The 72,089-nt window shown below is 43.9% G+C and overlaps 1 protein-coding gene across 1 annotated transcript; it reads left to right on the top strand.

Moving 5' to 3' along the window:
* The first annotated feature begins 26,465 nt into the window (after positions 1-26,465).
* LOC109735673 (uncharacterized) lies at positions 26,466-27,683 on the top strand. Its single transcript, XM_020294881.2, has one exon. It carries the CDS (start codon positions 26,721-26,723, stop codon positions 27,318-27,320), a length of 600 nt encoding a protein of 199 aa, XP_020150470.1. The 5' UTR covers positions 26,466-26,720; the 3' UTR covers positions 27,321-27,683.
* The last annotated feature ends 44,406 nt before the right edge of the window (positions 27,684-72,089 follow it).

The following is a 72,089-nucleotide window of genomic DNA, read 5'->3' on the forward strand; positions in this document are numbered from 1 at the left end:
CTCAGCCCCGAGGGTGAACTAACCCCTCCTCGTCATGGAGAGCGCCGGGATGATGAAGATGGCCACCAGTGATGTTTTCCCCCTCCAGTAGTGTGCCGGAACAGGGTCCCGATTGGTTTTTGGTGGCTACAGAGGCTTGCGGCGGTGGAACTCTCAATCTAGGTTTCTTTTCGGGGGTTTCTGTATTTATAGGATTTTTGCGTCGGTTTCACGTCAGGGGGGTCCACGAGGACCCCACAAGGATGGAGGGCACGCCCTCGACCCTTGTGGAGGCCACGTGGCTCTTCTGGCCCAACTCTTTTGCTTCGGGGGCTTCTTCTGGTCCATAAAAAATCACGTAAATTTTCAGCTCATTTGGACTCCGTTTGATATTCCTTTCCTGCGAAACTCAAAAACAAGGAAAAACAGAAACTGGCACTGGGCTCTAGGTTAATAGTTTAGTCCCAAAAATAATATTAAATAGCATATAAATGCAAATAAAACATCCAAGATAGATAATAAAATAGCATGGAAAAATAAAAAATTATAGATATGTTGGAGACGTATTAAGCATCCCCAAGCTTAATTCCTTCTCGTCCTCAAGTAGGTAAATGATAAAAAACATAATTTTTGATGTTCAGATCCGTATGATTCAAAACAAAAGTTTAATATTGACATAAAAACAATAATACTTCAAGCATATTAACAAGGCAATTATGCCTTCTCAAAAGAACATGGCCAAAGAAAGTTTATCCCTACAAAATCATATAGTCTGGCTATGTTCCATTTTCATCACACAAAATGCTCAAATTATGCACAACCCTGATGACAAGCCAAGCAATTGTTTCATAATTTTGATGTTCTCAAGCCTTTTCAACTTTCACGCAATACATGAGCATGAGCCATGGACATAGCACTATAGGTGGAATAGAATATGGTGGTTGTGGAGAAGACGAAAAGAAGGAGATAGTCTCACATCAACTAGGCGTATCAATCGGCTATGGAGATGCCCATCAATAGATATCAATGTGAGTGAGTAGGGATTGCCATGCAACAGATGCGCTAGAGCTATAAGTTTATGAAAGCTCAAAAAGAAACTAAGTGGGTGTGCATCCAACTTGCTTGCTCATGAAGACCTAGGGCATTTTGAGGAAGCCCATCATTGGAATATACAAGCCAAGTTCTATATTGAAAATTTCCCACTCATATATGAAGGTGACAACATAGGAGACTCTCTATCATGGAGATCATGGTGCTACTTTGAAGCACAAGTGTGGTAAAAGGATAGTAGCATTGCCCCATCTCTCTTTTTATCTCATTTTTTGTTTTTTTTGGGCTCTCTTTTTTTGCCTCTTTTTTTATTTTTTTCGTCCAGAGTCTCATCCCGACTTGTGGGGGAATGATAGTCTCCATCATCCTTTCCTCACTGGGACAATGCTCTAATAATGATGATTATCACACTTTTACTTACTTACAACTCAAGAATTACAACTCGATACTAGAACAAATATATGACTCTATATGAATGTCTCCGGCGGTGTGCCAGGATGTGCAATGACTCAAGAGTGACATGTATGAAAGAATTATGAATGGTGGCTTTGCGACAAATACGATGTCAACTACATGATCATGCAAAGCAATATGACAATGATGGAGCATGTCATAATAAATGGAACAATGGAAAGTTGCATGGCAATCTATCTCGGAATGGCTATGGAAATGCCATAATAGGTAGGTATGGTGGCTGTTTTGAGGAAGGTATATGGTGGGTTTATGGGACCGGCGAAAGTTGCGCGGCACTAGAGAGGCTAGCAATGGTGGAAAGGTGAGAGTGCGTATAATCCATGGACTCAACATTAGTCATAAAGAACTCACATACTTATTGCAAAAAGCTATTAGTTATCAAAATGAAGTACTGCGCGCATGCTCCTAGGGGGATAGATTGGTAGGAAAAGACCATCGCTCGTCCCCGACCGCCACTCATAAGGAAGACAATCAAAAAATATCTCATGCTCCAATTTCATTACATAACAGTTCACCATACGTGCATGCTACGGGACTCACAAACCTTAACACAAGTATTTCTCAAATTCACAACTACTCACTAGCATGACTCTAATATCACCATCTTCATATCTAAAAACAATCATAAGGAATCAAACTTCTCATAGTATTCAATACTTTATATGAAAGTTTTTATTATATCCCTATTGGATGCCTATCATATTAGGACTAAATTTATAACCAAAGCAAATTAGCACGCTGTTTAGAGAGACTCTCGAAATAATATAAGCGAAGCATGAGAGTTCAACAATTTCTTCAAAATAAAACTACCGCCGTGCTCTAAAAAGATATAAGTGAAGAACTAGAGCGAATGACAAACTACTCCAAAAGATATAAGTGAAGATCGTAGTTAAATAATTATGTAACTATGTGAAGACTCCTTCTCATAAGTAAAATTTCAGATCTCAAGTACTTTATTCAAACAACAAGCAAAACAAAATAAAATGGCATTGCAAGGATAGCACATATCATGTCAAGAAGCAAAAACTTACGTTCAACCAAAACTGGTCGATAGTTGTTGAAGAACAAAGGTGGGATGGCAACTGGGGCATCCCCAAGCTTAGATGCTTGAGACTTATTGAAATATTAATTAGGGATGCCGAGGGCATCCCCAAGCTTGAGCTTTTGTGTCTCCTTAATTCCTTCCATATCGCAGTCTCCCTAAATCTTGAAAACTCCATCCACATAAACTCAACAAGAACTCGTGAGATAAGTTAGTATAAATCGACGCATAAACCTTATCATTATCTACTATAGCAAATCACTAAAATTATTATTTGACATTGCATACTAAATTCCTCTACAAATTTAATAGTCCTACTCTCAAATAGAATCATTAAACAAGCAAACATATGCAAACAATGCAAACATAACAGCAATATGTCTAAACAGAACAGTCTGTAAAGAATGCAAGAGGAATCATACTTCCCTAACTGCAAAAATTCTGAAAAATTACCATACTTTAGATAATTTGTTGTTACTCATTGTGTAAAAATTTGAAGATTTTATCACGTTCTGACTATTCCCAAATATTCAAACAATGATAAAAAAATTGTTTTTAAAACAGCCACATATAGACTTGCAAAATAAGCATGGTAAAGGCTATACTAGACATTTTTATTGAACTAAAAGATGCAAAACATTACTCTAAATAGCTGAAAGCAAATCAAACTAAAATAAAATGATGCTCCAAGCAAAACTCATATCATGTGGTGAATAAAAATATAGCCTCAAGTAAATTTACCAATGAACGAAGACGAAAGAGGGGATGCCATCCGGGGCATCCCCAAGGTTAGGCTCTTGGTTGTCCTTGAATATTACATTGGGGTACCTTGGGCATCCCCAAGCTTAGGCTCTTGCCACTCCTTATTCTGTAGTCCATTGAATCTTTACCCAAAACTTGAAATGTTCAATCACACAAAATTTAACGGAACTTCGTGAGATGGGTTAGTATGATAAAGACAAATCATTCACTTTGGTACTATCAAGACAAGATTCGAAATTGTTCTCACACAATGCCTACTATACCATATTATTTCTACAATTTATATTGACCAATGTAAGCCATAGAAACTAGAAAACAAGCAAACTATGCATTGAAAACAGAATCTATCAAAAACAAAATAGTCTGTAATGATCTGAACAACAACTATACTTTTGTTACTCCAAAAATTCTGAAAAATTAGGACAACCTGGGAAATTTGTACATCAATATACTGTAAAAAATTCAGAATTTTTGGACGCTCCAGTGATGTTTAACAATTCTGTAACTGGTCGCCAAAGTTTTTGTTTTTGGACAGAATTGAATCAACTATCATCGACACTGTCCCAAAGGCTTTACTTGACACTTTATTGAAACAAACGCCATAAAACATGATTACTACAGTAGCTTAATCATGCGAACACACCAAAACAGTAGGTACAAATGTTGGGTTGTCTCCCAACAAGCGCTTTTCTTTAATGCCTTTCTAGCTAGGCATGATGATTTCAATGATGCTCACATAAAAGATAGGAATTGAAACATAATGGGAGGATCATGACACATTTAAGTCTAACACACTTCCTATGCATAGGGATTTTGTGAGCAAAAAACTTATGGGAACAAGAATCAACTAGCATAGGAAGGTAAAACAAGCATAACTTCAAGATTTTCAACACATAGAGAGAGAACTTGATATTATTGCAATATGTAAAGGCATAAGTTCCTCTCTCATAATAATTTTCAGTAGCATCATGTATGAATTCAACAATATAACCATCACATAAAGCATTATTTTCATGATCCACAAGCATAGAAATTTTATTATTCTCCACATAAGCAAAATTTCTTCTCATCAATAGTAGCGGGAGCAAACTCAACAAAATAACTATCATGTGAGGCATAATCCAATTGAAAATTAAAATCATGATGACAAGTTTCATGGTTATCTTTATTCTTTATAGCATACAAGTAATCATAATAATCATCATAGATAGGAGGCATGCTATCATCATAATAAATTTGTTCATCAAAACTTGGGGGACTAAAAATATCATCTTCATCAAATATAGCATCCCCAAGCTTGTAGCTTTGCACATCATTAGCATCATGGATATTCAAAGAATTCATACGAAAAACATTAAAATCATATTCAAAGATTTAGTGCCAAACATTTTATAGACTTCTTCTTCTAACACTTGAGCACAATTTTCCTTTCCATCATTTTCACGAAAGACATTAAATGTAGCGACCCGACCTCAGACGGTCAAGTCTCTGTGCTTAAGTGTCATCCTTGGATCGGTTGACACACACAATACTCGAGGATTTATAACAGAGGTAAATCACATGTATAAAGTAACGTAAAGTAGTATTACCTCAATCCAAATAGCGGAAGTAACAACAAGGTTGTGGATTCCCATCAACACCAACGGCAAAGTTGAGTGTAGAAATCGTAACCCTAATGTATCACTTACTCGTCGTAAGAATCCTGCAACATGAGACGTTGCAGCCACAAAGGGTCAGTACATTGAATGTACTGGCAAATTCACACTGTAGAGCAATGCTGAAATATGGCTATCACTACATGCATATTTGGCTGGTGGAAAAGCTCTATGGTTATCAAGTTTTTGCGAAAAGCCAATTTTTCCCTACTGCAAAGGAATATAATTTATTTAACTACAAAGTTGGTTGAAAGTATTGAGAAGGTAAACCCCCTCTCAATCCCAATTAAAAGTAATCATTAACAACCGAAAAATTTAATTATAGAGTGATGAGATCAACATGATAATCCAAGAACTAGATACTCAAGACGTCCATAACCGGGGACAGGGCTAACCATGATTAGTTTGTGCACTCTGTAGAGGTTTGTGCACTTTTCCCCACAAGACTCGATCTCCTCTGTTGAATTTCTCGCACTGCATGATGTTTGAGAAATGGATGACCGAGACACAGTCTTTTCAAAGAGGTCCCCTTAACCGATAGATAGGCCGGTACACCTACAATCCCGTACATCTGCTAGCCCATCATGGAAAGGTTTCCCAAAACTTACTCAACTATGCCAGAGCCCATAATGGCATGTGGCTGCACACGGAAGTTTCTAGCATGAATAATCTTATGATCCCTTCGAGTCTGGGTGGCAGTCCATAGGAGAATCACACGGTACCCCGGGATTTCCAAAAATACAGGCAATCACTGGAATCCCCAGGTGCCTCAATCCACCTAGATGTGTATTAAAGTTGCCAGCTTAAGTTAACCATTAATTAACAAACTCACATCTGTCATGAATACTCTCAAACCCAATCCACGTCTACGGGCATAGCATAGCGATATAAGCAACGTAGAAGTAACTCCCAAAGGTTTGATAATAAACAGGTGAATAGGTACTACCTCATCTACTTCCCAAAACCCACAATTTAATTAGATCCTAACCATGCAATTGTTTGATGATTGATCTAATGCATTAAAACTGGGTAGTAAAGAGGTATGATCAAAGTGTGAACATGCCTGTACTGTTGATGAAGATGATTCGCACTCAAAACTCTTGATAGTTCTACTCATCACACTCCGGTCATTCTATCGTAAGCAAGCAATAGTAACCACACATAAGCAATCACTCAAAAGATCGGAAAGAATGAAGAATACGATTCAGAAAACTTCAAAACCAAGCGAATAACTCTTGCAACATAAAACAATTTCTAACCGCACCAAAATTGGGTAGATTTGGCCTTATCAGAAAGTTCAGGTCAAGAGCTTTAATTTGCAAAAAATATCAACTCAAACGGTGCTACGAAACTCAAGTTATGATCAAACGAAGTTCAAATACAAATCTGTTTAAATTCAAATTTTAAAACTTTCAAAAATATGTTTAAGTTGTTTTACTGGATAGAGGAGATCATAACAAAGAAGTGGGTGTGGGTTTCGTTGGATTTGGACAAACGAGTAGAAAGTAGTGATCGATTGAAGAACAGGGACTAATCTGTAAAGAAAATCATCAGAGATAGGTACCTGGCCGGAATTAAAACAAAAAAAGAAAAATCCTATCAAACGAACGTTCGCTACAGAGGCATATATAATGAAAACGTTCACTACCGATCCTAAACGAATGGACGTTCGTTAACAAAAAACGTTTCGGAAATAAAAAACTAACCTAGATCTAATTCCTTGCCGTCGATCGTGGATCGGACAGTGAGGGGCAGAGGTGAGGCATACCGCGGCGGCGGGGTTCACCGGCGACACAGGAGATGGCAGCGGCTGCTCGGACGTCGTCGGGGCGGCGGCTCCGGTGGGTCTCCGGCGGCGGCGAGGGCGTTAGGGGGCTCGGCGCGGCGCGGTGGTGAGGATGGAGCGGGCGGCGTCAGTCGGGAGTGGCGGGGCAGAGCGGGGCAACGGCGGCGAAGCTCGGCGGCGGCGGTAACTCCGGCGAGGGCGTGGCGGCGGCTGCGGGCTCCGGTGGCGTAGGTTTTTTGAGGAAAACGGGACCGGGGTCCCCGGTATATATAAGAGGAGGGGCGGCGGCGTGCTTGGGCGAGGGGAAAGGAAAGTCCGAGGTGCGGACGGCGTCGCCAGCGATGTCGGTCTGGAGCAGGACTCCGGCTCGGCGTGGGGGAAGAAACCCGACAGGTGGGTCCCACCTGTCGGTGGCTGGGCGAGGCGGCGGCCGATAGCAGGAGCGAGCGGGCGAGCGAGGCGTAGCTGGCTCGGGCGCGGGGAGCTGCTGTGCTGCGGTTGGCCTGGCCCGGTTGGCTGGGCCCTGGGCCGGCCCAGTCGGCGATGGGGAGATTTGTTTATTATTACTATTTTTAGAAACATTTTTCCAGAAAAAAAGTAATAATAAAACAAAATAAATAACAAAACTATATAGGCATATAATATATCAAAATTTTCAGAAAAAGATTTTCTACGACTTGAACATTTTTATAATGTCAAATAAAATCCACAAAAATTTAAATAAATCAAACAGTGCTACTGCTCTAATAAAATTCAATAAAAATCATTTTAAAATACCAAAATTAATTCAAATTTATTTCTCTCCAATTTTCTGATGTAGGGAATCATTTTACCCTATTTTCAATATATTTTATTTTTGGAGAAAAATAATTTGAATAAAACCAAATAACTCCAAATTGAAAATAATTTCCAAAAGGACTTTGAATTTGATCCTTTTAAACTCCCAACTCATATTTCATATAATTTGAAGAAGTCATTTTATCTTCTCTCGTGAATATCATTGAGTTGCTTAAAGTTTCAGAATTGGAAAATATTTTCAAATGAAATTCAAATATTTTCAACACCCCTTTTCATTTAAATAAATGGAAGAAGTCATGTCATCTTCTCTCCATGGTTTTGTGGTGAAAAGAATTTGAATTCACGGAGATCATAAAATGAAAAATGAAAGTTTGGGAAAGTCCTTTTATTCCCTCTCATTTAACTTTCAAAAAGGTTTCGAATTCACTCACTTTCCGTCAATCAATCACACAACAATCAAATAAACAATCAAATCTATCTATTTAATATAACATTCCAAAATTTAGAATTTTGGGATGTTACAAACCTACCACCCTTAAAATGAATCTCGTCTTTGAGATTCGGAGAGGCTAGAAAGAAATAGGTTAGGTTTTGGGGGTCTTCTGGAAATCCATCGATCATCTTCGGGGTCTTGGGGGCTACCACCCTTAGAAACATGGTTACGGTTCCATCAAAACTCATATACTCCATCCTTATTCTTGACAGTGTCTGTCTTCTCAAATCTCGGGAAATTCCATCTCTGGGCTCTTCCGATAGTGGCATAACCTTTACCGCAATACTTCTGTCCTTTCATCTTGGTAGGATTCTTCCGAGACTGGGTCTTCTTAGCTGACGGGTCTGACGCCAATACTAAACAACTATCGATGTGTCATGGTGGTCAACAATTTATGGTTTCTCCTGCAGGAAAAGGGTATGGGTTGAACCTCACTGTATATCCTACGATTGAAAAAAAACTACTTTGTGCCAGGGAAAATACTTATACCATTCTAAGGTTCAAACAAGGTTTTGCTCGTCATCTCTCTACTATAGGCAAGTCACTCAGATTTACCATCCCATATAGCAAGGCGAATAATAGGAGCAAGTCGGTATGGTGATCAATCCATCCCGCACCCAAATCATTACCCTGTATATAGTTTATTGAATCTCACATTCTAATGCTCGGTCATCCTCACAAGCATTGCAGAATTTCTCTTGTCGACGAACCAAGTTCGGATAAATCCATTGATTCTGCAAGCCAAACGAAACATCTATCGTTCCTTCACAACTCTCAGGTTTTGCGTTACTCCTATAAAATCATCTATCGATAAAATCGTAACTTCTTCCAGGGTTTTTCCTTCAGCAAGAGTGTGCTTGCTTCTTGGCAGGTCCTGGGGCCTATGGGGTATGGCCCATCTCATCACTTGCAAACCTTGAACTCATCATTGGGGCAACTGATCTTTAAACCAACATCCAACTTCCAGCTTCCTAGCATACTTAAAATCCATCCAATTGTATTGTCTCCCTTCCTTCTATTTGTACAAGACTAAGACGTGATTTCTCAAACTCATCATGGAGCTGCAATTGCTCCATATTTCCAACATCATACCTCCTTTATCCGATAGTACTTCATCTCTTCATACTCTTGCGGATACCCCACATATCGAGACAAGACTCCTTCTTATTTTGTCCAAAATCCACTTCGTGGTATATCATTCTCCTTTCCAAGGGTCAAATCTCCTCTCAGGGTACTACCACCCTTGAAATGCACCAATTCATCCATAGACATATTTCTCATATCCTCGAAAATGGTAAAAATCTTTGTTCATTGAGTAACAACTCATAAAATCCAATCAGTACCAACGATGCTGACCTTATTGATTCTCCAATTATTACAATCTCCTGCATTTCCATTACATGCCTCAACTCAACACTTCAATATAAAAGAATTGTTCCCACCACTACTACTATACTTCTCGCAGACTCAACTATTTATCACGAGTCTCCTTCTCTTTGGGACATTCTCTGGCAAAGTTCCCTGCTTCATTACAGCAGAAACATATAACTTCTGACAAGTCTCGTGGTTTCCTTGTGATTACATAGCCTCCTTGGGCCCTTGGCTTCCTGTTTGGGCAACTGCTGAAGTAGTGCCCTGACTCCTTGCACCTATAACAGGTGATATGGCTCAGATCCTTCCTGGAATCCAATCTACTTCTCTTTTTGGACTTTTCTGTTCCAATCAGGGCTTCTATTTCCTGTGGGTCATACTCTACTTCCTCTGTCGGGAATTCTACTAGATGCCCATTCAAACAATTCTGGGAGATGTGTCCTTCTTCTCCACATGAATAGCAAGACTCTGTGCAAAGTCTAATTGGTTCTTCTTTAGGTGTGCACTCCACCTCTTCCTTCATCGTAGGTTCTTCTAAAATTTCCACGAGGGCTCCTTTCATTGCTTCTTTCTTCTGCTGGATGATTTTTCGAACCATGGGGTAAATGTGACACTAAGCAGGGTAGTGGGTAGTCCCTTCACACAAGAATCAAGTAATCTGCCTAGTGGGGCATTTTTCAGCTGGGTGACTTCCTTCACAATTAGGGCATTCATCCTTGTGTTCTTTATGGTTATGTCCTATTTCTCCACAAAGTTTGCATGCACCCGGTTTCTTCATACCACTTCCATATGGCTTCAAATTCTGGGACACAAGACGAGACTTTAGCATAGTCAACTTAAATTCCTTCCAAGGGGTTACTCCTTGCCATCCATTGATGGTTTGGTACATCCTCCACCAAGTAGCAGCACCTCTTTCAAAGAACTGAAGAGCATGCTGGGTCATATCCTTTCCGACTATAGGGTTATTCTTCATGTGATCCTCCATGTTCTGAATCCATCGGTCTGTCTCCAATTTACTCATCGATCCAGAAAATATAAGCTCATCTCCATTCATCCTCTATTGGGTCCATGTGTTTGGGGTGAGATAAGAGAGATAGAGGGGGATGCACACTATACAAACAATAGTTTTGAAAAGACAGATTTTATTTGTGGCTGTCGAAAAAACATCAAACAAATGACAGCTCACTATCGTCGCATCTAACGTAAGTATATAACAGGGGTTTGGTCTTCTAAAGGTCATTAACTCTTCAAGTCTTGCTCATGTCTCCGATGGCTTCTTCCGATCGTGTTTGTCCTTCTCAAGTTCTTTTGGCAGATCATCTCTGTTGACGCGAAGTCTCTCGTGACGTCCTTTAAGAGTTGCGTTCCAAACTTCTGGATTTCATCATCCTTGGCATGAACCATGGTCCTACTGTCCTTCAATTCCTCACGTATCTTCGGTATCTCGAGGTTTTGCTCCTCTAGCTTGGCTACTTTCAACTTCTGGGACATGAGTTCTTCACGAAACACTTCCTTGTCAAATATAGCTTCCTGCAAGTCCATCTTAAAATTCTCGATGTAATACTCCAGATCCTGGTGATACACCAGCTAAGGTTAAAACGTCATCTTGCTGATAGGTGTTCCATCAGCCTTCTTGTCATCCAATCCTTTCGAAGAAATACATGCTTAACTCAGCACGATGACAATAGCATAAGCGGGCGATAACATCATGGATAGCCATGTTTCTGCCCTTGTCATTGCCATGAGCTATCATTCCATAGTTGATATCTCCTGCCTTAGGGTTTTCTTGACAAAACATTGAGTTCTAATACTCCATGTTCCAGTCTTTCTCCAATACACCTTGATCTCGGGTGGTGACAGCTTCCATAGTCTGCCAAGTTCCATAAGGGTAGCCTTCCTAGGTCATAAAAATTTGGGAATTCTTCAGAGCCTTCAAATTCTCCTAGTCTTCAGAGTCTTCAACCGATGTAGTTTCCATTATTATAATGCACGGTAAAATCCTCTTCATTCCAAAGTGGTCTTAGTTGTCCGATATCTTGTACTTCTTGGAGTGGTCTCATCAGTCAAATCTTCGTGGTCAAAAGGGAAAGGGGTATGGTCTAACTAAAAGGAAATATTTGAATAAGATCAGAAGAGAAAAGAGGTGAAAGATCTTTTTGAAAAAGAAAGTTTTAGAGAAAATCCTTCTATGGGCTTGCCAGTTTCTAGGGTCACGTCCTACAGTCAACATGTGCTCTGATACCATCTTGTAGCGACCCGACCTCAGACGGTCAAGTTTCTGTGCTTAAGTGTCATCCCTGGATCGGTATGCTGACACACATAGTACTAGAGGATTTATAATAGAGGTAAATCACATGTATAAAGTAATGTAAAGTAGTATTACCTCAATCCAAATAGTGGAAGTAACAACAAGGTTGTGGATTCCCATCAACACCAACGACAAAGTTGAGTGTAGAAATCGTAACCCTAACGTATCACTTACTCGTCGTAAGAATCCTGCAACATGAGACGTTGCAGCCACAAAGGGTCAGTACATTGAATGTACTAGCAAATTCACACTGTAGAGCAATGCTGAAATATGGCTATCACTACATGCATATTTGGCTGGTGGAAAAGCTCTATGGTTATCAAGTTTTTGCGAAAACCCAATCCACGTCTACGAGCATAGCATAGCAATATAAGCAACGTAAAAGTAACTCCCAAAGGTTTGATAATAAACAGGTGAATAGGTACTACCTCATCTACTTCCCAAAACCCACAATTTTATTAGATCCTAACCATGCAATTGTTTGAGGGTTGATCTAATGCATTAAAACTGGGTAGTAAAGAGGTATGATCAAAGTGTGAACTTGCCTGTACTGTTGATGAAGATGATTCGCACTCAAAACTCTTGATAGTTCTACTCGTCACACTCCGGTCAATCTATCGTAAGCAAGCAATAGTAACCACAGATAAGCAATCACTCAAAAGATCGGAAAGAACGAAGAATACGATTCGGTAAACTTCAAAACCAAGAAAATAACTAATTTCTAACAGTACCAAAACTGGGTAGATTTGGCCTTATCAGAAATCTCAGGTCAAGAGCTTTAATTTGCGAAAAGAATCAACTCAAACGGAGCTACAAAACTCAAGTTATGATCAAACGAAGTTCAAATACAGATCTGTTTAAATTCAAATTTTAAAACTTTCAAAAATATGTTTAAGGTTTTTTACTGGATAGAGGAGATCATAACGAAGAAGTGGGCGTTGGTTTCGTTAGATTTGGATAAACGAGTAAAAAGTAGTGACCGATTGAAGAACAGGGACTAATCTGTAAAAAAAATCATCACAGATAGGTACCTGGCCGGAATTAAAACAGAAAAAGAAAAATCCTATCGAACGAACGTTCGCTACAGAGGCATATATATAATGAAAACGTTCACTACCAATCCTAAACGAATGGACGTTCGTTAACTAAAAAAACATTTCGAAAATAAAAAAAACTAACCTAGATCTAATTCCTAGCCGTAGATCGTGGATCGGACGGTGAGGGGGAGAGGCGAGGCATACCGCGGTGGCGGGGTTCACCGACGACGCAGGAGATGGCGGTGGCGGCTCGGACGTCGTCGGGGTGGCGGCTCCGGTGGGTCTCCGGCGGCGGCGAGGGCGTTAGGGGGCTCGGCGCGGCGCGGTGGTGAGGATGGAGCGGGCGGCGTCGGTCGGGAGTGACGGGGCAGAGCGGGGCAATGGCGCCGAAGCTCGGCGGTGGTGGTAACTCCGGCGCGGGCGTGGCGGCGACTGCCAGCTCTGATGGCTCGGGTTTTTTGAGGAAAACGGGACCGGGGTCCCCGATATATATAAGAGGAGGGGCGGCGGCGTGCTTGGGCAAGGGATAAGGAAAGTCCGAGGTGCGGACGGCATCGCCGGCGATGTCGGTCTGGAGCAGGACTTTGGCTCCGCATGGGGGAAGAAACCCGACAGGTGGGTCCCACCTGTCGGTGGCTGGGCGAGGCGGCGGCCGATCGCAGGCGCGAGCGGGCGAGCGAGGCGTAGCCAGCTCGGGCGCAGGGAGCTGCTGGGCTGCGGCTGGCCTGGCCCGGTTGGCTGGGCCCTGGGCCAGCCCAGTCGGCGGTGGGGAGATTTTTATTATTTTTTTAGAAACATTTTTCCAGAAAAAAGTAATAATAAAACAAAATAAATAAGAAAACTATATAGGCATATAATATATCAAAATTTTCAGAAAAAGATTTTCTATGACTTGAACATTTTTATAACATCAAATAAAATCCACACAAATTTAAATAAATCAAAGAGTGCTACTTCTCTAATAAAATTCAATAAAAATCATTTTAAAATACCAAAATTAATTCAAATTTATTTCTCTCCAATTTTCTGATGTAGGGAATCATTTTACCCCGTTTTCAATATATTTTATTTTTGGAGTAAAATAATTTGAATAAAACCAAATAACTCCAAATTGAAAATAATTTCCAAAAGGACTTTGAATTTGATCCTTTTAAACTCCCAACTCATATTTCATATAATTTGAAGAATTCATTTTATCTTCTCTCGTGAAAATCATTGAGTTGCATAAAGTTTCAGAATTGGAAAATATTTTCAAATGAAATTCAAATATTTTCAACACCCCTTTTCATTTAAATAAATGGAAGAAGTCATGTCATCTTCTCTCCAGGGTTTTGTGGTGAAAAGAATTTGAATTCACGGAGATCATAAAATGAAAAATGAAAGTTTGGGAAAGTCCTTTTATTCCCTCTCATTTAACTTTCAAAAAGGTTTCGAATTCACTCACTTTCAGTCAATCAATCACACAACAATCAAACAAACAATCAAATCTATCTATTTAATATAACATTCCAAAATTTGGAATTTTGGGATGTTACATTAAAAAGGTGAAGCATAAGAGGCAACCTCAATTCCTTTTTTTGTAGCTTTATTTTATAGACTAAACTAGTGATACAACTAGAAACTAAAATATTCGATTGCAAGATCTGAAGATATACTTTCAAGCACTAACCTCCCCGGCAACGGCGCGAGAAAAGATCTTAGTTGACGGAGTGTGAGTGCCGCTTACCTAGCCTCCCCGGCAACGGCGCCAGAAAAGAGCTTGATGTCTACCCCGCAACCTTCTTCTTGTAGACTCGTGTTGGGCCTCCAAGCGGAGAGTTTTGTGGGACAGTAGCACATTTCCCTCAAGTGGATGACCTAAGATTTATCAATCTGTGGGAGGCGTAGGATGAAGATGGTCTCTCTCTTAACCCTGCAACCAACTAACAAAGAGTCTCTTGTGTCCCCAACACACCCAATACAATGGTAAATTGTATAGGTGCACTAGTTCGGCGAAGAGATGGTGATACAAGCGTAATATGGATAGTAGATCTAGGTTTTTGTAATCTAAAAATAAAACAGCAAGGTAACTAGTAACAAAAGTGAGTAAAAATAGTATTCAATGCTTAGAAACAAGGCCTAGGGTTCATACTTTCACTAGCTCAAGTTCTCTCAACAATGATAACATAATTAGATCATATAACAATCCCTCAACGTGCAACAAAGAATCACTCCAAAGTCACTAATACCGGAGAACAAACGAAGAGATCATTATAGGGTACAAAACCACCTCAAAGTTATTCTTTCTGATCGATCTATTGGGCTATTCCTATAAGTGTCACAAACAGCCCTAGAGTTCGTACTAAAATAACAACTTAAGATACACATCAACCAAAACTCTAATGTCACCTAGATACTCCAGTGTCACCACAATTATTCGCGGGTTTGATTAAAAGATATGCATCACACAATCTCAGATTCATCTATTCAGACCAACACAAAGAACTTCAAAGAGTGCCCCAAAGTTTCTACCGGAGAGTCAAGACGAAAACGTGTGCCAACCCCTTTGCATAAGTTCACAAGGTCACAGAACCCTCAAGTTGATCACCAAAACATAGATCAAGTGGATCACGTGAATATCCCATTGTCACCACAGATAAGCACATGCAAGACATACATCAAGTGTTCTCAAATCCTTAAAGACTCAATCCGATAAGATAACTTCAAAGGGAAAACTCAATCCATTACAAGAAGGAAGAGGGGGAGAAACATCATAAGATCCAACTATAATAGCAAAGCTCGCGGTACATCAAGATCGTGCCAAATCAAGAACACGAGAGAGAGAGAGAGTGATAAAACACATAGCTTATGGTACATAACCTCAGCCCCGAGGGTGAACTACTCCCTCCTCGTCATGGAGAGTGCCTGGATGATGAATATGGCCACCAGTGATGATTTCCCCCTCCGGCAGGGTGCCGGAATAGGGTCCCGATTGGTTTTTGGTGGCTACAGAGCCTTGCGGCGACGGAACTCCTGATCTTGGTTTCTTTTCGGGGGTTTCTGTATTTATAGGAATTTTTGGCATCGGTTTCATGTCAGGGGGGTCAACGAGGATCCCACAAGGACGGAGGGTGTGGCCAGGGGGTATGGCGCGCCCTCCACCCTTGTGAGGCCTCGTGGCTCTTCTGGCCCAACTCTTTTGCTTCGGGCGCTTCTTCTGGTCCATAAAACATCACCATAAATTTTCAGCTCATTTGGACTCCCTTTGATATTCCTTTTCTGCGAAACTCAAAAACAAGAAAAAAACAGAAACTGGCACTGGGCTCTAGTTTAATATGTTAGTCCCAAAAATAATATAAAATAGCATATAACTGCATATAAAACATCCAAGATAGATAATATAATAGCATGGAACAATAAAAAATTATAGATACGTTGGAGACGTATCATCCTGAGCCACATTGAGAATTGCCCCATGGAAGACAAGCCTGTTGGGGAACGTAGTATTTCAAAAAAATTACCTACGATCACGCAAGATCTATCTGGGAGAAGCAGAGCAACGAGCGGGGAGAGTGTGTCTACATACCCTCGTAGACCGAAAGCGGAAGCGTTTAGTAATGCGGTTGATGTAGTCGAACGTCTTCGCGATCCAACCGATCCAAGCATCGAACGTACGGCACCTTCGCGTTTAGCTCACGTTCAGCTTGATGACGTTCCTCGATCTCTTGATCCAGTTGAGGACAAGGGAGAGTTCTGTCAGCACGATGGCGTGGCGACGGTGATGATGAAGTTACCGACGCAGGGCTTCGCCAAAGCACTACGACGATATGAACGAGGTGTGTAACTGTGGAGGGGGGCACCGCCCACGGCTAAGACAATTGATCTTGTGTGTTCTAGGGAGCCCGCATTCCCCGGTATATAAAGGAGGGGACCGGGAGGCCGGCCGGCCTCTGTAGGGTGCGCCAGGAGAGAGGAGTCCTACTAGGACTCCAAGTCCTAGTAGGATTCCACCTGGAGGAAGGGGGAAGAAGGAAGTGAGAGGGAGAAGGGAAAGAAAGGGGGGCGCCGCCCCCTTCCCCTAGTCCAATTCGGACCCAAGGGGGGTGCGGCAAGCCCCTTGTGGCCCTTCTCTCTCCCCACTAAGGCCCATCAAGGCCCATTAGTTCCCCGTGGGGTTCCGATAACCCTCCGACACTCCGATAGTTATCCGGTACCTCTCAGAACTCATCCGGTGTCCGAATAACATCGTCCAATATATCAATCTCTATTTCTTGACTATTTCGAGAATCCTCGTCATGTTCGTGATCTCATTCGGGATTCCGAACAAACTTCGGTCATCAAATCACATAACTCATAATACAAATCATCATCGAACGTTAAGCGTGCAGACCCTACGGGTTCGAGAACTATGTAAACATGACCGAGACACATCTCTGATCAATAACTAATAGCGGAATCTGGATGCTCATATTGGTTCCTACATATTCTTCGAAGATCTTTATCGGTCAAACAGCATAACAACATACGTTGTTCCCTTTGTCATTGGTATGTTACTTGCCCGAGATTCGATCGTCGGTATCACCATACCTAGTTCAATCTCGTTACCGGCAAGTCTCTTTACTCGTTCCATAATGCATCATCCCGTGACTAACTCATTAGTCACATTGCTTGCAAGGCTTATACTGATGTGCATTACCGAGAGGGCCCAGAGATACCTCTTCGATAAACGGAGTGACAAATCCTAATCTCGATCTATGCCAAATCAACAAACACCATCGGAGACACCTATAGAGCATATTTATAATCACCCAGTTACGGTGTGACGTTTGATAGCACACAAGGTGTTCCTATGATATTCGGTAGTTGCATAATCTCATAGTCAGAGGAACATGTATAAGTCATGATGAAAGCAATAGCAATAAAACTAAACGATCATTAATGCTAAGCTAACGGATGGGTCTTGTCCATCACATCATTCTCTAATGATGTGATCCAGTTCATCAAATGACAACACATGTATATGGTCAGGAAACTTAACTAGCTTTGAGTAACGAGCTAGTCAAGTAGAGGCATACTAGGGACACTTTGTTTGTCTATGTATTCACACATGTACTAAGTTTTCGATTAATACAATTCTAGCATGAATAAACATTTATCATGATATAAGGAAATATAAATAACAAATTTATTATTGCCTCTAGGGCATATTTCCTTCAGTCTCCCACTGGCACTAGTCAATAATCTAGATTACATAGTAATGATTCTAACACCCATGGAGTCTTGGTGCTGGTCATGTTTTGCTCATGAGAGAGGCTTAGTCAACGGGTCTGCAACATTCAGATCCGTATGTATCTTGCAAATCTCTATGTCTCCCTCCTTGACTTGATCGCGGATTGAATTGAAGCGTCTCTTGATGTGCTTGGTTATCTTGTGAAATCTGGATTCCTTTGCCAAGGCAATTGCACCAATATTGTCACAAAAGATTTTCATTGGACCCGATGCACTAGGTATTACACCTAGATCGGATATGAACTCCTTCATCCAGACTCCTTCATTTGCTGCTTCCGAAGCAGCTATGTACTCCGCTTCACACGTAGATCCCGTCACGACGCTCTGCTTGGAACTGCACCAACTGACAGCTCCACCATTCAATATAAATACGTATCCGGTTTGTGACTTAGAGTCATCCGGATCAGTGTCAAAGCTGGCATCGACGTAACTGTATACGACGAGCTCTTTGTCACCTCCATAAACAAGAAACATATCCTTAGTCCTTTTCAGGTATTTCAGGATGTTTTTGACCGCTGTCTAGTGATCCACTCCTGGATTACTTTGGTACCTCTCTGCTAAACTAATAGCAAGGCACACATCAGGTCTGGTACACAGCATTGCATACATGATAGAACCTATGGCTGAGGCATAGGGAATGACTTTCATTTTCTCTCTATCTTCTGCAGTGGTCTGGAATTGAGTCTGACTCAACTTCACACCTTGATGCAGCCGTCTCTAAAGCATAACCCCAAAACGATAGCGGTAAATTAGTAAGAGACATCATAGATCGCACCATATCTAATAAAGTGCGGCTACGACATTCGGACACACCATTACGCTATGGTGTTCCAGGTGGCGTGAGTTGCGAAACGATTCTGCATTGTTTCAAATGAAGACCAAACTCATAACTCAAATATTCACCTCCACGCTCAGATCGTAGAAACTTTATTTTCTTGTTACGATGCTTTTCCACTTCACTCTAAAATCTTTGAACTTTTCAAATGTTTCAGACTTATGTTTCATCAAGTAGATATACCCATATCTGCTCAAATCATCTGTGAAGGTCAGAAAATAACGATACCCGCCGCGAGTCTCAACACTCATTGGACCGCATACATTAGTATGTATTATTTCCAATAAGTCTGTTGCTTGCTCCATTGTTCCGGAGAACGGAGTCTTAGTCATCTTGCCCATGAGGCATGGTTCGCAAGCATCAAGTGATTCATAATCAAGTGATTCCAAAAGCCCATCAACATGGATTTTCTTCATGCGCTTTACACCAATATGACCTAAACAGCAGTGCCACAAATAAGTTGCACTATCATTATTAACCTTGCATCTTTTGGCTTCAATATTATGAATATGTGTATCACTACAATCGAGATTCAACAAAAAATAGATCACTCATCAAGGGTGCATGACTATAAAAGATATTACTCATATAAATAGGACAACCATTATTCTCTGATTTAAATGAATAACCGTCTCGCATCAAACAAGATCTAGATATAATGTTCATGCTTAACGCTGGCACCAAATAACAATTATTCAGGTCTAAAACTAATCCCGAAGGTAGATGTAGAGGTAGCGTGCCGACGGCGATCACATCGACTTTGGAACCATTTCCCACGCGCATCGTCACCTCGTCCTTAGGCAATCTTCGTTCAATCCGTAGCCCCTATTTCGAGTTGCAAATATGAGCAACAGAACCAGTATCAAATACCTAGGTGCTACTACGAGCATTAGTAAGGTACACATCAATAACATGTATATCAAATATACCTTTCACTTTGCCATCCTTCTTATCCGCCAAATACTTGGGGCAGTTCCGCTTCCAGTGACCAGTCCTTTTGCAGTAGAAGCACTCAGTCTCAGACTTAGGTCCGGACTTGGGTTTCTTCACTTGAGCAGCAACTTGCTTGCCGTTCCTCTTGAAGTTCCCCTTCTTTCCTTTGCCCTTTTTCTTGAAACTAGTGGTCTTGGTAACCATCAACACTTGATGCTCCTTCTTGATTTCTACCTCCGCAGCCTTTAGCATTGCGAAGAGCTCGGGAATTTTCTTATCCATCCCTTGCATATTATAGTTCATCATGAAGCTTTTGTAGCTTGGTGGCAGTGATTTAAGAACTCTGTTAATGACACTATCATCAGGAAGACTAACTCCCAGTTGAGTCAAGTGGTTGTGGTACCCAGACATTCTGAGTATATGTTCACTCACAGAACTATTCTCCTCCATTTTGCAGTTATAGAACTTATCGAAGACTTCATATCTCTCAATCCGGGCATTTGCTTGAAATATTAACTTCAACTCCTGGAACATCTCATATGCTCCATGACGTTCAAAACGTCGTTGAAGTCTCGATTCTAAGCCGTAAAGCATGGCACACTGAACTATCGAGTAGTCATCAGCTTTGCTCTGCCAGACGTTCATAACGTCCGGAGTTGCTCCTACAGCGGGTCTTGCACCTAGTGGTGCTTCCAGGACGTTATTCTTCTGTGCAACAGTGAGGATAATCCTCAAGTTATGGACCCAGTCTGTGTAGTTGCTACCATCATCTTTCAACTTAGCTTTCTCTAGGAACACATTAAAATTCAAAGGAACGGTAGCACGGGCCATTGATCTACAACAACATAGACATGCAAAATACTATCAGGTACTAAGTTCATGATAAATTAAAGTTCAATTAATCATATTACTTAAGAACTCCCACTTAGATAGACATCCCTCTAGTCATCTAAATGATCACGTGATCCATATCAACTAAACCATGTCCGATCATCACGTGAGATCGAGTAGTTTTCAATGGTGAACATCACTATGTTCATCATATCTACTATATGATTCATGCTCGACCTTTCAGTCTCAGTGTTCCGAGGCCATAACTACATATGCTAGGCTCGTCAAGTTTAACCCGAGTATTCTACGTGTGCAAAACTGGCTTGCACTCGTTTTATGTGAACATAGAGGTTATCACACCCGATCATCATGTGGTGTCTCGGCACGACGAACTGTAGCAACGGTGCATACTCAGGGAGAACACTTATACCTTGAAATTTAGTGAGGGGTCATCTTATAATGCTACCGCCATACTAAGCAAAATAAGATGCATAAAGGATAAACACCACATGCAATCAAAATAAGTGAAATGGTATGGCCATCATCATCTTGTGCCTTTGATCTCCATCTCCAAAGCACTGTCATGATCACCATCGTCACCGGCTTGACACCTTGATCTCCATCGTAGTATCGTTGTCGTCTCACCAACTATTGCTTCCACGACTATCGCTACAACTTAGTGATAAAGTAAAGCAATTACATGGCGATTGCATTTCATACAATAAAGTGACAACCATAAGGCTCCTGCCAGTTGTTGATAACTTTTACAAAACATGATCATCTCATACAACAATTTATATATCATCACGTCTTGACCATATCACATCACAACAAGCCCTGCAAAAACAAGTTAGACGTCCTCTACTTTGTTGTTGCAAGTTTTACGTGGCTGCTACGGGCTTCTAGCAAGAATAGTTCTTACTTGCGCATCAAAACCACAACGATTTTTCGTCAAGTGTGTTGTTTTAACCTTCAACAAGGACCGGGCGTAGACAAACTCGATTCAACTAATGTTGGAGAAACAGACACCCGCTAGCCACCTGTGTGTGAAGCACGTCAGTAGAACCAGTCTCATGAACGCGGTCATGTAATGTCGGTCCGGGCCGCTTCATCCAACAATACCGCCGAATCAAAGTAAGACGTTGTTGGTAAGCAGTATGACTATTATCGCCCTCAACTCTTTGTGTTCTACTCGTGCATATAACATCTACGCATAGACCTGGCCTGATGCCACTGTTGGGGAACGTAGTATTTCAAAAAAAATTACCTACGATCACGCAAGATCTATCTAGGAGAAGCATAACAACGAGCGGGGAGAGTGTGTCTACGTACCCTCGTAGACTGAAAGTGGAGCGTTTAGTAACGCGGTTGATGTAGTCGAACGTCTTCGCGATCCAACCGATCCAAGCACCGAACATACGGCACCTCCGTGTTTACCACACGTTCAGCTTGACGACGTCCCTCGATCTCTTGATCCAGTTGAGGACGAGGGAGTTCCGTCAGCACGACGGCGTGGCGATGGTGATGATGAAGTTACCGGCGCAGGGCTTCGCCTAAGCACTACGACGATATGACCGAGGTGTGTAACTATGGAGAGGGCACCGCACACAGCTAAGACAATTGATCTTGTGTGTTCTAGGGTGCCCCCCTGCCCCCATATATTAAGGAGGGGAGGGGGAGGCCGGCCGGCCCCTGTAGGGCACGCCGGGAGAGAGGAGTCCTACTAGGACTCCAAGTCCTAGTAGGATTCCACCTGGAGGAAGGGGAAGAAGGAAGGGAGAGGGAGAAGGGAAGGAAAGGGGGGCGCCGCCCCCTTCCCCTAGACCAATTCGCACCCAAGGGGGGCGACCAGCCCCTTGTGTCAATTCTCTCTCCCAAGTAAGGCCCATCAAGGCCCATTAGTTCCCCCAGGGGGTTCCGATAACCCTCCGGCACTCCGATAGTTATCCAATGCCTCTTAGAACTCATCCGGTGTCCGAATAACACTGTCCAATATATCAATCTTTATGTCTCGACTATTTCGAGACTCCTCATCATGTCCGTGATCTCATCCGGGATTCCGAAAAAACTTCGGCCATCAAATCACATAACTCATAATACAAATCGTCATCGAACATTAAGCGTGCGGACCCGACGGGTTCGAGAACTATGTAAACATGACCGAGACACATCTTCGGTTAATAACCAATAGTGGAACCTGGATGGTCATATTGGTTCCTACATATTCTTTGAAGATCTTTATCGGTCATACCGCATAACAACACACGTTGTTCCCTTTGTCATCGGTATGTTACTTGCCCGAGATTCGATCGTCGATATCACCATACCTAGTTCAATCTCGTTACCGGCAAGTCTCTTTACTTGTTCTATAATGCATCATCCCGTGACTAACTCACTAGTCACATTGCTTGCAAGGAACATAGTGATGTGCATTACCGAGAGGGCCCAGAGATACCTCTCCGATACACGGAGTGACAAATGCTGATCTCGGTCTATGCCAACTCAACAAACACCATCGGAGACACCTGTAGAGCATCTTTATAATCACCCAGTTATGTTGTGATGTTTGATAGCACACAAGGTGTTCCTCCGGTATTCGGGAGTTGCATAATCTCATAGTCAGAGGAACATGTATAAGTCATGATGAAAGCAATAGCAATAAAACTAAACGATCATTAATGCTAAGCTAACGGATGGGTCTTGTCCATCACTTCATTCTCTGATGATGTGATCCTGTTCATCAAATGACAACACATGTCTATGGTCAGGAAAATTAACCATCTTTGATTAACGAGCTAGTCAAGTAGAGGCATACTAGGGCACTCTGTTTGTCTATGTATTCACACATGTACTAAGTTTCTGGTTAATACAATTCTAGCATGAATAATAAACATTTATCATGGTATAAGGAAATATAAATAACAACTTTATTATTGCTCTACGACATATTTCCTTCAAAGCCAAGTGAAGCATTTGGACTCATGATGAGCGAGGAACTGGGCTGCATAAGCAGATTTGATTAAATAATCCAATTGGTGGTACTCAAGTTAGAGTTGATGATATCTTCCTAGTCTAGCATGAGCAAGAATTGGCTGATCTAGGCCGCGAGAGTTACATATTCCCCTAGTTATGGTAAGGACGTTATCATACCAAGTCCTCTGATCCATTTATCATCGCTCAGCTCGTGCGGCACAATCATGTTCTTCCTGGGAGAAATCTTGTATAACTCCAGTGCTAGCGACTTCAACCCCCTCCCCTTTCCGCTCTAGTTATCATGCCAGAGAAGCTTCTTGTGCTTGTTCCTAATGGTGATGGTGGTGCAGACCCAGAAAAGGTCCATGTAAACTTGATCGCATGGGATTTGTGTTACCACCATGGCCTCCCAAGGTTTGTCCATTATAAGTAGGGCCAGGAGAAGCACAACATGCGCCCAAATCTCTCAATGCTGGCGATACCAAGGGCACCCAGCTTATTTGGACGGAAAATAATTGACCAATGAATGACCACCAGATGCTTGCTCATGGTCCTCCTTTCCTCAGACGACGTCACATGTTATTTTGTTGAGTTTTAAGAGGGTGAGCGTCGTAATGTGGTATGCGGCGGTGGTGGAGAGAAGGAACTTGGCGAGTGCAACTCTCCTAGGCTTGTTAAGGTGCTTACCCATCCAACCCCGCAACCCTCCAAGGAAGGAGGAAATCTTAGCTGAGAAAGTGGATAGGACGTCAACAAGGTTAATGCCAATGCACCTGATGGGGAAGGACTCGTTCTTAGAAAAATTGTGATGAGTCCGCTAGCCTTCCCAAAATTTGCAATCATTGCAGCTGTGCATAACTTCTCCTTTTATGCGTTCCAAAAATGTATGCATCGTCTATAAAGACCGAAATCATGCACACACGGTGTGCGACCGGATGGGTTTGAGAACACCCCTCAAAGAAGTGAGTCGAAGGATCTGCTGTAGGTGGTCTCTTACCAGGATAAAGAGCATCAGAGGTAGTGGATCACCCTAACGTAACCCGCCAGCATGCCTCAAGGAAGGTCGGGATTCCCACTTAGCTTGATCATCAAGGACGAAGAGTCTAGGGACAAAAAGAAAAACCATCCCGCCAGAACTAACCGAAACCCAACCAATGTAGCACTTCCAGAAGGTAGACCTATTGACAGATCCAAAGGCCTTTGTGCATGTAGCTGTCATAGATACGATGTTTCTGGATGAAGGCACTATGGAAGTTGGAAACTATCATCGGCACGATCGGAATGATCTTGTTGGCCAAGAGCTTGGAGAAGATCTTGGAGGTTGTGGATGAGATTAATTGACCGGTAACCGCCCACCCCATACACATTAGAATTCTTGGGCAACATGATGATCTTTGCATAGTTGATAAGGGGGCGTAGTCTCCTCAGAGGCAAGATAACTATAAGATGGCCGAAACCACACCCCGCTTGATGATCTCCCAACAAAACTTCCCACTAGCAGACTTGAAGAACGCTCTCATGAATCCATCCGAGGCCGGTGCCTCGACGAAGGGGAAAAGAAAACCTAGCTTTTATCTCTTGCCCACGAAGGGGCGTTCAGTTTCAACAATTTGTGGACGAGGATGTCTAGATTGTCTCGGTTGAGAAAGGAGGTCCACGTAGCCGGCGTGCCAAGCCGCCTCAGGAAATGCGATAACATTAAACTCTCCTTGTCCTCCCTAGTGATTGTGATGCCCTGCTCGCTTTGAAGGGTGTGAACGAAGTTCTTCCTCCTACGGCCGTTCACCCTGCCATGGAAAAGCTTAGTGTTCTTCATTCTGTTATTTTTAATGATGTTTCTAAATCCTATTCATGTATTGTGTGTTTATTCTATTGCTTTTTGCATAGCTTGTCTTCTTTTCATAGAAAGACTACATGAGGCCTATACATTATAAATATGTGCAATCCACAACTCCACAATAGAGATATTCTTGTTGTTCATAAATGCAAGGTCTTGCTATTAAAAGTAGAAATGCATGAAGTTTCGAGAGTATTATGTAAAACTACTGGACTCCATACAAATGAACACACTTTCGACATGTTGGGCACGAGGTGCTCTCATGGTGCCGATCTACGGCTACTTTGCCCTCCACATCGACATGTCCTTCGGTGAATGGTGGGCTGCTTCCTGCTGTCCCCCCCCCCCCCCCCCTGCACTCCGCAAGGGACTCTCCTCCATCACGCTCACTGCCAGAGGACTATGGAGACACCGGAACGGATGCATTTTTTATGCGCAACGACCTTCGGTCTCGCATCTCGTGTAGTCCATAAAAGAAGACGTCCGCCTCTGGGCCAGTGCCGGGGCCAGCGATTGGCCACTATGTTACCCAAGAGATAGTTTTCCATATTTTTTGTTTCGGCTGACAAACCCTTGTCCCTCGGCTCTGGTCTCCTGAGCTCATGCCAGCTCATGTACGTGATGCTCATGTAGCCACACTTTGTACTCATTCTTCTCTCCTATCAATGCAATGATACACAATCTTTGCGTATTCGTGAAAAAATAGAGATTTTTGTTTGTCAATGACAAATATTCAGAGTTTGAGTGGTTTTACACAAAAGTACACGGATTCCGTTATAATGGATGGAGAATGTTTGAAATACTATATTTTCTTTTTCTTTCAAACATATCAAAGTATTTCCCAACTTTCTAGAGTTGGATATAGATGTAGTTTGAATATGGAGTGGACATCCATACCCGAAAGGTAAAATGCATTCCTGAAGTGCACTCCTCAAAAAGAGCTTTTGGTCCATGGAAGAGTTTGATTGGACAGTGCCTCTCTTGCTGCGAGGCTTTTGCTTTGTCGAGCTCCCAAGTTTCTTGGTACCTTTCCTTCTTTTGACCTTCCCTGTTAACCTGAGTTGGCTAGCTGCCTGCATCTATAAATAATTGAGCTCCCGTGTCCTTAAAACAAGGCACATGTCCCATGCATCAACACTTCAGTCTCGCCATTACCAGTACCACACACGCACTCGCTAATTGCAATTTACAACCAGCAGCACCAATTTGTTCTCTCTTGTCTGCATTCCTGCACCCGCTTCAGAACTAGCTAGGTAGTCAAGGAGTTCGAAAGAAGCTAGCCAAAAAGATGAAGGCCAAGACGAAGATCAGCAAGGCTGCCGACTTCTTGAGGAAGGCGGTGCGGGCGCTGAGGGGCAGGGCCGACGTCCTCAGGGCGCGGCTCCTCTTCCTCGCCTCGCTCCGCCACAGGACGGCAATGGTCGGCACCGTGTCGCGCCACCTCCGCGCCCTCATGCCGGGCCGCCAGAGAGACCCGGTGCACGACCACCGCAAGGCCCTCGCCTCGTCGACGATGGCGGCGGAGGAGGACGGGCAGGCCGCGATGCATGGAGTCGACGTCCCAGGCCTCTCCGAGCTGTTGCAAGAAGTGGTCGGCGACGACGATGACGGCCACTGCGGCTACCCGGACTGGACGCACTCACTGTTCGACGACGACGATGCCGACTGCAACCTCCAGGAGGGCGACGATGTTGACGACGAACGCGGTGGTGGCGCGGAGGCAATGGAGGAAGATCGGCTGCCTGACGACGAGCCGTCGGTGATGGACGTCATCAGGAGGTGCAGGGAAGGGGACGGAATGGAGTTCAACATCGAGGAGGAGATCGACCACGCCGCTGACATGTTCATACGGCGGGTCCGCAGCCGAATGAGCAACCGGAGCTTCTAGACGTCCGGGGCCTTCGATTGGTTTGTTTCTTCGTGACTGAGCTTTCAATGCGCTTTTAGTGGGCTTCCAAATGTCTAGTACTACTACATAACTCGGTTAAACATGGTATATGACAGATGCATGTTTTTCCCGTTAAAGTCACAGATGTATGTATGTCATACTTGTGTACTCCCTCCATCCCATAATATAAGAGCGAATGTCAAAAACGCTCTTATATTATGGGACGGAGGAAATATTTCTGAATAATTATACAACTATTATCGTCATATTAGTTTCACAACGATCTTCCTTAATTGTACTGGACTTGTTCTCAAGTACCAATTATACTAGGATTTTTACTACAATATTCAGCACTTGATATTTCTAAATTGTTTCTTTCACACATCTACAATAAAGAAACTAAAATTTGCATAGACATATCATAACTTTTTTACCAACGATATTGGAAACTAAGATTTTTCTTCTTCGAGAGTATACTTAGACATCGTAACTTTATAGAAGGCAGAAATACCAATGCAAGAGAACTACAACTCGCCGAATAGCGAGCATAGCATGAACTCCACATCCTCGTAGCACCAAACACACCCTCCGACCACACAAAACTACAAGCAAAAGGACATGTCCTAACAGAGAACAACACCGCGTTTCAACCAACGTCGGGCACCTCCGAAGACCACCAACTCCCCCTGGACTTCGCTGGTCGACGCACCAATCACCCTTGATGCCTAAGAGGAGGTGGCAGGTGAATGGCAGGACTTGATTAGAACCGAGAAAGACACCGTCTTGGAGGCACCGTCGATGGGTGTATATAGCGCCGCTGGAGCTCAAAATAGGACCCGCAGGTGCCATCGCCGCCGGCCAGACAAATGCCTAGCAGATTTTCATCCGATTGTTGCACCTCACCACAACACGAAGGAATTGGGCAGCACTGTCCAAATAGCCTCGCACCGCCGCCACCGCAACACCTCGCCATTGTAGCCGCAAAAGATTGCATGACAGAGAGAATGGCAGCCCAGCCAGCACCTCCACCTAGCTAAAGAACGGTAGCCACCCCGCCCCTCTAGCAAGGGCCAGGACCGCCCAAGACAGCCGTCACCCATTCCAAGGGACGACTTTGCGACATCCCCAGCACCAAGGGCCCACATCAGACCCGAACAGGCTCGCGTCGGCGCCACCACGAGAGCATCATCGCTCACCCGCTCACTACACAGACCACAGGTGGTCGGGCGCTCGCTGCTCACCAGGAAAATCCCTCCTAGCAGAGCCATCACAACGCCGCCACCAAACCTGGCTGGTGGCTCGCGTCGTTACCTCCGGCACGCCATTGCGCCCGTCCGCCACCACCACACCGCTGCCCGTCTTTGCCAGGACCCTCTCTCCACCACGCCTCCTGTCGTGCGCACCACCTCATCGAGGACACCGCATCCGCCAGAGCTACGATGGAGCCCGGCGGCAGCAGAGCCACGGAGATACCACGTTCGGCCTAACAATGGTCACAACCCCGAACCCCGCCACCCAAATCCAGCCAGGGTGGATCCCGAGCCCCGGGCTACACCGACCGTCGAGACAGCACCACCAGCAGCAGGCGCCCCACCACCACGAGCACTGAGCAAGGACGCCACCGTGCCTCCACCGTGCCACGCCGCCAAGGACACCAATGGTCAGATCCGAGCCGTCGTCGGGGGAGGGAGGGGAGCTACGCCCGGGAGATGCCCCGACGCCGCCGGCACTGCCAGGGCTTTGCCTCGTAGTGGCCCATGGCGGCGGCGAGGGAGGAGACGGGGAAGGGGCGCCGACGACGGGGAGGATAGGGTTCCCCCCGTATCGCCTCAGAGAGGGAAGCCGGGTCAGGGTTTGGTGTTTCCTAAATGTGAAACTAAGAGTAGAAACACAAGTCCAAAAGACTGATATTTTCAGCTTATGTTTCTAATCTTATTTTCTGTGGGGCAACTCTAGAGAAGTTTTTTGTGTAGAAGTTGTAGCCTAACTTGATTTGGTACGGGCAAACAAATCATATACGTGGTGGTTTCTACATCAAAAAAAATACGTGGTGGTTTCTTTTTTAGTGGATCATTGTCACATCCCAAAATTTCAAATTTGGATGTGAGCATATCATTCATATGCATATCATATTTTTAGTGCATTTTAGAAGAAAACAAAAACTTGTTTGGCTATTTTAGACACACTAAATCATTTTAGGGATTTATTCCCTCTGTCCCATAATGTAAGACATTTTTTGATACTACACTAGTGTCAAAAAATGTCCTATATTATGGGATGGAGGGAGTAGTTAATAGTCCATACGAAGTCCATCTACATAAAATGATTTTACAAACATGCATTGGGTCTAAAAATAGTTTTCCTATTACCTATAGTAGCCCGGCTATTTTTGTGCAAGTTTCTGAATTTTTGGGATTTGAATAAGTAATTTTAAACTGAATTCAACCATAGTCCAAATTTGTTAGAAAAAGAAAAAGAAAAATGAACTAGAATAGTAACTAGGGAAGCACACTAGCACAAGCCAACCGGCCTAGCCACAAAACCAGCCCATTGCCCATTAGCAACCCTGAACTCGTGTGTCGCCATAATATAACCTCAGCCGCACGATCTAATGATCGATAGACGGCTACGAGTGCACCCGAGCCTCTGAGCCACTAATACGCGGGGCCTGGCTATCAGATCGCCTTCAACCTCCAGCCGAGAAGCTCGGGCACACCTCCGCCCACATCAATGCGCACTCTTGCATGCCCTGCAAGATGCAATGCCCCAATGGCCATGCCGCCACCCCCTATAAAAACCCCTAGATGCCCTCGACCAAAGCCCCCACCCTAGAGCACCTCTCACAACCACCAGGCTGCTCGGAATCGACCCCATGTCGTTTCCTCTATAACCAACTCAGGTGGGCTATGGTAAACACTAAGCCCCGCTTTCTGCCCAACGCACCTACGTGCTCTAGCACACACGTTTGACCATCTGCGCATGTACAAGCCAATCCCGGAGCACGGCTTCGACCACTGATGACCCACAAGTATACGGGATCAATTTTAGTCCTTTCGATAATTAAGAGTCTCGAACCCAACAAGGAGCAGAAGGAAATGACAAGCGGTTTTCAGTAAGGTATTATCTGCAGGCACTGAAATTGTCGGTAACAGATAGTCTGATAGCAAGGTAATTTATAAAGAGCAAATAATAGTAACAGTAACAAAGATGCAGCAAGCTAGCCCAATCCTTTTTGTAGTAAAGGATAGGCCGGAACGATCTCTTATAATAAGCAAAGTGTTCTTGAGGACACATGGGAATTTCATCTAGTCACTTTCATCATGTTTGTTTGATTCGCGTTCGTTACTTTAATAATTTGATATGTGGGTGGACCGGTGCTTGGGTGTTGTTCTTACTTGAACAAGCCTCCCACTTATGATTACCCCCTCTCGCAAGCATCCACAACTATGAAAGAAAAAATAAGATAAATTTAACCATAGCATGAAACATATGGATCCAAATCAGCCCCTTACGGAATAACAAATGAACTAGGGTTTAAGCTTCTGCCAAACTAGCAACCCATCATCTAATAACTACTCCACGATGCTTTCCCTTAGACCCAAACATGGTGAAGTGTCATGTAGTCGATGTTCACATAACACCACTAAGGGAAACAACAACATACATATCATCAAAATATCAAACCAATACCAAATTCACATGATTACTTATGACAAGACTTCTCCCATGTCCTCAAGAACAAACATAACTACTCAAAAAACATATTCATGCTCAAGATCAGAGGGGTATTGAATAGCATTAAGGATCTGAACATATGATCTTCCACCAAGGACTTCTCCCATGATGAGAGGATCGCTGGTGTTGACGATGACTTCGATTTTCCCCTCCTGGAGGGAAGTTTCCTCGACGGAATTGTCGGTGCAGCAAACCCTGGGTCTATTGCCCATACTATGCACAGGCACGGGGACGAGATTGAAGCACCAACCCAAGTCAGAGTACAAGGGACCAAGAGATTCGAAGGACCAACATGCAGATCGGAGGGACCAAGATCAAGCCAGAGAAGCAAGATACCATCAGGAGAAGGGCCTCCTTTGTCGGGCAGGCAAGCTCGGTAAGGGGCAAGGCCACCCTCAGAAGAAGACATCCAAGACGTCCCAGCAGGGCCTGCCGAGACACACAGAGGCAGAACCACCTCACCAACTACTCTGCCACGACCCACGTCGTCAATCAGTGCGGTGTCAAGCCGCGAAGTGACTAAGTGGCAGCCATTCACCACATGGCAGCCTCTCCCTATAGGAAATACCTGCAGATGACACCCATCCCGCGACGTGTCAAGCAAGCAGGCGTGGAGCTGGCGAGATAGCCCGGCAAGCCTTGCCGGGCAACCAATGATGTGACGTTGAGCAGTGCATTTAATGCGCCCTGACAGCCCGCAGAGTTAGGTACGATAGCACTGTTTGCTATCTTATCAGTGCATAATGACTACTTTGCCATTGTGGTAACCCCTTGATCTATAAAAGGAGGCACATGGCAACCATAGAAAGGGTTAGAAGGTTGGATAACTCACACCCCCATACGCGCGTAGCCACTGCCCGCCCTGAGGCAACCCCTGCCGGGCAAGTGTACTACGCTCCACCACCACCTTTCCACCATCAATCCACCAAAGCTGGAGTAGGGTTTTATGCCTCACGGTGGCCCGAACGTGGGTAAAAATGCCTGCGTGATCTTTGTCGTGCTGCACCATGCTCGTCTGCTCTTTGTGCAACGCGACGCCCCCCTGCCGAACCAGCAAGGGGCCTTCTGGTCCCATAGGTGGCCGTGGTTTCCCACGACATCTTTGGCGCGCCAAGTAGGGGGATCGCTTGCGCGAACCTGAAGGCATGTGCAGCGCGTCATCTTCATCACCATCTTCATCTTCGATGGCGCCATCAACCATGGCGCCCAAGAAGAAACCCGGTTCTTTGGCTCATCCATCCACCTCGAAGGCTCCGCCGCCGGCGGCCTCTAACGCTGTGGGGGGCGCGGAGACACGCGAGGACACGGATGCTGCTGGGGATGTGGTCGGAGCAAGCGGCACCGTCACCACTTCTCCCGCGGCGGACGCAGGAGCAGGAGACATAGAAGGAGAGCAACATGAGCAACTCCCCGACGGCCATGCTCCACAAGGTCCGGGTGAAGGGGTTACTCCATCTGTGCCCCTTTCTCCCACCGATGGGCACAGCTGCAACAACGACCGGGGCGAATCGCCGCCCTCCGGCCGCTCCCACCACGGGTGCGGCCGCAGAGCGTGCACCTCCCCCGGGACGGGTCGACCAAGCCGTTGCGCCCGACGGAGCCACTGGCCCTCCCGCGCCTTCGCCGCACCACCGTGCCGTCTAGGTGGTCGCCCTTAGCAGCGGGGGCACAGTGATGCCGCCGCTGGCACCGTTAGGAGCCGAGCGACGGTGCGATCGACTTCATCGTCACCCATGCCAAGTACAGCCTCGGAGGCCATGGCGCGGGCTGCTCAGGTTTCCGCTAGCGGCCGAGTAGATGGACGAAGGGCGTGCCACCATCCAAAGACTTCTCGGTTTCACCGAAGCTGGGGGCTCACAGCAAGCTGGCCCGCCACAGCCTCCCCAGTTGACAGCAACGGCTCATGCTGCTCGCCGTGCGGAAGGGGCCATCCTCACGGTGCAGTCCTCGCCACGGTAGCCAGTGCGAGCGCAATAGAATCAAGACCCCGACGACGTCTCGATGGCCTCTTCTGACTCACGAGCGCGTCCAGGCCAACGACGAGCCCCGGAGGATAGGCGGAGAGGAGACACGCGCCTCGTTGTCGAGCAACGCCGCGACGACCTCCGCCGGACCGATGGGTGCGACGGCCCCGACGTCGACGAGCCCGCGCTCGGTATTGGCGGGTGCCTACCTTTCGAGGTTGGCTGCCCTGCCTTTACTCGTGAGCTGCGGCAAGTCCGTTGGCCGTCCTTTCGCATGTTCAAGCAAGAGACACCTGAGAAGTACGATGGGAGGCTGAACCCGGCAGAGTTCCTGAGCATCTACACCATCGCTATTCAGGCCACCGGGGGAAGAGATGAGAAGGTGTTTGCCAACTACTTCCCTTTGGCCCTCAAGTCCATGTGAGGTCTTGGCTGATGCACCTACCGGAGAACTCAATTTCATCATGGGCTGACCTGTGCCATGAATTCATTTGGCGCCTTGATTGGTGGTCATCAAGAGCCCGGCAGGCCCAGCGACTTGCAGCTTCTCCAATAGAAGGAAGGAGAAACCCTCCGTAAGTATTTACAGAGATTCAGCAAAGTTCGTAGAAACATCCCAAATATCCATCCGGCATCCATGATAGCCACCTTCCAGTCCAATGTGCGCAACCGCCGGATTCCTTCCAAGATGAGCGTACGGTTGCCCAAGACTGTGAAGGAGCTCTACACGTTGGTGGATAAGTGTGCTCGTATGGAGGATGTAAGAAAGTTGCCCGGAGAGGAATATTGCACCAATATTGATTTAGAGGATGATGATGAATCAACCAGTCAGAAGAAGAGCAAGAAGCGCAGTAAGAAGTGGAGGGATAAGGCAGTGATGACTATTTAAGGGTCGGTACGCCTAGTACCGGCAAGAAGGCCAAAGCTGAGGCCCCCGGCAAGGAAGCTTCCGTGTGCACTGACTGCCGGGAAGCCGCTGCTGCCGAGAAAGCCAGGAAAGGTGATGGGCCGTATTGCAAGATTCATCGGACCAAGGGCCACGACCTTCAAGAGTGTTATCACGTTGAGCAGCTTGTCAAGAGACAGAGAGTAGAGTATGAGAAGCGTGACAAGGAAAAGGGTCAGAATGTTGCTAGCGGAAAGGGCCGAGGTGGTGAAGTAAATCGCCCCGGCAAACCCTTTCGGAACCAAGGAAAGCCCGCCAGAGGTCGACAGAAGGAAGCCTGTGATGATGAGAGTGATGGAGGGGATGAAGAAGAAACCAGTGAGCAAGAGTTTGAAAAGGCCACTGACGCCCTGTGCATTGACGGGGTTGCATCTCTGCAGACCTCTCACCGCCAACTCAAGCGGTGGGCGCGAGAAGTCAATGCCGTGGAACCAGCGCCAGAGGCTCGGAAGCCGCTCAAATGGTCACATACACCCATTGTCTTTGACGAGGAGGATCATCCTAGCCATACCACTGTGGTAGGGTGTTTGCCATTGTTGGTCTCCCCAACAATTCGCAACCTCAAGGTCACAAAGATGTTGGTGGACGGAGGGGCCAGGTTGAATCTGATTTCCCCAGCAGTTATTAGCAAGCTCCAGATAGCAGAGGAAGAGATAGAGGTTACCGGCATGTTTCGAGGAGTTAATCCCGGCAGGAGCCATCCTAAGGGAAAGATCACGTTGCTGGTAACGTTTGGGGGAGAACTGAACTACCGTACTGAGAGGATTGTGTTTGATGTGGTCGATCTCCCCCTGCCATACAATGGGATTCTTGGACACCCGGCCCTGGCTAAATTCATGGCGGCATCCCACTATGCCTACAACACCTTGAAGATGCCTGGGCCACTGGGAGTCATCACCATCCCATCAGATGAGAAGGATGCAACCATTTGTGTGGACAAGATGTACCGGGACGCATTCGCGGCAGAGGCAGCAGCAGCTCCCGCTAAGGAAAGCAAAGGAAAGAAGAGGGATTGTAGGGACTCCGGCAAAGGGTCCGGGAAGTGTGCCCCCACCGAGTGCACGGCACCCGTTGACAATGTGCCGGAGTGTTCCAATAGCAAGAGATCCAAGGTCGCTGCACCCCAAGTGAAGAAGGTCCCGGCAGGGCTGGCTGGCGTTGATGGTACTTTCACTATTAGTGCCACCATTGACGACAAATAGGAAAGCGCGCTCATTGCCTTCCTGCGGGCGAACATCGATGTGTTTGCCTGGCAACCATCTGATATCCCCGTTGTTCCCAGGGAGGTAATCAAGCACCACCTTGTTGTCTGCCCACATGCCCGACCTGTCAAGAAGAAATCCGGAAGCAGGCCTTGAAGAGGCATCAGTTCATTGCGGAAGAGATCAAGAAACTTGAGGCAGCTGGTTTGGTCAGAGGAGTGTTGCATCCCAAGTGGTTGGCAAATCCAGTGGTAGTCCGGAAGGGTAACGGGAAGTGGAGGCTTTGCATAGATTTCACAGAACTCAACAAGGCTTACCCGAAGGACCTTTCCCTTGCCGCGTATCGATCAGATTGTGGATTCCACTTCAGGTTGTGATTTGCTCTCCTTTCTGGATACATATTATGGGTATCACCAAATCTTCATGTCCAAGGAAGATGAAGAGAAGACGCCGTTCATCACTCCATGTGGTACGTACTGTTTTGTCCGCATGCCATTTGGATTAAAGAGTGCCGGGTCCACTTTTGCAAGGGCAGTCTAGATTGGTTTTGAGCCATAGCTGCACAGAAACATAGAAGCCTATATGGAAGATATTGTGGTCAAGACCAAGGATAGGGCCACCCTTATTCAAGGTTTGGAGGAGACATTTGCTAATCTGCGCAAAATCAATTTGAAGCTCAACCCGGAGAAGTGTGTATTTGGTATTTCCTCTGGCAAGTTGCTTGGGTTCTTTGTGTCCCATCGCGGTATTGAAGCCAACCCCGACAAGATCAAAGCTATCGAGTAGATCCAAGCACCAAGGACAGTTAAGGACGTGAGGCGTCTGACAGGATGTGTTGCCATGCTAAGCAGATTCATCTCCAAGTCTGTCGAGTGTGCCCTATCGTTCTTCAAAATTTTGAAGAAGGCAGGGCCCATGAAGTGGACCCCGGAAGCAGATGCAGCTTTGCAAGAGTTTTAGGCCTACTTGTCCTCTGTGCCTACCTTGGTTGCTCCCAAACCCCAGGAGCTGTTGCTGCTGTACTTAGCGGCAACCAACCAAGTGGTCAGTGCAGCCTTGGTTGCGCAGCGAGAAGTGGATGAGGCAGAGAGTGAGCAAGGACCGACAGAGTCAGAGAAGGACCAGGACAGCAATGAGCACGGCAACGAGAGCAATCCCAAGGACGCGGCAAGGAAGAAAGCGGTGCAGCACCCAGTGTACTTCGTCAGCTCCTTGTTACAGGGGGCTAGATTGAGGTATTCTGGCATGCAAAAGTTGATCTTTGGTATCATCATGGCCTCAAGGAAACTGCGCCACTAATGCCAAGCCCATGAGATCATAGTTGTCATGGATTTCCCGTTGCAAAAGATACTCCGAAACCCTGAGGCTACTGGCAGAATAGTGGAGTGGGCTTTGGAGTTATCCAGTTTTGGTTTGAAATTTGAGAGCACATCAACTATTCAGAGGAGGGCATTGGCAGAGTTTATTGCAAAATGGACGCCAACCCCTGATGAGGAAGTGACAGAGAAAGTTATCCCCGGCAAGGAATCGCCCCAAGAAAGGATTATGTATTTTGATGGTGCTTTTTCCCTACAAGGTGCAGGAACAGGCGTGCTTCTTGTCGCCCCCTTCGGGGAGCACTTGAAGTACGTCGTCCAAATGCATTTTGCTTGGGAAGAAGCAACCAACAACACAGCAGAGTATGAAGGGCTCCTTGTCGGGCTCAGGATTGTAGCTGAATTGGGAATTAAGAAGCTGATCATTGGAAGAGATTCACAGCTTGTGGTGAGATAAGTCAACAAGAATTACCAAAGTCCATTGATGGAGGCATACGTCGAGGAAGTGAGGAGATTGGAGGAGCGCTTTAACGGATTACAAATAGAGCACGTACACCGTGCGGAAAACTGTATAGCTGATCATCTGTCAAAGTGTGTTGCGCAGAAGCTTCCTGTGGAACCAGGGACTTTTGTTCTCCATCTCACTCAGCCCTCTGTATCCCAGCCACAATGGCCCGAAAAAGGAGAAAGTTGGACTCCGGTAAGCCTCTCCCGGTAGAGCCGTCCGCTCCTGGCAGAGACCCTGTCGGAAACAACTCCTCGCAGCCTGCTGGACCGCACCCTCCAGCCGGGCCCATGGACCCCGTGAACGAGGCATGTGCTCTCGCAGCAGAGGAGGTACCGCTAGTCCTCGTTGCCGAGCCCCAGGCTCCAACTTGGGCAAGGCACATTGTCCACTTCCTCCAAACTGGAGAGCTTCCCGGCGACCAAGATGAAGCTGAAAAAGTAGCCTGGAGGGCTAGTATGTATCAGTTTGTTGATGACACTCTGTACAGAAGGAGGCCCAATGGTGTGAAATTGAAGTGTGTTTGTCGGGAAGAAGGAAAGGAACTGCTGGCTGAGATACGCAAAGGCATGTGCGGCCGCCACATTGGATCAAGGGCATTAGTTGGGAAAGCATTCCGACAAGGATTCTATTGGCCCACAGCCCTCCAAGATGCGGTCGAGCTAGTCACCAAATGTGAAGCCTGCCAGTTCCATTCCAAGAAAACCCACCTGCCTGCCCAAGCTCTTCAAACAATTCCTCTATCATTGCCATTTTTGGTCTGGGGCTTGATATCCTCGGCCCCTTCCCCCGAGCAATCGGGAGCTTTGAATTCTTGTTCGTTGCTATCGACAAGTTTACAAAGTGGCCAGAAGTGACTGCCGTCAGAAAGGTGACTGCTCAGTCAGCTATCAAGTTCTTGAAAGATTTTGTGTGTCGTTTTGGAGTTTCGGCAAGGATCATTACCGACAACGGCACCTAGTTCATGAGCTGCGCCTTCATGCAATATGTTCATGCCCTCGGACCTCTGTAGCACACCCCGGAGCGATGGACAAGCTGAGAGGGCGAACGCTGAAGTGCTGCGTGGACTCGAGACGAGAACCTTTCATACGATGCAGAAGCATGGCAGGCGGTGGATCGAGGAGCTGCCTGTAGTTCTATGGTCCCTCAGAACGACACCAAACCGAGCTACCGGGCAGACTCCCTTCTCCCTGGTCTATGGGGCAGAAGCAGTTATCCCCATGGAACTCATTTATGGGTCACCTCGAGTGCTTGCCTACGATGAAGTAGCACAAGATCAGCACCGGCGTGACGAGCTATGATACTCGAGGAGAACCGTCTCCGGGCTGCTATGCACTGTGATCCCCGGCAAGCCAAAGAGATAAGTTCTACCTCATGTCCGTTAGTGTTCTATAAGCTATAACTTGTGCATATGAAAACCTCGCCACTCTTTTGAGAGTTAGGTGCTCCTATCCCTGACTCTAACGTTGCTTCGATCAGGATGGTCGCAGTGGCCTTTGATAAAAAGAAGTTGACGGGAGGTTGGTCCCTTTGTCTGTTGCCCGGTAGACGCAACTCTCTGCACTACAAAAAAAAGACACTTCCGTGATGATACGTGTTTGTCACAGTAGGTCACGTTTTCTGTCATGCATGTACATCCATGACAATTTTATGACAGAATCAAGATAGTCATACCTGTGCTGTCGTAGAAATGTTCCATGACATTACCAAAATTATCATCACGGAAGTGTCCACTTCCATGACGATAAATCGCGCGTCATGGAAGTGCTTTCGTCAAGGGTGACCGACACGTGGCATCCACTGTAACGGGTCGCCGTTAAGCTATCGGGTCCGGTTTTGGATCTGATAACCCGCTAACAGCCCGGACCAATGAGGATTTTCCACATGTAAAATTCTCATTGGCCGGAGGAAACACGTGTTGGCTCACCGTTGGGACAGATGTCATCCATTCATTGGACAGGAGGCACCTATGATACGTCGACATGTGGCACGGCCCAACAGAGGCCCATTCCAGTGAAAAGGCCAGCCCGTTTGACTTGGTCAAAAGGTAACGGCCCGGCCCACGGAAAGCCTGTTAACGGCTTGCTCGTATATAGCCCATTTACGGCCCGCTAACTCACGGCCCGTTACGACCTATCAGAATTAAGCCCAGTAGCTTCATCTGGGCCGTCCAATATGATTCCAGCCCGTTGTAACTTCCGGCCCATGTATGGCCCATGATGTCTTTCGGCCCATACGAGGCCATTTGTAACTGCCCATTAACGGCCCGTGGTGAATCTGGCCCGCAATGAATAGTGTACCCCTTTATACCCATTAACAGCCCATTATTCCATTGGGTCGTTTCCAACCCATGTTATCTTTCGGCCTTCTCAGGGCCCATTTATTCTTGGGCTCATTTCCAGCATTCGGTTACTTACGGCCCGTTATTGGCCTTTTCTGCTTGTGGGCCAAATTCAGCCCGCGGTTACAATCGGCCCGTTAATCTGTTGGGACGTTTTCATAGTGTCGTCCAATACTGCCGATTAACGACGGCCCGTTATTGTCAGCCCATGAACGGATGATCCCAAATCTAGCCCGTTTATGGCCCATAATGCAGTGTGTTATTGGCCCATGTTTGGCCTATCGACCATACGGCACGTAGAAGGCCTATTGATGCTACGGCCCATAGAAGGCCCATTGTTTCTACGGCCCTTAGAAGTCCCATTGTTTCTATGGCCCGTAGGAGGCCCATGGTAACTACAGTAAATATGTAGCCCATGGTTATTGTGGCCTAGTTTTAAAAAATAGGTTATTGCGGCCACTAGCAAACCGCGGAAAAAGAACTGCACTGACTACAAGCAAACAAATAAACAAGACAACAAGGAACTAAATAAGCAAGCAACTTACGCTAGGCTAGCATGGCTATTACACATATTACATCCACCGGGCATCGAAGTTTGCTACCAGTGCAAATATAGGGAACAAAGCAGTATATCACATACACTAGTCGTCAAAGTTGGCGACCAGTGCAAATAAACGCCGTAGCAAAACAAGTCCAGAACTGAAACCACTTCAGAAGAGCTCAAGAAACAATATCCTGGGTACCCATAATGCTGGCAAGATGCTTAGCAAGCTTATTAACTTTCTCTTGTTTGGCGCTTAAATCCTCCAGCGCTTGCTGTTGCACAAGAAAGTATGCATCTGAATTCTGCAGGGACTTCCTCAGTCCTTCGGCTTCTTGCCGCAGCACAGCTGACTGATGCCTTTCAGCTTGTAGCTGAGACTGAAGAAGCCGAAGTGATTCAGGCAGCGAGGTTTAAGAGCTTGTGCCAGCAGTACTGGCCAGTAACTCGAACACTACATCAACGCAGGACTGTAGGGTTTTCTCACTGTCTACAAGATCATTTTTATCACCTTTCTTGGAGACCAACAGGTTTGTCTCACTATCTTGAACCTTATATGCATTACTTTCTCTACCATTGCATAGTGTGGTGCTCTTCTCCAATATTCTATTCGCATACTACAAGAGAAACAAGTAGACACATCACAGGTTTAGCATGTAGTATACCAAACTCATTTTGGTAAACTGGTTCAGTAGTAAGGTGGACAGGATAACATCATGAAACAAACATATATCTATGTACTATGGTCACTGTATTGTCCATATCATTCTTGTTTATGTTGCCAAATCAAGATAGAGACACAGTTCCACTCATATATTTTGAAGACACATCGGCATAGACATAATATAAGTGTGAGAAACTACACAACATTGGCAACATTTGTAATGTGCATCACATGAGAACATAACTGTTTATACAACTGAAACTAAAATCAACATAGAGCAAGAAGTTAGAACAACAATCCAGTTAAAGAAATAGGTTTAAAACATGCCTGTTGCGCCATTGGAGTTTCAATTGGATCCTTTCATATTTGAAAGTAGTTGGTATGAGTAAATACAGTGATGCAACAACAAAGGAGTATGGACCATAGCTACGGAATCTGACCTGAGAACAGTTGATCTTCTGCTTTGAACGTGGAGTTTGGGTTCGCTGTGGTGGTCTTCGTGCTTTGGGCACTGCAGTTGCTTTACAAACTGCTCGTGTGGGGGTACTCTGTGGTGGACATGGTGCTTTGTCAACTAGAAGTGGGTTACTATCCGCTGGGGTTGGGTTTAGATGGGTTGTAGCTGGTTCTCTGCCCAATGGTGTAAGTGTGTGCAATCTGGAAGAGTCTCGATTATGTGTGGTGGGGCAAGTTTGTGGGCCAGTACAACCATGGTTCTATCTGCATCGACGGGTAGCACTGTCTTTTGTGAAGAACGGGTTTTTGCTCCCTTAGATACTGCCATCACCCCCTTCAATTCAAATGGCTGATAAACAAGAAAATAAATTGAACGTATAGACATTGTATGATAGACAGATGTGGTAATTCACATATATGTTGTCTAAGCAAACAGGACAGCATGACACAATTTCACATATATGATGCCTAACTAAACAGGATAGCATGACATAGTTTTAGATATATGATGGACAACTTAACAGGATATAATGGCATAATTCAACATATGATGAGTATCTAAATAGGATGACATGACAAAACTATATGATGTCTTTCAAAAATAGGTTGGGATGAAATAATTCACATAAATGTTGTCTAAGTATACAGGATGGCATGATATAATTGACATAATTGATTCATATACTAAGCAGTTGGCACTCGCATGTATGATCTCTAAACTAAGCAGATGGAATTCAATATTGTGCATATGATGTCTAAACTAAGCAATGCAAGACACCATATGCATGATATGAGAAATATAAACATTGCAACTTAGAGCATACATCTCAGGTGGGATATAGGACTGGTCATCTGTCTCTGAATCCTCCTCTGAGGAGCTCCCTATAACCATCGAGATATATGCTTCAACAGGTATCATTGCCTGCTCTGAAGACCTTGTTTTCACTCCTGATTTTTTCATAACCGGCTCAAATGGCTGATACACATGAAGAGTAGTTCAATATACACAGATTGTCGACAAATGGAATACGTAATGAAAAAAAAGATGGCATGAGATAATTCACATATATGATGCCTGGCTACATGGCAGTGCATAATTCACATATATGATAACTCGTTGAAAAACATGGCATTGCATAATTCCCATATACTCCCTCCATTCCTAAATATTAGTCTTTTTAGAGATTTCAAATGGACTACTACATACGGACGTATATAGACATATTTTAGAGTGTAGATTTGCTCATTTTGCTCCGTATGTAGTCACTTGTTGAAATCTCTAAAAAGACAAATATTTAGGAACGGTGGGAGTATGATATAGAAACCAAACAGGTGGCATTCACACAAAGCAAATCTAAACTAAGCTGATGACATTTAATATGAATAATGTAAGCAACGTGAGGCGCCATATGCATGATATGACCAACATCAGCATGCCAGGTTAGAGCAAACAGTCCTACCTCTTGAGCATGCATTGGTTTTCCCTTGAAGAGGAAAGGGTGATGCAGCAAAGTAGCGTAAGTATTTCCCTCAGTTTTTGAGAACCAAGGTATCAATCCAATAGGAGACTACATGCAAGTCCCTAGTACCTGCACAAACAATCAAGAACCTTGCAACCAACGCGATAAAGGGGTTGTCAATCCCTTCACGGCCACTTGCAAAATTGAGATCTGATAAAGATAATAAGATATATATTTTTGGCATTTTTGTTGTATAGATTGAAAAGTAAAGATTGCAAAAGAAACGGCGACAGAAATAGCACGTTGGTGGGAGATTAATATGATAGAAAATAGACCCGGGGGCCATAGGTTTCACTAGTGGCTTCTCTCAAGATAGCATATTCTACGGTGGGTGAACAAATTACTGTCGAGCAATTGATAGAAAAGAGCATAGTTATGAGAATATCTAGGCATGATCATGTATATAGGCATCACGTCTGTGTCAAGTAGACCAAAACGATTTTGCATCTACTACTATTACTCCACACATCGACCGCCATCCAGCATGCATCTAGAGTATTAAGTTCATAAGAACAGAGTAATACATTAAGCAAGATGACATGATGTAGAGGGATAAACTCAAGCAATATGATATAAACCCCATCTTTTTATCCTCGATGGCAACAATACAATACGTGTTGGTTCCCTTTCTGTCACAGGGATCGAGCACCGCAAGATTGAACCCAAAGCTAAGCACTTCTCCCATTGCAAGAAAGATCAATCTAGTAGGCCAAACCAAACTAATAATTCGAAGAGACTTGCAAAGATATTAAATCATTCATATAAGAATTCAGAGAAGAATCAAATATTGTTCATAGATAATCTTGATCATAAACCCACAATTCATCGGATCTGGACAAACACACCACAAAAAGAATTACATAGAATAGATCTCCAAGAGAATCGAGGAGAACTTTGTATTGAGATCCAAAGAGAGAGAAGAAGCCATCTAGCTAATAACTATGGACCCGAAGGTCTGTGGTAAACTACTCACACATCATCGGAGAGACTATGGTGTTGATGTAGAAGCCCTCCGTGATCGATTCCCCCTCCGGCGGAGCGCCAGAAAAGGCCCCTAGATGGGATCTCATAGGTACAGAAGGTTGCGGCGGTGGAAATAGGGTTTCGTGGTGTCCCTAGATGTTTTCAGGGTATATGAGTATATATAGGCGAAAGAAGTAGGTCGGTGGAGCCACGAGGGGCCCACGAGGGTGGGAGCACGCCTACCCCCCTAGGCGCGCCCTCCTACCTCATGGCCGCCTCGTTTCTTCCTTGACATCCACTTAAAGTCTCCTGGATTGCGTTTGTTCCAAAAATGGTCCTCGCGAAGGTTTCATCCCGTTTGGATTCCGTTTGATATTCCTTTTCTGCGAAACACTGAAATAGGCATAAAATAGTAATTTGCACTGGGCCTTCGGTTAATAGGTTAGTCCCAAAAAAATTATAAAAGTGCATAATAAAAGCCCATTAACCATCCAAAACAGATAATATAATAGCATGGAACAATAAAAAATTATAGATATGTTGGAGACGTATCAAGTATCCCCAAGCTTAATTCCTGCTCGTCGTCTAGTAGGTAAATGATAAAAACAGAATTTTTGATGTGGAATGCTACCTAACATAATTTTCTATGTAATTCTCTTTATTGTGGCATGAATGTTCAGATCCGAAAGATTCAAGATAAAGGTTTAATATTGACATAAAAATAATAATACTTCAAGCATACTAACTAAGCAATTATATCTTCTCAAAATAACATGGCCAAAGAAAGCTTATCCCAAGAAAATCATATAGTTTGGCTATGCTTCATTTTCGTCACACAAAAATGCTCTCATCATGCACAACCCCGATGACAAGCCAAGCAATTGTTTCATACTTTAGTAATCTCAAACTTTTTTCAACTTTCACGCAATACGTGAGCGTGAGCCATGGACATAGCACTATGGGTGGAATAGAATATAATGATGGGGGTTGTGTGGAGAAGACAAAAAAGGAGAAAGTCTCACATTGACGCGGCTAATCAAATGAAGGAAATATGCCCTAGAGGCAATAATAAAGTTATTATTTATTTCCTTATATCATGATAAATGTTTATTATTCATGCTAGAATAGTATTAATCGGAAACATGATACATGTGTGAATATATAGACAAACAGAGTGTCACTAGTATGCCTCTACTTGACTAGCTCGTTGATCAAAGATGGTTATGTTTCCTAGCCATAGACAAAGAGTTGTCATTTGATTAACGAGATCACATTATTAGGAGAATGATGTGATTGACATGACCCATTCCGTTAGCTTAGCACTTGATCGTTTAGTATGTTGCTATTGCTTTCTTCATGACTTATACATGTTCCTATGACTATGAGATTATGCAACTCCCGTTTACCGGAGGAACACTTTGTGTGCTACCAAACGTCACAACATAACTGGGTGATTATAAAGGTTCTCTACAGGTGTCTCTGAAGGTACTTGTTGGGTTGGCGTATTTTGAGATTAGGATTTGTCACTCAAATTGTCGGAGAGGTATCTCTGGGCCCACTCGGTAATGCACATCACTATAAGCCTTGCAAGCATTGTAACTAATGAGTTAGTTGCGGGATGATGTATTACGGAATGAGTAAAGAGACTTGCCGGTAACGAGATTGAACTAGGTATTGAGATACCGACGATCGAATCTCGGGCAAGTAACATACCGATGACAAAGGGAACAACGTATGTTGTTATGCGGTTTGACCGATGAAGATCTTCGTAGAATATGTGGGAGCCAATATGAGCTTTCAGGTTCCGCTATTGGTTATTGACCAGAGATGTGTCTTGGTCATGTCTACATAGTTCTCGAACCCGTAGGGTTCGCACACTTAAAGTTCGATGATGATTGTATTATGAGTTTATGTGATTTCATGTACCGAAGGTAGTTCGGAGTCCCGGATGAGATCGGGGACATGACGAGGAGTCTCGAAATGGTCGAGACGTAAAGATCGATATATTGGACGACTATATTCGGACATTGAAAAGGTTCCGAGTGATTCCGGTATTTTCGGGGGTACCGGGGAGTTACGGGAATACGAGGAAGAAGCAATGGGCCTCATGGGACAAGTGGTGGAAGAGAGGAGGCAGGGCGCGCGCCCCCCCTAGCACAAACCGAATTGGACTAGGGGGCGGCCCCCCTTTCCTCCTTTTCCTCCCTCTCCTTCCTTCTCCTTCTCCTTCTCCTTCCCTTCCTTCCCCTCTCCTACTTGGACTAGGAAAGAGGGGGGAATCCTACTTGGCCGGCCCTCTCCTCCTCCCCCCTTTATATACGGAGGAGGGGGGCACCCCATAGACACAACAATTGATCTCTTGATCTCTTAGCCGTGTGCGGTGCCCCCCTCCACCATAATCCACCTCGATAATATCGTAGTGGTGCTTAAGCGAAGCCCTGCGTCGATAGAACATCATCATCGTCACCACGCCGTCGTGCTGACGAAACTCTCCCTAAAAACTCGGCTGGATCAGAGTTCGAGGGACATCATCGAGTTGAACGTGTGCAGAACTCGGAGGTGCCGTGCGTTCGGTACTTGATCGGTCGGATCGTGAAGACGTACGACTACATCAACCGTGTTGTGCTAACGCTTCCGCTTTCGGTCTACGAGGGTACATGGACAACACTCTCCCCTCTTGTTGCTATGCATCACCATGATCCTGTGTGTCCGTAGGAAATTTTTTGAAATTACTACATTCCCCAACAGTGGTATCCGAGCCAGGTTTATGCGTAGATGTTATATGCACGAGTAGAACACAAGTGAGTTGTGGGCGATACAAGTCATACTGCTTACCAGCATGTCATACTTTGGTTCGGCGGTATTGTTGGATGAAGCGGCCCGGACAGACATTAGGCGTACGCTTACGCAAGACTGGTTCTACCGACGTGCTTTGCACACAGGTGGCTAGCGGGTGTCAGTTTCTCCAACTTTAGTTGAACCGAGTGTGGCTACGCCTGGTCCTTGAGAAGGTTAAAACAGCGCTAACTTGACGAACTATCGTTGTGGTTTTGATGCATAGGTAAGCACGGTTCTTGCTCAGCCTGTAGCAGCCACGTAAAACTTGCAACAACAAAGTAGAGGACGTCTAACTAGTTTTTGCAGGGCATGTTGTGATGTGATGTGGTCAAGACGTGATGAGATATAAGTTGTTGTATGAGATGATCATGTTTTGTTGAAGTTATCAGCAACTGGCAAAAGCCTTATGGTTGTCTTTCTATTGCATAAGATGCAAGCGCCAAATAATTGCTTTACTTTATCGCTATGCGATAGCAATAGTTGCAAGAGCAATAGTTGGCGAGACGACCATGTGACGACACATTGATATAGATCAAGATGATGGAGATCATGGTGTCATGCTGGTGACGATGGAGATCATGACGATGCTTCGGAGATGGAGATCACAAGCACAAGATGATGATGGCCATATCATATCACTTATATTGATTGCATGTGATGTTTATCTTTTATGCATCTTATCTTGCTTTGATTGACGGTAGCATTATAAGATGATCTCTCACTAAATTTCAAGATAAAAGTGTTCTCCCTGAGTATGCGTTGTTGCCAAAGTTCGTCGTGCCCAGACACCACGTGATGATCGGGTGTGATAAGCTCTACGTCCATCTACAACGGGTGCAAGCCAGTTTTGCACACGCAGAATACTCAGGTTAAACTTGACGAGCCTAGCATATGCAGATATGGCCTCGGAACACTGAGACCGAAAGGTCGAGCGTGAATCATATAGTAGATATGATCAACATAGTGATGTTCACCATTGAAAACTACTCCATTTCGCGTGATGATCGGTTATGGTTTAGTTGATTTGGATCACGTGATCATTTATATGACTAGAGGGATGTCTATCTAAGTGGGAGTTCTTAAGTAATTTGATTAATTGAGCTTTAATTTATCATGAACTTAGTCCTGATAGTATTTTGCATGTCTATGTTTGTTGTAGATAGATGGCTCGTGCTGTTGTTCCGTTGAATTTTAATGTGTTCCTAGAGAAAACTAAGTTGAAAGATGTTAGTAGCAATGATGTGGATTGGACCCGTGATCTGAGGTTTATCCTCATTGCTGCACAGAAGAATTATGTCCTTGATGCACCGCTAGGTGACAGACCTATTGCAGGAGCAGATGCACACGTTATGAACATTTTGACAAAAGCTCAGTATGATGACTACTTGATAGTTAAGTGCACCATGCTTTACGTGTAGCGACCCGACCCGAATGGATCAAGTCTCTGTGCTTAAGTGTCATCCCTGGATCGGTATGCTGACACACACAGTACTCGAGGATTTATAACAGAGGTAAATCACATGTATAAAGTAACGTAAATACTATTACCTCAATCCAAATAGCGGAAGTAACAAGGTTGTGGATTCCCATCAACACCAACGGCAAAGTTGAGTGTAGAAATCGTAACCCTAACGAATCACTTACTCGTCGTAAGATATCCTGCAACATGAAACATTGCAGCCCGAAAACGGGTCAGCACATGGAATATGCTGGCAAATTCACACCATAGAGAAATGATGAACAAAGGCTATCACTACATGCATATATGGCTGGTGGAAAAGCTCTATGGTTATAATGTTTTGCGAAAAGCCAATTTTTCCCTACTTCAAAGGAATAAATTTTATTTAACTATCATGGTGGTTGTGAAACATTGAGATGGTTGACAGCATCTCAATCCCAATTAAGTATCATCATTAACCCAACAATATTAATTAAAGTAACATGATGAGATCAACGGGATAATCCAAGAACTAGATACTCAAGATGTCCATAACCGGGGACACGGCTAATCATGATTAGTTTGTACACTCTGTAGAGATTTGCGCACTTTTCCCCACAAGACTCGATCGCCTCCGCTTGATTCTCGCACTGCATGATGTTTGAGAAACGGATGACCGAGACACAGTCTTTCAGGAACAATCACTCTTTACTCTGGATGGACCGGTACACCTACTTTCCCCTACATCTGCTAGCCCACCTCTTCAAGAGATCCTGTAACCTACTCAACTATGCTAGAGCCCATAATAGCTTGTGGCTGCACACGGAAGTTTCTAGCATGAATAATCTTATGATCCCTTTGAGCCTGGGTGGCGGTCCTTATACAAACAGACAACACTGGGTTCTCCAGGTGCCTCAATCCACCCAGATGTGAGTTTTAGTTGCCACCTTAAGTAAACCATTATTAACAACCTCACATCTGTCATGAATATCTCTCAAACCCAATCCACGTCTACGAGCATAGCATGGCAATACAATAGCAACGTAGAAGTAACTCCCAAGGGTTTGATAAATGAAACGGGTAATAGGCACTACCTCAACTACTTCCCAATACCCACAGTTTAATTTGATCCTAACCATGCAATGTTTGAGGATTGAATCTAATGCATAAAAACTGGGTATGAAAGGGATATGATCAAAGTGTGAACTTGCCTGCAATGTTGATGAAGATGATTCGCACTCAAAACTCTGGATAGATCTACTCGTCACACTCCGGTCAATCTATCGAGAGCAAGCAGTAGTAACCACACATAAGCAATCACTCAAAAGATCGGGAAGAACGAAGAAGACAGTTCGGAAAACATCAAAATAAAGCAAATAACTCTTGCAGCATAGAACAATTTCTAACAGTACCAAAATTATGTGAATTTGGCCTTATCAGAAAGTTTAGGTCAAGAGCTTCGATTTGCAAAAAGAATCAACTCAAACGGAGTTACGGAACTCAAGTTATGATCAAAAGAAGATTCAAATTCAAATCTGTTTGAAAACAAATTTTAAATTTTCAAAAACATGTTTAAGTTGTTTTACTGGATAGAGGGGATCATAATGAAGACGTGGGCGTTGGTTTCGTTGGATTTGGACAAACGAGTAAAAAGTTATAGACGTTTGAAGATCAAGGGCTAATCTGTAAATAAAACAAATTGCTACTAGGTCCCTGGCCAAAAATAACAGAAAAAGAAAAAACCTAAATAGCGAACGCTCGTTTATAAGACCTAAACAGTGGATGTTCGCAGTTTAATAAAACCTAAAAAACTGATCTAGGTTTTCTTAATAAAACCAAAACGAATAAAAAAACCGGGGCGGTTCATGGTTTATACCGGTTCGCAAATAAAAAAATAAAACCGACTAGATCTAATCCTAGCCGTCCATCCTAGATCGAACGGACGAGGGCGGCCGGTGGCTTACCGCGGCGGTGGGCGTCGACGTCGCCGGAGAAGACGACGGCGGCGGCTCGGCGATGAACGGGGCGACGGCTCCGGGCGTCGGCGGCGACTGCGGAGTAGCGGGGAAGGGGCGGCGTGGCGCGGCGGTGAGGTTGGTGGGGGTCGGCGGCGCTCGGGGAGTCGGAATGGAGCGCGGCGGCGGTGGCAGATCTCGTCGGGGCGGGAGCTCCGGCGAGGGCGGCGGTTGCGGCGGAGGAGGACGAACGGGGCCCGGGGCCTCGGATTTTATAGGAGAGGGGAGGAGGTGGCGTGGAGGAGGGGGCAGGGCAAGGCGGCGGCGGTGTCCGGCTGGAGCACGGACGCCGAGGCGGTGCGGCGGCGTGCGGCGGGAGGAATCCCGCTCGGGGACGAGGCGGACGAGCAGCGTGGGCTGGGCCGTGGCCTGGCCTGGGAGCTGGGCCGGCCCAGTCGGAGGGGAGGGTTTTTTTTAAAGAGAGAAAGAAATAATAAAAACAAAAGAAAATCAAAATATTATATAGGCATATAATATATCGAAATTTTCAGAAAAAGATTTCCTACAACATGAACATTTTTGTAGAGTCAAATAAAGTCCTCAAAAATTCAAATAAATCAAACAGTGCTTCTGCCTTAATAAAATCCAATAAAAAATCATTTTTAAAAATACCAAAATGATTTCAAATTTATTTCTCTCCAATTTTCTGATGTAGGGAATCATGTTACCCTATTTCCTGTATATTTTATTTTTGGAGAAAAATAATTTGAATAAAACTCAAATAACTCCAATATTGAAAAATAAATTCAATGGGACTTTGAATAAATCCTTTGAAACTCCCAATTCATATTTCATTTGTTTTGAAGAAGTCATTTTATCTTCTCTCGTGAAAATCATTGAGTTGCATAAAGTTTCAGAATTGGAAATGTTTTCAAATGAAATTCAAATATTTTCAACACCCCTTGTCATTTAAATAAATGGAAGAAGTCATGACATCTTCTCTCCAGGGTTTTGTGGTGAAAAGAATTTGAATTCATGGAGAACATAAAAGCAAAATGAAAGTTTGGGAAAGTCCTTTTATTCCCTCTCATTTAACTTTCAAAAGATTTCGAATTCCACTCACTTTCAGTCAATCAATCAAACAATCAATCCAATCTATCTGTTTAAAATAACATTCCAAGAATTTTGGGATGTTACATTACGGCTTAGAACCGGGATTCCAAAAATATTTTGAATGCCACGGAGCATATAAGATGTTCCAAGAGTTGAAATTAGTATTTCATACGCATGCCCGTGTCGAGAGGTATGAGACCTCTGACAGTACTTTGCCTACAAGATGGAGGAGAATATCTCAACCAGTGAGCATGTGCTCAGATTCTCTGGGTACTACAATTGCTTGAATCAAGTGGGAGTTAATCTTCCAGATAAGATAGTAATTGACAGAATTCTCTAGTCACTATCACCAAGTTACTAGAACTTCGTGATGAACTATAATATGCAAGGGATGACGAAAGTAATTCCCAAGCTCTTCGCGATGCTGAAATCGACGAAGGTAGAAATCGAGAAAGAGCATCAAGTGTTGATGGTTAACAAGACCACTAGTTTCAAGTAAAGGGACAAAGGGAAGAAAGGGGAACTTCAAGAAGAACGGCAAGCAAGTTGCTGCTCGAGTGAAGAAGCCCAAGTCTGGACCTAAGCCTGAGACTAAGTGCTTCTACTGCAAAGGGACTGGTCACTGGAAGCGGAACTACCCCAAGTAATTGGCGGATAAGAAGGATGGCAAAGTGAACATAGGTATATTTGATATACATGTTATTGATGTGTACTTTACTAGTGTTTATAGCAACCCCTTAGTATTTGATACTAGTTCAGTTGCTAAGAGTAGTAACTCGAAACGGGAGTTGCAGAATGAACAGAGACTAGTTAAGGGTGAAGTGACGATGTGTATTGGAAATGGTTCCAAGATTGATATGATCATCATCGCACACTCCCTATACTTTCGGGATTAGTGTTGAACCTAAAATAAATGTTATTTAGTGTTTGCGTTGAGCATGAATATGATTGGATCATGTTTATTGCAATACGGTTATTCATGTAAGTTAGAGAATAATTGTTGTTCTATTTACATGAATAAAACCTTCTGTGGTCATACAGCTAATGAAAATGGTTTGCTGGATCTCGATCGTGGTGATACACATTTTCATAATATTGAAGCCAAAAGATGCAAAGTTAATAATGATAGTGCAACTTATTTGTGGCACTGCCATTTAGGTCATATTGGTGTAAAGCGCATGAAGAAAATCCATGCTGATGGGCTTTTGGAATCACTTGATTATGAATCAGTTGATGCTTGCGAACCATGCCTCATAGGCAAGATGACTAAGACTCCGTTCTCCAGGAACAATGGAGCGAGCAACAGATTTGTTGGAAATCATAAATACTGATGTATGTGGTCCGATAAATATTGAGGCTCGCGGCGGGTATCATTATTTTCTGATCTTCACAGATGATTTGAGCAGATATTAGTATATCTACTTGATGAAACACAAGTCTGAAACATTTGAAAAAGTTCAAAGAATTTCAGAGTGAGGTGGAGAATCGTCGTAACAAAAATACAAGTTTCTATGATATGATCACAGAAGTAAAATATTTGAGTTACGAGTTTGGCCTTTAGTTAAAACAATGTGAAATAGTTTCACTACTCACGCCACCTGGAACACCACAGTGTGATGGTGTGTCCGAATGTCGTAACCATACTTTATTAGATATGGTGCGATCTATGATATCTCTTACCGATTTACCACTATCGTTTTGGGGTTATGCATTAGAGACAACTACATTCACATTAAATAGGGCACCATCTAGATACGGTGAGACGACACCGTATGAACTATTGTTTGGCAAGAAACCAAATTTGTCATTTCCTAAAGTTTGGGGTTGCGATGCTTATGTGAAAAAGTTTCCTCCTGATAAGCTCAAACCCAAATCGGAGAAATGTGTCTTCATAGGATACCCAAAGGAGAAAGTTGGGTACACCTTCTATCACAGATCCGACGGCAAGACATTCGTTGCTAAGAACGGATCCTTTCTAGAGAAGGAGTTTCTCTCGAAAGAAGTGAGTGGGAGGAAAGTAGAACTTGATGAGGTAACTATACCTGCTCCCTTATTGGAAAGTAGTTTATCACAGAAAACTGTTCCTGTGACTCCTACACCAATTAGTGAGGAAGCTAATGATGATGATCATGTAACTTCAGATCAAGTTACTACCAAACCTCGTAGGTCAACCAGAATAATCTGCACCAGAGTGGTACGGTAATCCTGTTCTGGAGGTCATGTTACTTGACCATGACGAACCTACGAACTATGAGGAAGCGATGATGAGCCCGGATTCCGCAAAATGGCTTGAGGCCATGAAATCTGAGATGGGATCCATGTATAAGAACAAAGTGTAGACTTTGGTTGACTTGCCCGATGATCTGCAAGCCATAGAAAATAAATGGATCTTCAAGAGGAAGACAGACGCTGATAGTAGTGTTACTATCTACAAAGCTAGAATTGTCGCAAAAAGGTTTTCGACAAGTTCATGGTGTTGACTACGATGAGAGTTTCTCACTCGTATCTATGCTTAAGTCTGTCCAAATCATGTTAACAATTGCCGCATTTTATGAAATCTGACAAATGGATAAACAAAACTGCATTCCTTAATGGATTTATTAAAGAAGAGTTGTATATGATGCAACCAGAAGGTTTTGTCAATCCTAAAGGTGCTAACAAAATATGCAAGCTACGGCGATCCATCTATGGACTGGTGCAAGCATCTCGGAGTTAGAATATACGCTTTGATAAATTGGTCAAAGCATATACTTTTATACAGACTTGCGGTGAAGCCTATATTTACAAGAAAGTGAGGGGGAGCACTACAACTGTGACGCCCCCGATTTGACCGTACACTAATCATGCACGCAAATGTGTACGACCAAGATCAGGGACTCACGGGAAGATATCACAACACAACTGTAAAACATAAATAAGTCATACAAGCATCATAATACAAGCCAGGGGCCTCGAGGGCTCGAATACAAATGCTCGATCACAGACGAGTCAGCGGAAGCAACAATATCTGAGTACAGACATAAGTTAAACAAGTTTGCCTTAAGAAGGCTAGCACAAACTGGGATACAGATCGAACGAGGCGCAGGCCTCCTGCCTGGGATCCTCCTAACTACTCCTGGTCGTCGTCAGCGGGCTGCACGTAGTAGTAGGCACCTCCAGTGTCGTAGGTGTCGTCGTCGACGGTGGCGTCTGGCTCCTGGACTCCAGCATCTGGTTGTGACAACCAGATAGAAAAGAAAAGGGGGAAAAGAGGGAGAGAAGCAACCGTGAGTACTCATCCAAAGTACTCGCAAGCAAGGAGCTACACTACATATGCATGGGTATATGTGTAAAGGGGCATATCAGTGGACTCAACTACAAAATGCCAGAATAAAAGGGGGATAGCTAGTCCTATCGAAGACTACGCTTCTGGCCATCTCCATCTTGCAGCATGTAGAAGAGAGTAGATTGAAGTCCTCCAAGTAGCATCGCCTAGCATAATCCTACCCGGCGATCCCCTCCTCGTCGCCCTGTTAGAGAGCGATCACCGGGTTGTATCTGGCACTTGGAAGGGTGTATTTTATTCAGTATCCGGTTCTAGTTGTCATAAGGTCAAGGTACAACTCCGGGTCGTCCTTTTACCGAGGGACACGGCTATTCGAATAGATAAACTTCCCTGCAGGGGTGCACCACATAACCCAACACGCTCGATCCCATTTGGCCGGACACACTTTTCTGGGTCATGCCCGGCCTCGTAAACACAACAAAGAGGTCAACACGCCGGTCTAACCCTATGCGCGCAGGGGTCTGGGCCCATCGCCCTATGCACACCTGCACGTTGCGTACGCGGCCGGAAGCAGACCTAGCCTAGAGGCGTTCCAGTCCAATCCGGCGCGCGCCACTCAGTCGCTGACGTCACGAAGGCTTCGGCTGATACCACGACGCCGGGATACCCATAACTACTCCCGCGTAGATGGTTAGTGCGTATAGACCAAATGGCCAGACTCAGATCAAATACCAAGATCTCGTTAAGCGTGTTAAGTATCCGCGAACGCCGACCAGGGCCAGGCCCACCTCTCTCCTAGGTGGTCTCAACCTGCCCTGTCGCTCCGCCACAAAGTAACAGTCGGGGGCCGTCAGGAACCCAGGCCCACCTCTACCGGGGTGGAGCCACCTGTCCTTTCAGCCCCCCTCATCAGAATCACTTGCGGGTACTCAACGAGCCGACCCGACTTTAGTCACCACATGTGTCATGTATATAAAGTATATAGTATATACCCGTGATCACCTCCCGAAGTGATCACGACCCAGTAGTATAGCATGGTAGACGGACAAGAGTGTAGGGCCACTGATGGAACACTAGCATCCTATACTAAGCAGTAGGATAGCAGGTAAGGGTAACAACTGTAACAACAATGACAGGCTATGCAGCAGAATAGGATTAACCGAAAGCAGTAACATGCTACTCTTCTAATGCAAGCAGTATAGAGAAGAATAGGCGATATCTGGTGATCAAAGGGGGGGCTTGCCTGGTTGCTCAGACAAGAAGGAGGGGTCGTCAACTCCGTAGTCGAACTGGGCAGCAGCAGTGGCGGTCTCGTAGTCTACCGGAGAGAAGAGGGGGGAAGAAACAGTAAATACAATGCAAACATAAGCATGACGATGCGTGACATGACAATGAGCAGTGCTAGGTGTGTCCTAACGCGACAGTAGGTGGTACCGGCGAAGGGTGGAAACATCCGGGAAAGTATTCCCGCTGTTTCGCGTTTCGGACTGACGGACCGGAGGGGGAAAGTTGCGAGTTCGATAGGTTAGGGAGGTGTGGTGGACGAACGGACTGCTTCGGGTTCGTCTCGTCGTTCTGAGCAACTTTCATGTTGAAAAAATTTTAATCCGAGTTACGGATTAAAAGATATGATTTTCTAAAGGTTTTATTAATTTCTGGAATTTAATTAATTATTTAACTTAATTCGAAAATGGATTTATGACATCAGCATGATGTCATGCTGACGTCAGCAGTCAACAGGGGTTGACTGGGTCAAACTGCCGCGTGGGTCCAGTGGGACCCACGTGTCATACTCTGTTAGGTTAATTAGGGTTTAATTAAACTAATTCTGTTTAATTAAACTAACAGGTTAATTAGATTAATTCATTAGGATTAATTAACTTTAATTAATTAATATTAACATGATTAAATAAGTTAATTAATTATCTTAATTAATTAATTAATTATTTATTTATTTTTATTATTTATTTTTATTTATATATTTATTAATTAATTTTTTATTATTATATTTTATTTTTATTTATTTTTTTAAATCATTTTTTTAACGTTCTGGGCTGCGGGCCCCGGCTGTCATTGGCCAATGGGCCACTGGAACGGGCGCGCTGGTTCGGGCAGAACCGGGTGACGGGCGGCAGCCCATCGGGGCTCTTGCCCAGGCCAGCAGCAGGGCGCCGGCGGCCAAGGGCGGCGCTAGGCGAGGCCGCGGCCGGTGCGAGGAGTAGGGCAGGCGCGGCGGTTGCCGAGGTCGGGCGCGGGTGGAGGGGGCCGCGGACGGCCGTGGCGGGGCGGCGAGCACGCATCGGGGCGGCGGGGGTCGCGCCGGCGCAGGTGGGCGCACGCGGGGCGCAGCGGGACGATGGTGGTCGTGTGCGAGCGGCGTAGAGGCTGGGGCGCGAGGCACCCGTGGGCGCGGCCTGCGGGGCGGGTGGCCGCGGAGGGGTCTGCGCGGGCGAGGACTTGGCGCGGGCGGGGCGCGGGTGAGCGTGCACCAGCGCGGTGTACGACGAAGCGCGACCGGAGCGAGGTGACCGGACGGGGCGGCAGGGGCGCGTGTGCAAGGGAGGCACAGAGGAGGAGAGGGGGAGGTTCGCTCACCCCCGTTGCAGGGGTACTCTGGCGAGGCTCGATGCAGCCGACGAGGTAGCGGCGGGGAGGCGAGGCGACGGCGGCGGGCCACGTCGGGGATGTGCGCCGGCGCCGGGGGGAGGGGGCAGGGCGTCGATTGCCCCCGGCCGGATCCACGCAGAAGGGAGGGTTGAGGAGGCGGGCGATGTGGGGCAGCACCGAGCGATGTCGGCGAAGTGGCAGCGGGGTCAGCGCGGCGGCAGTCGAGGCGGTTGCCAGAGGCGCCCGCCCCCGATCCAGATCGTGCAGAGGGGGCGAGGAGCGAGGGGAATGGGGGGGGGGGTTCGCCTCGATCCAGATTGGATCGGGAGGGGAAGAGGGAGTGGCGTCGTGGGGGGAGAGTGGGAGTGGTTCCCCTAGGGTTTCGGCCGACAGGGGAGGATATGGGGAGTGGGGTGGGCCGGCCTGGTGGCCCAGAGGCTAGTTAGGCCGAAGCCCATTGGGGGGAAAGGGAGGCTCCTTGTCTCTGTCTTTTTTTTGTTATTCTTTTGTGTTTCATTTCTAGTTTCCTTTTATTTTAGTTTTGTAAAATTTATCACTAGCACCTAACTTAGTATTTGTAAATATACTACTGCCACAATAACTTTGGCACCTAGCTAAAATAGTTTAGTATTTTGTAAAATATAATAGGAGTATAATTAATTGTTTTTGCGTTGTTTTAATCACTTTGGGGTATTTAATTATTTTATAAAGATGTTGTTTCTCCACCAATAATATCCATGATTTATTTGTCACATTGAGAACATTTTAGTTTTGACTTTTGAAAACTTTAATTGTTTGACTTGAATTGGAATTTGAATTTTGAATCGGTTTTTGAACTAACCCGAGATTAACTAAAGTGATCATGGTGACGTGGCATCGTTAACAGAGGTTTACTGTAGCTTAATTATCCGGGCGTCACAACAACATTTCTGATAAGTATATGTGAATGACATATTATTGATCGGAAATAATGTAGAATTATTTTGCAAAGCATAAAGGAGTGTTTGAAAGGAGTTTTTCAAAGAAAGACCTCGGTGAAGCTGCTTACATATTGAGCATCAAGATCTATAGAGATAGATCAAGACGCTTGATAAGTTTTTTCAATGAGTACATACCTTGACAAGATTTTGAAGTAGTTCAAAATAGAACAGTCAAAGAAAGAGTTCTTGCCTGTGTTACAAGGTGTGAAATTGAGTAAGACTCAAAGCCCGACCACGGCAGAAGATAGAAAGAGAATGAAAGTCATTCCCTATGCCTCAGCCATAGGTTTTATCAAGTATGCCATGCTGTGTACCAGATCTATTGTATACCCTACACTGATTTTGGCAAGGGAGTACAATAGTGATCTAGGAGTAGATCACTGGACAGCGGTCAAATTTATCCTTAGTGGAATAAGGATATGTTTCTCGATTATGGAGGTGACAGAAAGGTTCGTCGTAAAGGGTTACGTCGATGCAAGTTTTGACACTGATCCAGATGACTCTAAGTCTCAATCCGGATACATATTGAAAGTGGGAGCAATTAGCTAGAGTAGCTCTGTGCAGAGCATTGTTGACATAGAAATTTGCAAAATACATACGGATCTGAATGTGGCAGACCCGTTGACTAAACTTCTCTCACAAGCAAAACATGATCACACCTTAGTACTCTTTGGGTGTTAATCACATAGCGATGTGAACTAGATTATTGACTCTAGTAAACTCTTTGGGTGTTGGTCACATGACGATGTGAAATATGGGTGTTAATCACATGGTGATGTGAACTATTGGTGTTAAATCACATGGTGATGTGAACTAGATTATTGACTCTAGTAAACTCTTTGGGTGTTGGTCACATGACGATGTGAAATATGGGTGTTAATCACATGGTGATGTGAACTATTGGTGTTAAATCACATGGTGATGTGAACTAGATTATTGACTCTAGTGCAAGTGGGAGACTGAAGGAAATATGCCCTAGAGGCAATAATAAAGTTATTATTTATTTCCTTATATCATGATAAATGTTTATTATTCATGCTAGAATAGTATTAATCGGAAACATGATACATGTGTGATTATATAGACAAACAGAGTGTCACTAGTATGCCTCTACTTGACTAGCTCGTTGATCAAAGATGGTTATGTTTCCTAGCCATAGACAAAGAGTTGTCATTTGATTAACGAGATCACATTATTAGGAGAATGATGTGATTGACATGACCCATTCCGTTAGCTTAGCACTTGATCGTTTAGTATGTTGCTATTGCTTTCTTCATGACTTATACATGTTCCTATGACTATGAGATTATGCAACTCCCGTTTACCGGAGGAACACTTTGTGTGCTACCAAACGTCACAACATAACTGGGTGATTATAAAGGTTCTCTACAGGTGTCTCTGAAGGTACTTGTTGGGTTGGCGTATTTCGAGATTAGGATTTGTCACTCAAATTGTCGGAGAGGTATCTCTGGGCCCACTCGGTAATGCACATCACTATAAGCCTTGCAAGCATTGTAACTAATGAGTTAGTTGCGGGATGATGTATTACGGAATGAGTAAAGAGACTTGCCGGTAACGAGATTGAACTAGGTATTGAGATACCGACGATCGAATCTCGGGCAAGTAACATACCGATGACAAAGGGAACAACGTATGTTGTTATGCGGTTTGACCGATAAAGATCTTCATAGAATATGTGGGAGCCAATATGAGCATCCAGGTTCCGCTATTGGTTATTGACCAGAGACGTGTCTCGGTCATGTCTACATAGCTCTCGAACCCGTAGGGTCCGCACGCTTAAAGTTTGATGACGATTGTATTATGAGTTTATGTGATTTGATGTACCGAAGATAGTTCGGAGTCCCGGATGAGATCGGGGACATAACGAGGAGTCTCGAAATGGTCGAGATGTAAAGATCGATATATTGGATGACTATATTCGGACATCGGAAAGGTTCCGAGTGATTCGGGTATTTTCGGGGGTACCGATGATTACGGGAATACGAGGAAGAAGCAATGGGCCTCATGGGCCAAGTGGTGGAAGAGAGGAGGCAGGGCGCGCGACCCCCTAGCCCAAACCGAATTGGACTAGGGGGGGCGGCCCCCCTTTCCTCCTTTTCCTCCCTCTCCTTCCTTCTCCTTCTCCTTCCCTTCCTTCCCTCTCCTACTTGGACTAGGAAAGAGGGGGGAATCCTACTTGGAGTAGGATTGCCCCCCTTGGGCGCACCTCCTCCCCTTGGCCAGCCCTCTCCTCCTCCCCCCTTTATATACGGAGGAGGGGGGCACCCCAAAGACACAACAATTGATCTCTTGATCTCTTAGCCATGTGCGGTGCCCCACTCCACCATAATCCACCTCGATAATATCGTAGCGGTGCTTAGGCGAAGCCCTGCGTCGGTAGAACATCATCATCGTCACCACGCCGTCGTGCTGACGGAACTCTCCCTCAAAGCTCGGCTGGATCGGAGTTCGAGGGACGTCATCAAGTTGAACGTGTGCAGAATTCGGAAGTGCCGTGCGTTCGGTACTTGATCGGTCGGATCGTGAAGACGTACGACAACATCAACCACGTTGTGCTAACGCTTCCGCTTTCGGTCTACGAGGGTACGTGGACAACACTCTCCCCTCTCGTTGCTATGCATCACCATGATCCTGTGTGTGCGTAGGAATTTTTTTGAAATTACTACGTTCCCAACATCAACGGGCTAGGGAGATGCCCATCAATTGATGTCAATGCAAGGAGTAGGGATTGCCATGCAACGGATACACTAGAGCTATAAATGTATGAAAGCTCAACAAAAGAAACTAAGTGGGTGTGCATCCAACTTGCTTGCTCACGAAGACCTAGGGCATTTGAGGAAGGCCATTGTTGGAATATACAAGCCAAGTTCTATAATGAAAAATTCCCAGTAGTATATGAAAGTGACAAAATAAGAGACTCTCTGTCATAAAGATCATGGTGCTACTTTGAAGCACAAGTGTGGAAAAAGGATAGTAGCACTGTCCCTTTTATTTCTTTTCTCTTTTTTGGGCCTTTCCTTTTTTGGCCTTTCTCTTTTTTTTATTTTTTTTATTTGGGACAATGCTCTATTAATGATGATCATCACACTTTTGTTTATTTACAACTCAATGATTACAACTCGATACTAGAATAAAATATGACTCTATATGAGTGCCTCCGGCGATGTACCGGGATGGGCAATGAATCAAGGGTGACATGTATATAAATTATGCATGGTGGCTTTGCCACAAATATGATGTCAATTACATGATCATGCAAAGCAATATGACAATGATGAAGCGTGTCATAATAAATGGAACGGTGGAAAGTTGCATGGCAATATATCTCGGAATGGCTATGGAAATGCCATAATAGGTAGGTATGGTGGCTGTTTTGAGGAAGATATAAGGAGGCTTACGTGTGATAGAGCATATCATATCACGGGGGTTGGATGCACCGGCGAAGTTTGCACCATATCTCAAGGTGAGAAAGGGCAATGCACGGTACCGAAGAAGCTAGCAATGATGGAAAGGTGAGAGTGCGTATAATCCATGGACTCAACATTAGTCATAAAGAACTCACATACTTACTGCAAAATTCTACAAGTCATCAAAAACCAAGCATTACGCGCATGCTCCTAGGGGGATAGATTGGTAGGAAAAGACCATCGCTCGTCCCCGACCGCCACTCATAAGGATGACAATCAAAGAACACCTCATGTTTCAAATTTGTCACACAACGTTGATACGTCTCCAACGTATCTATAATTTTTGATTGTTCCATGCTATTATATTATCGGTTTTGGATGTTTAATGGGCTTTACTAAGCACTTTTATATTATTTTTGGGACTAACCTATTAACCGAAGGCCCAGTGCAAATTGCTGTTTTTTTGTCTATTTCAGTGTTTCGCAGAAAAGGAATATCAAACGGAGTCCAAACGGAATGAAACCTTCGGGAGAGTTATTTTTGGAACAAACGCAATCCAGGAGACTTGGAGTGGACGTCAAGAAAGGAGCGAGGAGGCCATGAGGCAGGTAGGCGTGCCCCCCACCCTCGTGGGCCCCTCGCAGCTCCACCGACCTACTTCTTCCTCCTATATATATCCATATACCCCGAAAACATCCAGGAGCACCAAGAAACCAAATTTGCACCGCTGCAACCTTCTGTACCCATGAGATCCCATTTTGGGGCCTTTTCCGGTGCTCCGCCGGAGGGGGAATCGATCATGGAGGGCTTCTACATCAACACCATAGCCTCTCCAATGATGTGTGAGTAGTTTACCACAGACCTTCGGGTCCATACTTATTAGCTAGATGGCTTCTTCTCTCTCTTTGGATCTCAATACAAAGTTCTCCTCGATTCTCATGGAGATCTATTCGATGTAACTCTCTTTTCCGGTGTGTTTGTTGAGATCCAATGAATTGTGGGTTTATGATCAAGATTATCTATGAACAATATTTGAATCTCCTCTGAATTCTTTTATGTATGATTTAATTCTTTTCAAGTCTCTTTGAATTATCAGTCTGGTTTGGCCTACTAGATTGATCTTTCTTGCAATGGGAGAAGTGCTTAGCTTTGGGTTCAATCTTGCGTTGCTCGATCCCAGTGACAGAAGGGGAAACGACACGTATTGCATTGTTGCCATCGAGGATAAAAAGATGGGGTTTATATCATATTGCTTGAGTTTATCCCTCTACATCATGTCATCTTGCCTAATGCGTTACTCTGTTCGTATGAACTTAATACTCTACATGCATGCTGGATAGCGGTCGATGTGTGGAGCAATAGTAGTAGATGCAGAATCGTTTCGGTCTACTTGGCGCAGATGTGATGCCTATATACATGATCATGCATAGATATTCTCATAATTATGCACTTTTCTATTAATTGCTCGACAGTAATTTGTTCACCCACCGTAATACTTATGCTATCTTGAGAGAAGCCACTAGTGAAACGTATGGCCCCCGGATCTATTCTCCATCATATAAGTTTCCAATCTATTTTTACTTTGCAATCTTTACTTTCTATCTATATCATAAAGATACCAAAAATATTTATCTTATTATCTCTATCAGATCTCACTTTTGCAAGTGGCCGTGAAGGGATTGACAACCCCTTTATCGCGTTGGTTGCAAGGTTCTTATTTGTTTGTGTAGGTACGAGGCGACTTGTGTGTAGTCTCCTACTGGATTGATACCTTGGTTCTCAAAAACTGAGGGAAATACTTACGCTACTTTGCTGCATCACCCTTTCCTCTTCAAGGGAAAAACCAACGCAAGCTCAAGAGGTAGCAAGAAGGATTTCTGGTGCCGTTGCCGGGGAGATCTACGCCAAGTCATGTCAAGTCAAGACATACCAAGTACCCATCACAAACTCTTATCCCTCGCATTACATTATTTGCCATTTGCCTCTCGTTTTCCTCTCCCCCACTTCACCCTTGCCGTTTTATTCGCCCTTTTTTCCGTTTGCTTTTTCCTTCGCTTGCTTCTTGTGTGTGCTTGTGTGTTGGATCGTTCGTCACGATGGCTCAAGACAATACTAAATTGTGTGACTTTTCCAATACCAACAACAATGATTTTCTTAGCACTCCGATTGCTCCTATTACCGATGCTGAATCTTGTGAAATTAATGCCGCCTTGTTGAATATGGTCATGAAAGATCAATTCGCCGGCCTTCCTAGTGAAGATGCCGCTACCCATCTAAACAACTTTGTTGATTTGTGTGATATGCAAAATAAGAAAGATGTGGATAATGATATTGTTAAATTGAAGCTATTTCCTTTTTCGCTTAGAGATCGTGCTAAAACTTGGTTTTCGTCTTTGCCTAAAAATAGTATTGATTCATGGAATAAGTGCAAAGATGCTTTTATCTCTAAGTATTTTCCTCCTGCTAAGATCATCTCTCTTAGAAACGATATTATGAATTTTAAGCAACTTGATCATGAACATGTTGCACAAGCTTGGGAGAGGATGAAATTAATGATACGTAATTGCCCTACACATGGTTTGAATTTATGGATGATTATACAAAAAAATTATGCCGGACTAAATTTTGCTTCTAGAAATCTTTTAGATTCGGCCGGGGGAGGCACTTTCATGGAAAACACTTTAGGAGAAGATACTAAACTCCTAGATAATATCATGGTTAATTATTCCCAATGGCACACTTAAAGATCTACTAGTAAAAAGGTTCATGCGATAGAAGAGATTAATGTTCTGAGTGGAAAGATGGATGAACTTATGAAATTGTTTGCTAATAAGAGTGTTTCTTCTAATCCTAATGATATGCCTTTGTCCACTTTTATTGAGAATAATAATGAACCTATGGATGTGAATTTTGTTGGAAGGAACAATTTTGGTAACAATGCTTATAGAGGAAACTTTAATCCTAGGCCATATCGTAGTAATTCCTCTAATAATTATGGTAATTCCTACAACAACTCTTATGGAAATTTTAATAAGATGCCCTATGATTTTGAGACTAGTGTTAAAGAATTTATGATTTCCCAAAAGAATTTCAATGCTTTGCTTAAGGAAAAATTGCCTAAGATTGATGAGTTGGCTAGGAACGTGGATAGAATTTCTCTTGATGTCGATTCTTTGAAACTTAGATATATTACACCTAAGCATGATATCAATGAGTCTCTCAAAGCTATGAGGATTTCCATTGATGTGTGCAAAGAAAGAACCGCTAGGATGCGTGCTAAGAAAGATTGCTTTGTAAAAGTGTGTTCTTCTAGTTTTTATGATAATAAGGATGAAGATCTAAAAGTGATTGATGGGTCTCCTATTAAATATTTGTTTTACAATATGAATCTTGATAATGATAGGACTGGAGATGAGTCAACTTTAGTTAAAAGGCGTCCCAATGATTCAGAGTTTTTAGATCTTGATGCAAAAATTGGTAAAAGTGGGATTGAAGAGGTCAAAACTTTACATAGCAATGAACCCACTATTTTGGATTTCAAGGAATTTAATTATGATAATTGTTCTTTAATAGATTGTATTTCCTTGTTGCAATCCGTGTTGAATTCTCCTCATGCTTATAGTCAAAATAAAGCTTTTACTAAACATATCATTGATGCTTTAATGCTATCCTATGAAGAAAAGCTTGAATTAGAAGTTTCTATCCCTAGAAAATTTTATGATGAGTGGGAACCTACTATTAAAATTAAGATTAAAGATGATGAATGCTATGCTTTATGTGATTTGGGTGCTAGTGTTTCCATGATTCCAAAAACTTTGTGTGATGTGTTAGGTTTCTGCGAATTTAATGATTGTTCTTTAAACTTGCACCTTGCGGATTCCACCATTAAGAAACCTATGGGAAGAATTAATGATGTTCTTATTGTCGCAAATAGGAATTATGTGCCCGTATATTTCATTGTTCTTGATATAGATTGCAATCCTACATGTCCTATTATTCTTGGTAGACCTTTCCTTAGAACGATTGGTGCAATTATTGACATGAAAGAAGGAAATATTAGATTCCAATTTCCATTAAGGAAAGGCACGGAACACTTTACTAGAAAGAAAATAAAATTACCTTATGAATCTATTATGAGAGCCACTTATGGATTGCATACCAAAGATGGCAATACCTAGATCTATCCTTGCTTTTATGCCTAGCTAGGGGCGTTAAACGATAGCGCTTGTTGGGAGGAAACCCAATTTTATTTTTGTTTCTTGCTTTTTGGTTCTGTTTAGTAATAAATATTTGATCTAGCCTCTGGTTAGATGTTTTTTATGTTTTAATTAGTGTTTGTGCCAAGTAAAACCTATAGGATCTTCTTGGATGATAGTTATTTGATCTTGCTGAAAAAGTCAGAAACTTTCTGCTCACGAAAACAATTGTTAAGAATCACCAGAACGTGATAAAATACTGATTCTAATTGCAGTATATCAATAAACAAATTATATAGGTCTTCCTATTTTGGTATATTTTTCTGAGTTACAGAAGTTTGCGTTAGATACAGATTACCGCAGACTGTTCTGTTTTTGATAGCTTCTGTTTTTCGTGTGTTGTTTGCTTATTTTGATGAATCTATGGCTAGTATCAGAGATTTTGAACCATATAGAAGTTGGAATACAGTAGGTTTAACACCAATATAAATAAATAATGAGTTCATTACAGTACCTTAAAGTGGTGGTTTGTTTTATTTCGCTAACGGAGCTCATGAGATTTTCTGTTGAGTTTTGTGTTGTGAAGTTTTCAAGTTTTTGGGTAAAGATTTGATGGATTATGGAACAAGGAGTGGCAAGAGCCTAAGCTTGGGGATGCCCAAGGCACCCCAAGGTAAAATCCAAGGACAACCAAAAGCCTAAGCTTGGGGATGCTCTGGAAGGCATCCCCTCTTTCGTCTTCGTCCATCGGTAACTTTACTTGATGCTATATTTTTATTCACCACATGATATGTGCTTTGCTTGGAGCGTCTTGTATGATTTGAGCCTTCGCTTTTTAGTTTACCACAATCATCCTTGCTGTACACACCTTTTGGGAGAGACACACATGAATCAGAATTTATTAGAATACTCTATGTGCTTCACTTATATCTTTTGAGCTAGAAATTTTTGCTCTAGTGCTTCGCTTATATCTTTTAGAGCACGGTGGTGGTTTTATTTTATAGAAATTATTGATCTCTCATGCTTCACTTATATAATTTTGAAAGTATTTTAGAACAGCATGGTAATTTGCTTTGGTTATGAATTTAGTCCTAAAGTGATGAGCATCCAAGATAGGTATAATAAAAACTATCATATAAAGTGCATTGAATACTATGAGAAGTTTGATACTTGATGATTGTTTTGAGATATGGAGATGGTGATATTAGAGTCATGCTAGTTGAGTAGTTGTCGATTTGAGAAATACTTGTTCTAAAGTTTGTGATTCCTGTAGCATGCACGTATGGTGAACCGTTATGTGATGAAGTCGGAGCATGATTTATTTATTGATTGTCTTCCTTATGAGTGGCGGTCGGGGACGAGCGATGGTCTTTTCCTACCAATCTATCCCCCTAGGAGCATGTGCGTAGTACTTTGTTTTGATAACTAATAGATTTTTGCAATAAGTATGTGAGTTCTTTATGACTAATGTTGAGTCCATGGATTATACGCACTCTCACCCTTCCACCATTGCTAGCCTCTCTAATATCGCGCACCTTTCGCCGGTATCATACACCCACCATATACCTTCATCAAAACAGCCACCATACCTACCTATTATGGCATTTCCATGGCCATTCTGAGATATATTGCCATGCAACTTACCACCGTTCTGTTTATTATGACACGCTTCATCATTGTCATATTGCTTTGCATGATCATGTAGTTGACATCGTGTTTGTGGCAAAGCCACCATTCATAATTCTTTCATACATGTCACTCTTGATTCATTGCATATCCCGGTACCCCGCCGGAGGCATTCACATAGAGTCATATGTTTTTCTAAGTATTGAGTTGTAATTTTTGAGTTGTAAGTAAATAAAAGTGTGATGATCATCATTATTAGATAATTGTCCCATGTGAGGAAAGGATGATGGAGACTATGATTCCCCCGCAAGTCGGGATGAGATTCCGGACTAAAAAAAAAAAGAGGCCAAAAAAAGAGAAGAAGGCCCAAACAAAAAATGAGAGAAAAAGAGAGAAGGGACAACGTTACTATCCTTTTACCACATTTGTGCTTCAAAGTAGCACCATGATCTTCATGATAGAGAGTCTCTTATGCTGTCCCTTTCATATACTAGTGGGAATTTTACATTATAGAACTTGGCTTGTATATTCCAATGATGGGCTTCCTCAAAATGCCCTAGGTCTACGTGAGCAAGCGAGTTGGAAGCACACCCACTTAGTTTCTTTTGCTGATCTTTTATACACTTATAGCTCTAGTGCATCCGTTGCATGGCAATCCCTACTCACTCACATTGATATCTATTAATGGGCATCTCCATAGCCCATTGATAAGCCTAGTTGATGTGAGACTATCTTCTCCTTTTTGTCTTCTCCACAACCACCATTCTATTCCACATATAGTGCTATGTCCATGGCTCACGCTCATGTATTGCGTGAAGATTTAAAAAGTTTGAGAACATTAAAAGTATGAAACAATTGCTTGGCTTGTCATCGGGGTTGTGCATGATTAAATACTTTGTGTGATGAAGATAGAGCATAGCCAGACTATATGATTTTGTAGGGATAACTTTCTTTGGCCATGTTATTTTGAGAAGACATGATTGCTTTGTTAGTATGCTTGAAGTATTATTATTTTCATGTCAATATTAAACCTTTGTCTTGAATCTTTCGGATCTGAACATTCACATTCATGCCACAATAAATAAAATTACATTGAGAATTATGCTAGGTATCATTCCACATCAAAAATTCTGTTTTTATCATTTACCTACTCGAGGACGAGCAGGAATTAAGCTTGGGGATGCTTGATACGTCTGCAATGTATCTATAATTTTTTATTGTTCCATGCTATTATATTATCTGTTTTGGATGTTTAATGGGATTCACTAAGCACTTTTATATTATTTTTGGGACTAACCTATTAACCGAAGGCCCAGTGCAAATTGCTGTTTTTTTGCCTATTTCAGTGTTTCGTAGAAAAGGAATATCAAACGGAGTCCAAACGGAATGAAAACTTCGGGAGAGTTGTTTTTGGAACAAACGCAATCCAGTAGACTTGGAGTGGATGTAAAGAAAGGAACGTGGAGGCCACGAGGCAGGTAGGCGCGCCCCCACCCTCGTGGGCCCCTCGCAGCTCCACCGACCTACTTCTTCCTCCTATATATATCCATATAGCCCGAAAACATCCAGGAGCACCACGAAGCCCTATTTCCACTGCTGCAACCTTCTGTACCCGTGAGATCCCATCTTGGGGCCTTTTCCAGCGCTCCGCCGGAGGGGGAATGAATCACGGAGGGCTTCTACAGCAACACCATAGCCTCTCCGATGATGTGTGAGTAGTTTACCACAGACCTTCGGGTCCATAGTTATTAGCTAGATGGCTTCTTATCTCTCTTTGGATCTGAATACAAAGTTCTCCTCGATTCTCTTGGAGATCTATTTGACGTAACACTTTTTTGCGGTGTGTTTGTCAAGATCCGATGAATTGTGGGTTTATGATCAAGATTATCTATGAACAATATTTGAATCTCCTCTGAATTCTTTTATGTATGATTTAATATATTTGTAAGTCTCTTTGAATTATCGGTCTGGTTTGGCCTACTAGATTGATCTTTCTTGCAATGGGAGAGGTGCTTAGCTTTGGGTTCAATCTTGCGTTGCTCGATCCCAGTGACAGAAGGGGAAACGACACGTATTGTATTGTTGCCATCGAGGATAAAAAGATGGGATTTATATCATATTGCTTGAGTTTATCCCTCTACATCATGCCATCTTGCCTAATGCATTACTCTGTTCTTATGAACTTAATACTCTAGATCCATGTTGGATAGCGGTCGACGTGTGGAGTAATAGTAGTAGATGCAGAATCGTTTCGGTCTACTTGTCGCCGACGTGATTGATGTCTACTACGCAACCTTCTTCTTGTAGATGTTGTTGGGCCTCCAAGTGGAGAGGTTTGTAGGACAGTAGCAAATTTCCCTCAAGTGGATGACCTAAGGTTTATCAATCCGTGGGAGGCGTAGGATGAAGATGGTCTCTCTCAAGCAACCCTGCAACCAAATAACAAAGAGTCTCTTGTGTCACCAACATACCCAATACAATGGTAAATTGTATAGGTGCACTAGTTTGGCGAAGAGATGGTGATACAAGTGCAATATGGATGGTAGATATAGGTTTTTTAATCTAAAATTATAAAAACAGCAAGGTAACTAATGATAAAAGTGAGCACAAACGGTATTGCAATGCGTTGAAACAAGGCCTAGGGTTCATACTTTCACTAGTGCAAGTTCTCTCACCAATAATAACATAATTGGATCATATAACTATCCCTCAACATGCAACAAAGAGTCACTCCAAAGTCACTAATACCGGAGAACAAACGAAGAGATTATGGTAGGGTACGAAACCACCTCAAAGTTATTCTTTCCGAGCAATCCATTGGGCTATTCCTATAAGTGTCACAAACAGCCCTGGAGTTCATAGTAAAATAACACCTTAAGACACACATCAACCAAAACCCTAATGTCACCTAGACACTCCAATGTCACCTCAAGTATCCGTGGGTATGATTATACGATATGCATCACACAATCTCAGATTCATCTATTCAACCAACACATAGAACCTCAAAGAGTGCCCCAAAGTTTCTACCGGAGAGTCAAGACGAAAACGTGTGCCAACCCCTATGCACAGGTTCATGGGCGGAACCCGCAAGTTGATCACCAAAACATACATCAAGTGAATCAATAGAATAACCCATTGTCACCACGGTTATCCCATGCAAGACATACTTCAAGTGTTCTCAAATCATTAAAGACTCAATCCGATAAGATAACTTCAAAGGGAAAACTCAATCCATTACAAGAGAGTAGAGGGGGAGAAACATCATAAGATCCAACTATAATAGCAAAGCTCGCGATACATCAAGATCGTGCCAAATCAAGAACACGAGAGAGAGATCAAACACATAGCTACTGGTACATACCCTCAGCCCCGAGGGTGAACCACCCCCTCCTCGTCATGGAGAGCGCCGGGATGATGAAGATGGCCACCGGTGAGGCATCCCCCCTCCGGCAGGGTGCCGGAACAGGGTCCCGATTTGTTTTTGGTGGCTACAGAGGCTTGCGGCGGCGGAACTCCCGATCTATTCTGTTCCCTGAAGGTTTTAGGGTATATGGGAATATATAGGCGAAAGAGGTCGGTAAGGGGAGCCACGAGGGGCCCACGAGGGTGGAGGGCGCCCCCAGGGGGTGGGCGCGCCCCCTGCCTCGTGCTCTCCTCGTTGATCCCCGGACGTGCACTCCAAGTCTCCTGTATTGCTTTCTTTCCAAAAATAACTTTTTCGAAGGTTTCATTCCGTTTGGACTCCGTTTGATATTCCTTTTCTGCGAAACACTGAAACAAGGGAAAAAACAGAAACTGGCACTTCACTCTGGGTTAATAAGTTAGTCCCAAAAATAATATAAAAGTGTATAATAAAGCCCATAAACATCCAAAACAGATAATATAATAGCATGGAACAATAAAAAATTATAGATACGTTGGAGAGGTATCAGCATCCCCAAGCTTAATTCCTGCTCTTCCTCGAGTAGGTAAATGATAAAAATAGAATTTTTGATGTGGAATGCTACCTAACATATTTATCCATGTAATCTTCTTTATTGTGGCAAGAATATTCAGATCGATGAGATTCAAAATAAAATTTTAATATTGACATGAAAACAATAATACTTCAAGCATACTAACAAAGCAATCGTGTCCTCTCAAAATAACATGGCCAAAGCAAGCTATCCCTACAAAATCATATAGTCTGGCTATGCTCTATCTTCATCACACAAAATATTTAAATCATGCACAACCCCTATGACAAGCCAAGCAATTGTTTCATACTTTTGATGCTCTCAAACTTTTTCAATCTTCACACAATACATGAGCGTGAGCCATGGACATAGCACTATAGGTGGAATAGAATGGCAGTTGTGGAGAAGACAAAAAAGGAGAAGATAATCTGACATCAACTAGGCGTATCAACGAGCTATGGAGATGCCCATTAATAGATATCAATGTGAGTGAGTAGGGATTGCCACGCAACGGATGCACTAGAGCTACAAGTGTATGAAAGCTCAAAAAGAAACTAAGTGGGTGTGCATCCAACTCGCTTGCTCACGAAGACCTAGGGCATTTTGAGGAAGCCCATCAATGGAATATGCAAGCCAGGTTCCATAATGAAATATTCCCACTAGTATATGAAAGTTACAACATAGGAGACTCTCTATCATGAAGATCATGGTGCTACTTTGAAGCACAAGTGTGGTAAAAGGATAGTAGCATTGTCCCTTCTCTCTTTTTCACTCATTTTCTTTTTTTTATTTATTTTTTTTGTTTTTTTTGTTTGGGCCTTTTCTCTTTTTTTTCATGGCCACTTTTTTTAGTCCGGAGTCTCATCCCAACTTGTGGGGGAATCATAGTCTCCATCATCCTTTCCTCACTGGGACAATGCTCTAATAATGATGATCATCACACTTTTATTTACCTACAACTCAAGAATTACAACTCGATACTTAGAACAAGATATGACTCTATATGAATGCCTCCGACGGTGTACCGGGATGTGCAATGACTCATGAGTGACATGTATGAAAGAATTATGAACGGTGGCTTTGACACAAATACGATGTCAACTACATGATCATGCAAAGCAATATGACAATGATGGAGCGTGTCATAATAAACGGAACGGTGGAAAGTTGCATGGCAATATATCTCGGAATGGCTATGGAAATGCCATAAT

Source organism: Aegilops tauschii, chromosome 7, assembly GCF_002575655.3.
Source record: "Aegilops tauschii subsp. strangulata cultivar AL8/78 chromosome 7, Aet v6.0, whole genome shotgun sequence".
In the NCBI taxonomy this organism is placed as follows: Eukaryota; Viridiplantae; Streptophyta; class Magnoliopsida; order Poales; family Poaceae; genus Aegilops; species Aegilops tauschii.

Excerpts from the sequence above, each read along its gene's own strand:
- LOC109735673 (XM_020294881.2), top strand. The coding sequence starts at position 26,721 with ATGAAGGCCAAGACGAAGATCAGCAAGGCTGCCGACTTCTTGAGGAAG.